This window comes from Sinohyriopsis cumingii, chromosome 1 (assembly GCF_028554795.1).
Source record: "Sinohyriopsis cumingii isolate HCF-2022 chromosome 1, ASM2855479v2, whole genome shotgun sequence".
Classification (NCBI taxonomy): domain Eukaryota; kingdom Metazoa; phylum Mollusca; class Bivalvia; order Unionida; family Unionidae; genus Sinohyriopsis; species Sinohyriopsis cumingii.
Genome location: NC_142961.1, coordinates 99943278 through 100015366, shown reverse-complemented (window position 1 = coordinate 100015366; position 72089 = coordinate 99943278). Strand labels below are relative to the sequence as shown.

Genomic DNA, 72089 nt, shown 5'->3' with positions numbered 1-72089 from the left:
CCACGTGAATCAGAAAACTGTCATACCAAGTTACAAGTTCATTGCATATAAAGCACCACACTGATATATTGATTTGTTTTCAGAGTTACTTCTAGTTTATAGGTAAGGTCCATGTGTATAGGTAAGGTTAGAGTGTATAGGCAAGGTTAGAGTGTGTAGGTGAGGTTAGAGTGTGTGTAGGTGAGGTTAGAGTGTGTGTAGGTGAGGTTAGAGTGTACGTAGGCGAGGTTAGAGTGCTTACTGAGTAATGGTGACTCACTTTTTCTCCAGAAGTGAAAAACAAAAAAATAAGAGTTGGGGATTTGGAACATGAATGTTATTTTTATCTTTGTACCATCCGCAGCACGGCAGTACTGAAGATGAAGATTGTGTTGGACCCTCAGTGGATGATCGATGCCCTTAAATCCCTCATCACTGCTGAAATGTTTGTCCTAAGAAATACCCCAGCTGTCTCTAAGAAATGGTTTGAGTTCAAGGAGAATGGAAAACTGTCTCCAGAACTCATTGGTTTGTAAACATTTTACTTTATATATTTTGATAATGTTATTTCTTTCAAATTTTATGTCAATAAATCAAAATAACAAACCAGAAAGAATGCTTTTGAAAATTATATGTATCTTTTAATGTGCCAATGTGTATGTGCATTTGCATGGTAGTGTATATAAATAATTTATTTGATATAGTTATTTGCCATCATTTCAACTGAGTTTCTCTAAAAACATTGTAGCAATGGGTATGGTCCTTATTATATCATGCCTGCATCTGTCCACTGTCCATCTTTTATTTTTATTCATCAGCATATAATATTCATCATTTTTAGATCTCTTAGTGATGGACTGAAGAGTTTATAAGATGTCCTGTTGTGTACTGTCAATCTTCCATTTTCTATCCATCAGCATTTGATACTCATCATTTGATAGATCTCCTAGCCATTGTCTTGAAAAGCTTATGTTGTGTCCTTTTTTCTCTATGTGCTATCCATCATCGTTTGATAGATCTCCTAAACGTTGTCTTGAAGAGCTTATTTTGTGTCTTTTTGCTCTATTTGATATCCATCATCATTTAATAGATCTCCTAGCCATTGTCTTGAAGAGCTTATGTTGTGTCTTTTTGCTCTATGTGCTATCCATCATCGCTTGATAGATCTTCTAAACGTTGTCTTGAAGAGCTTATGTTGTGTCTTTTTGCTCTATTTGATATCCATCATCATTTAACAGATCTCCTAGCCATTGTCTTGAAGAGCTTATGTTGTGTCTTTTTGCTCTATTTGTTATCCATCAGCATTTAATTATCATGTTTTAGATCTCTGGTCATGGACCAGAATAGCTTAAGGGACATTCTGTTTTCCTTCGTTTATCTTCTATTTTCTATATATCAGCTTTTGATAATCATTTTCGAGACCTCTTGGTCATAGACTAAAGGAGCTTATGGAATGTCCAGTTGTCCATTGTCTGTCTCATGTCCATCAGCACTTTAAATGTATCATTTGTAAATCTCCTGGACACAGGGCAGACTAGATTATGGGATGTCCTGTTGTATGTCATCATCATCTGCCCATTGACACAATTGTGTTATTGCTACTTGTCCTAAACTACTTGGAGGACTACCATGAAACTTAAAAAAAATCCGTTTATCCCATGGTCCAATTAGTTCTAAATGAAAATGGTAATCCTAAGTCAAACAATGTGGCTGCAACAATGGCCATATTGAACATCTTATCGCCATTTTCACCAAGGACTTTTTATTAAATCTAGTCAGCCCTAAAGGAAGATGATGCTGATCTGATATCCAATATAGCCACTCTGGCGATTATTAGTATTCCTTCTTAATGGATAGTTATTTTGATATACACATTTCACAAAAAGATATTGTATGGTAAATAAAATGGTGCTGATCTTTCATCCAGTATGGCCCCATTAAGCAGATGAAATGAAAAAGTAGTGTTTTGTTTGATTTCTTTAAATACTTTGCTGTCTGTAGAATGTCCATCCTTTTGAGTGACTCTTGTTTCTAAAACTTACTGGGCTAATTGGATCAGAATTGTTAGGAAAGGTTTCTGCATAGAGTACCAAAATTATATATAGGATGAGTCACACATTTGTTGGTTCTATAACATACATATATTCTAGTCAGTGGTCTGAATAGCTGTTTGTACATTTTTTTTTAGTATGTATGTTGTAGTCGTTCTGTAGGAATAATCCAAAATACATTTATTTAGTACATATATTTTAGCCAGTTCTGCCACGAGGTGAATAACACATTGAAAATAATTAAAAAAAAACAAAATGCTTATCTTGCTTTTTATTTCAGATTGTATCATATGATAATTTTATATAAATTTCCGGAATATAAATATCTAGTTAAAGTTAGGATAGTAGAAATGATGATTGATGAAATCATCACACTTGCAATATTAAAGCCGAGACGGATGCTAGACTGGGTACTAATTAAAGATAACAAAGACTCTGCTCCATGATTGGTACGAGGTTTAGATCCTAACGCTTATTTACTGCAGGGTAGAATCTGTTGAAATCGGCAACTTTCCGCCAGATGGTATTCTGTAGAAAGACTTTGTGACCGTAATGGTGAAAATAAAGGTTAATTCGTCAGATTAGATTCATGAAATGGCCCTCTGAGGGTTATGTGTTGGTACATTACTGTATTTTGATTGGATATGTGTAGCTTTGCAGTCTTTTGGCGAGTCTGAAGCGATAAAAGATGCGTGACAAAAGTCAAATCGAGCGTATGGTTGTGGTCACACTTGCCCTCCTTGTGTGAATTTGTAGTACTGATAAGGTGATTTTGTGTTGTCAGAGATTTCGTCGTACATTATTGATAAAACGTCAGAGTCCTGTGCTATTTGTCAGCAGTTCTCCAGCTTCTTCCTCCACCAGATATAATGGATGTCATTTTTAGCTCATCACTTGCTGAAAGAATCATTCACTTGGCTTACTTAACTTGACTGTTTCCATAGTTCCTATTAGCTAGGATATTAACATGATATCATTAATATCCAAGAATGTCATCCACCATCAGGATAGTCACGATCACTTAAGATCTTGATGGCATTAATTTTTATCAAGTGTTATGTAGGGATAGATGGGTACCAGGCCAGGTTTTGCACTACCTGTAAATACCCACATGGGTTTTAAGATAAAAGTTTGATCTTACCAGGTCAGATGTCTGTTAAAAGAAAGGAAACATTTTGTGGTTGGCAAACATGGGGTTGACAGAGATGAATGGGGAAACTGGACAAAATGGGAGTAGAGCAAACTGACATCTGGCTGGCTGGGTAGTTCCCTGCTGGTTACCTTGCTAAAATTTTCCTACCCTTCCATCCATAGTTTTATTTGTTCATGATTACTCTAGTAGATTGTAATTATTCCCATACTTTGATTGAAGAGCAGGGATATTATGATACGGTCTTCTCCATATGTATGGATTTATGTAAATTCCTTGGATATTTGCTATGGCATTTAAGCTAGACTTTCAGGGATAGTGTAGGTTGTCCCAATACTTTTGGATGTTTTGATTTCTTTGCATGATGTCATGTTATATTCCAATGAATTTGCTTGTCTCTGTTGGTAGTCACTCAAAATGGTGATGATAGACACCACTGATTATCAAACATTATATATTCAATTCCAATAAACACTATCATACTTAGTGAATTGCTTGAAGGTCAGTACAGGATCAACAGTGACTGTTTGACAGAATCACAGTTTTGAGAGATGAGTTGGGACCTCCTGTAGTAAAAATGAATAGAGTTAAGGATGCTTTCCATGTGGCATATCTCTGACATTGTCTATGTGGTACGTACACATGTGAGTAAAAGTATGTTGTCACATGATGCATCTAAACTAAACATGGGCAAGTTTCTTTAAGTAATTGTGACACCACTTCCTTTCTTTCCAAGCATCATGAGTATGCTATCAGATCCCAGGATGTAGATCTATGTTAAGTCTAGATTTCAAATATACAGGAAGTTTTGCTGTAATGGTATGCATCAGTGGATGGTAAATTGATTAATTTGTTATATCAAGTTGCACTTTCAGTCATATGCAAAAGGTGTAAAATCAAGTGATTCTCTGTTGTAAGGTATGCACAACAGGGCTTGCTTTCACCGGGTTTAAAATATATTCCACCAGGATGATGGTCTTACATGATCATTGTAGTTTGCATCAGTATTATATGCACACTTTAACATGGTGAGCATTGATCTGAAACAAAATATTACTCGAAAGCCAGTCATTGAACTATACTTCACTTAAAAATTAAGTTACCCTTTTTAAACCACATTTGAACAACTTAACTGTGAGCAGTACAGCAACAGCTTTTTGATTGACAAGAATACTGTCTAAACAATACCTACCTGGTACTCACCTGTGAATGAACCTTTTTTGGTTACACCTGTCTTGATTGAAGGAAACAGTGTTTAAGCTATACATTTAACCTTTTAATTTTATTTTGCTTGGTTGTTAATTTCAGTTCAATGGATAAAAAGAGATGATTTGATATAATGATATTTGTGATATCCAATGATCGATGCCCACTTGATCCTATTATGACTCTATGGCCTTAAAATAAATAATAGGGTGAAAACCAAACGTTTTGCAAAATTCAACAAATAATTTATTTCCCTAGAATACAATTGAAAATTTCAAAAGAACTATTATGGTATTTTGAATTAAATCCCAAATCCTAGAATTTCTAACACAGGTCCTAATGAATAAAGCTCTGAGTAAACGTTGGGGTATTACAAATAAAATCCAGTGTGAAAGGTTTTGATGTGCATGTAGTCTCTAATGTATTAATAATGTACCAATTGCCTGAAGTTTAATGATCAGCCAACAGTTTTGTGGATGAATTGCAATGATATCAACCAAGAAATACTCTTTTGAATTCACAAAAGTTAATGCCTCCATCTAAGAATAGTATAGAGTGCTTTGTAATTCCAGAGAAGAATAATACAAATAAATAATTTAACCCAAATCAAAATACTGAACACAACAATAACGATTGGTTCTGTTCATATTCTATAGTTAGATAATTTTTCAAGTAAACAAGATTATATAAAAAATCTAAGACACAAAAGAAGAACCCAGATGTGGGCCAAAAGTTCATTTCTACAACAATGCAAGTTATACTTAGACAAGGTCTGTTTCTAAAATTATAATACAGAACATGATAAGCATAAAGTCCTTGACTAATATTTATCCTACACTCACGGAGAATTGTAAGCCATGCTGCTTACAAATGTCATTGGTCAGGTACGACATGAACTTGATTTTTGACATGGTCAACCACAACATACAATTTTACATAACCAATAATGATGGAGAAGAAAGTTTAGAACAATTCAGAAATTCTTTGACAGACTCACTGATGCATGTTTGATAATTAATTTATCTAAAGAAGAGTTCTGTCATGCTAGTGTAACTTTTTAGGACATATTGTGGGACATGGACAAGTTAAACCTATAGATGCTAAGGTCAACGCTATCTCTGAATTAATGTACACTGTGTATAATTCATAAGTTTCTTATGTTTTTCTTTAACCTCATGTATAATTAATCCATGGTAAAAAGAAAGCTTTATCATATAAACCTTTCTTTTTCTTTATGGGGGAAGTGTTATATATATCTGATCTAATTTATATTTATTTTATTTTTTATTGTTTGTTTGTCAGCTTTTACTTTTTTTATTCTATTACATGCTATTATAATATAATCTTGTTTACGTGACCATGACAGTTTATTTAGTAAACACTTAAAGCTGACCTAGTTCCCGACCTTAATTGAAAATTTAAGTAACAGCCACGTGAAAAAGTTTTTCTTTAAATTTATTTTTATTGTGGGAATAATAAGAGAGATCGAGGCTGTACTGAAAATGAGACCATAGGCTTGTAAATAGCTTTATTGAAGGAAACAACCTTTTAAAACTTGTATTCTTTGAGTAAAATGATTGATTCTTGTCACGGCCATGTTGAAAGTACATGATATAAACATGATCACATGACCCTTGTCTGGGCATCTGTTGTATGCATTATCCAAGTTTTAAACCATTGTTTAGAGAGATATCACAGTCTGGGCTTAAAAAATGCTTGATGTCAAGTTGTTTCCTTCTGTTGTAAACAGTTATATGTTATGTTTTATTCAGATTATTTGGATTCTTAAAGATTAATTCGTTTCTCTGGAAATGTTTTTGTGCTCATACAGAATTCTTGAACAAAGACATTTCTTAAAAGATTTAATCAGATTTCAAACACCGAATTACTTTTTGTGTTTTTACAAGGAACTGTAGACCACAACATAATACAGGATATAATATATGTCATCGCCTTCCATCTTGGATTATTTGTCGCGATTCGAACTTGAATTCATAAGAACATTTTATTATTAGGACTTCTGAATTTTTATCCATGGATTATTCTTGGATTATATTTGGATTTGGTTCTTGAAACAGTAAGTTCTTATGTTTTAAAATTTTTACAGTATTTTTCCAGGGAAAAATTTATTTGTTAAAGTTTTCATAGCTTGTTGGTTTCACTTTTTCTTATGTTGCTTTTTATATTAGTCTCAACACGTTACATAAGAAACTATACATCATAGTTACTATCAATTATTCATGCCCTATAATAATAAATGTACTGCTGTTGTCCATCCATCATCACCCTCAGGTACTGAAAGGGTACAGGATCAAATTGTACGCTAATTGACATGCCCTCAGCCATCCAGCATAGCCAGCAGTTCCATACTGAAAGTTTTGTTATCATTACTTAATTTCCACAATGGATGGCCAAAATGACATGTTGCTGAAAGACTTGGTATGATATCAGGTATCAGGTTGGTCATTATAATCATACATTTACTGCTTGTGTCCTTTTATCATCACCCAACCCACCCGGATGTACTGAAAGGGAACAGGATCAAATAGTACCCTAATGGACATGCCCTCAGACATCCAGTAGGACTTCCAGTGTCCATATTGAAAGTCTTGTTATCACTACCTACTATCCAGAATGGATGGTCATTTTGACGTGATGTCCATTAACACACTTGTTATGATGTCAGGTTGGTCATTATAAATGAGAATATAACTCCAATATGGCCACCATGCTGACCATCCTGAAAATCTTGTGATTGTTATTCCTTCAGAATGGATGACCAAACTTGTTGCTGTTTGGATTTTCATTTAGAGGTTCCTGTTAGTGTCTGTTTGGTCTCAGAATGACATTGGTTTCCCTAAGAATTCAATATGGCAGCCATCTTGAACCTCTTATAACTATTCTTCCTGAATATGTCATCATATTGCATGGTGTTTTAACTAAAAGATGTATACTTAAAGATAAATGAAAATGGTATTGACTAGACCTCCAACACATTCATGCTTGTACCAGTAGGTACATCAGCAGACTAATCGATGTTCCTTGAAGCATGACTGCTATGGAGGCCATCAGGAAGATCATATTATCACTAGATCTCTTTATGGCATGGTTATATTGACATTAAACACTTGTAAATATTTGCTATTAGTCCTAAATAAATATTTGGAAAATCTTGTGCATGTTACTTCTCCAGAATGGTTGGGCATACCAAACTTTGTAGCTTTATTCTAATGACCAAGCTGAAATATCTGACATTTGATTTAATGTGAACAGTCCTGGCTTAACTTTTTGTTGTTCCAGCTTGCAAATATGATAACACAAACAAGTCTGATGTGATTTTTATCATTTGACTTAGTTTGTGGATATGTCTGTATTGGGTACACCTCTGTTGGATATATGTTATTTCTCTATTGGATTTAAATTTATATTATATATTTATTGGATATATTGATATATTTGTATTGGATATATATAAATTGGATATACCCATATTGAATGTAAATGTATCGGATATATGGATATATCGGTTTTGGAGATATCTGTACTGGATATTTATGTATTGGATAATATGGATATAGCTGTATTGGATATATATATATATATATATATATATATATATATATATATATATATATATATATATATATATATATATATATATATATATATATATCTGCACTGGATATATAGAGATAACTGTATTAGAAATATCTGTATTTGATATATATGTATTGGATGAATGGAGATAATCATATTATAAATATCTGTATTGAAAAATTCAACATTATTGATTTCATTTTTCCACTCAATAAATTTTACTTATACATATAATAAGATTTAGAAATGGTATGTCCCACGAGAGGCTCGAGTCATTCGGAGTACAGTGATAGCATATTGTTGTGTGTTTTTACATTGAAACAAGTTATCATTTACCCATGATACTAGGTCAAAGTCAGAGGTCATGCTTAAGAATTTCATTCTCAACATGTGGATTTCTTGGAAACACATTAAATTAAATGTAAGAAAATTGTTTTGTTACCCAATGTTGAATGCTGTAATTTTTCAAGTCTAACATATATAAATTCCATACTCCATTATTGGAAAATATTGTTGCCCAGTCGTGCTTCTGTTTTTTTGTGGACTAATTGTTTTTAAACCAGATATAACTGATTTAAAATCATTTCCTTTGATATCCAAAGATGATTTCTTTTCCCGGTTATCTCAAAATCATTGTCTATGCAAAAAACTTGACACATGAATGTGACAAATAGTTTCATTTGATTTCAAGATGTCATCTGGACCAAACAGAATAAGCCAGATCTCCATGACAACAGAGCTCACATTTTGCACCTAATGGAACAGATGAACATTGTTGCCAAACCAAAGATTTATGGGGAAGATGTATTGGAAGTCAAGGTCAGTGCATTTTACGGTGTACATTTTCTCAATGTTGATGCATCAACAACATTTGTTCACCTGTCTAGTCTTCCATATAACACGTGTCCATCCAATTTCATCACCTGTCAAATTTTTTTATTTTAACAGTGCAAATATGTCTTCAGTCACATGTATACTTCGTATAATGGATGCGAGAAGCGTAATCCAAAAGTTAAGAAAAGATTATGCATCTATTGTTCCCATTCATGCAAGAAAAGGTAATGTCTTATATGATATGTACATTGACAACACTTGACACATCAAAACAATGTCTTGATATGTACATTAACAGCACCTGACACATCAAAACAATGTTCTGACATGTACATTAACAGCAATTGACACATCAAAACAATTTCCTGATATGTACATTAACAGCACCTGACACATACAAAACATTGTCCTGATATGTACTTTAACAGCACCCGACACATACAGAACAATTTCCTGATATGTACATCAACATCACTCGACACATCAAAACAATGTCCTGATATGTACATTAACAACAATTGACGCATAGAAAACAATGTACTATATGTACATTAACAGCACCTGACACATCAAAACAATATCCTCATATGTACATTAACAACACTTGACACATACAAAACAATGTACTGATACGTAGACTAACAACACTTGATACATACAAAACAATGTCCTGATATGTACATTAACAGCACCTGACACATCAAAACAATTTTCTGATATGTACATGAACAGCACCTGACACATCGAAACAATGTTCTGATATGTACATTAACAGCACGTGACACATCAAAGCAATGTCCTGATAAGTACATTAACAACACTTGACACATACAAAACAATCTGCTGATATGTACATTAACAGCACCTGACATACAAGATAATGTCCTGATATGTACATTAACAGCACTTTCCACATCAAAACAATGTCCTGATATGTACATAAACAGCACTTGACACATCAAAAGAATGTCCTGATATGTATATTAACAGCACCTGACACATACAAAACAATGTCCTGATATGTACATTAACAACACTTGACGCATAGAAAACAATGAACTATATGTACATTAACAGCACATGACACATCAAAACAATGTCCTCATATGTACATTAACAACACTTGACACATACAAAACAATGTCCTGATATGTACATTAACAGCACCTGACACATCAAAACAATTTTATGATATGTACATGAACAGCACCTGACACATCGAAACAATGTTCTGATATGTACATTAACAGCACGTGACACATCAAAGCAATGTCCTGATATGTACGTTAACAACACCTGACATACAAGATAATGTCCTGATATGTACATTAACAGCACTTGACACATCAAAACAATGTCCTGATATGTACATTAAAAACACTTGACACATACAAATCCATGTCCTGATATGTACATTAAAAACACTTGACACATACAAATCCATGTCCTGATATGTACATTAACAGCACCTGACACGTACAAACAAGGTCCTGATATGTACGTTAACAGCACCTGACACATATAAAACGATGTCCTGATATGTACATTCACAGCACTTGACACGTACAAAACATTTTCCTGATATGTACATTAACAACATTTGACACGTACAAAACAATGCTCTGATATGTACATTAACAGAAATTGACACATCAGAACAATGTTATGATATGTACATTAACAGCACTTTACACATCAAAACAATGTCCTGATATGTACATTAACAACACTTGACACATCAAAACAATGTCCTTATATGTACATTATAAACACTTGACACATACAAAACCATGTCCTGATATGTACATTAACAGCACCTGACACATACAAAACATTTTCCTGATATGTACATTAACAACACTTGACATGTACAAAACAATGCTCTGATATGTACATTAACAGCAATTGACACATCAGAACAATGTTCTGATATGTACATTAACATCACTTGACACATCAAAACAATGACCTGATATGTACATTAACAACACTTGACACATACAAAACAGTGTCCTGATATGTACATTAACATCACCTGACCTACAAGGTAATGTCCTGATATGTACATTAACAGCTCATGACACATACAAAACATTGTCCTGATATGTACATTAACAACACTTGACACATACAAAACAATGTCCTGATATGTACATTGACAGCACTTTACACATACAAAACAATGTCCTGATATGTACATTAACAGCACTTGACACATCAAAACAATGTCCTGATATGTACATTAACAACACTTGACACATCAAAACAATGTCCTTATATGTACATTAAAAACACTTGACACATACAAAACCATGTCCTGATATGTACATTAACAGCACCTGACACGTACAAACAAGGTCCTGACACGTACTTTAACAGCACCTGACACGTATAAACCATTGTCCTGATATGTACATTAACAGCACTTGGCACATACAAAACATTTTCCTGATATGTACATTAACAGCTCCTGACACATGCAAAACATTGTCCTGATATGTACATTAACAGCACTTGACACATCAAAACAATGACCTGATATATGTACATTAACAACACTTGACACATACAAAACAGTGTCCTGATATGTACATTAACAGCACTTGACACATCAAAACAATGACCTGATATGTACATTAACAGCAATTGACACATCAAAACAATGTCCATATGTGTACATTAACAACAGTTGACACATCAAAACAATGTCCTGATATGTACATTAACAACACTTGACACATACAAAGCAATGTCCTGATATGTACATTAACAGCATTAATATTCATGTTTTGTGCAACGATGTTTTGTTCTTCATCTCGTGTTAAATCAAGTTCATGACATATCAAACTAGTAAGATCTTTTTGTAAACAAGATAATGCATAATTTATATTTCTCTGTGCGATAATTCATAATTATACATGTCTATAATGTCAATGACCCTGTTACAAAAGTCAGAGTAATAATTTACCATCTCCATATGTTTATTAGCTTGATGATTCAGATTGAAATGGGCCTTTTGCTCTTAAATTGACTAGGCCCCTTACTCTTTATCTGTCTAGACCCTGTACTCTTTATCTAACTCTACCTGACAAGGCCCTTTATCTCTTTATCTGAATTGCCCCATTCTCATTATCTGACTAGGCCTATTATTATTTATCTGACTAGGCCCTTTACTCTTTATCTGTCTGGGACCCTTACTCTTTATCTGTTTGGGCTTCTTACTCTTCATCTTACTGGGCCAACAATCTTTAAAGAATTTGTGCATGAAACCTAAGCTGGAGCAATGCCAGTATCAGAAGTTTCTTATAGAGAGTCCCTCTCCACGATGGGACTGCTCGAGTGTCCTAGTGGTTAGAGCGTCCGCCTCAGATGCAGTAGGTCATGGGTTCGATTCCCGGCTGAGTCATACCAAATACTTAAAAAGTAATACTAATGGCTGCCTCGCTTGGCGCTCAGCATTAAGAGCTTAGTGTTAGGACTGGCCGGCATGGTGTCAGGATGATGTGATTGGGTGGGACATTATGCTACTTGTCTGTGGCTTGATGCACCAGTGCTAGACATCACTATAAACTGTCACACTGCAGACATCGTAGCGATATGACTGAAAAATTGTTAAAGCTGTTAAAAATCCAGATCATACACACACACACACACTCCACAATGGCTAAAGTTTAAACAACCTAACTGTTCACCCACTGTCTGAGATTTTCTCGTTTGAGTTTCATGCAGAAGAAGTTCCTTAAGTTTTTTGAGGAAATAATTCACAAGAACTGTATCATTAGCCAATACATTATAGATAGGAAACATTGGCTCTATGATGATGTAAACATTAGCTTATATGATGATATATTCAATTATAGATAACAAACAGTGGACACGGGTATTATGTATTATGGTTGGTCTAACTTGATTTAATTATCCCAAAATAGGCATTTTTCTTTTAATAACTCCAGCTACATCACTGGGTCAAGGTCTCGGACTGGTTTGATAATGAGTGATCTTGCATGTGCTTGACAAAACTTGCTACAACTTTGAAAGTCATATTTTTGTCTAATTTTAATCACTTTTCAAATATAGCTTTATCTGAGCATTTTAGCAAACTAGAGACATTTTCTGATCCATTTATTATCAGATTTTGGTTAATTTGTTCAAATAATTAAGATCATTGATAAGTACATGTATGAGAAAATTGACATCAATGTATATTGAATTGATCTTGCATCTGATTGTCTGAGCTTATCAGCACCTTATTGACTATTTGTGATCATGTGTTGATCAAACGTGGTATAGAGGCTTATGTCACATGGTGCATATTGTACTTTTAGAGTGAACAAACTTGGTATTGAGGCTTATTACATAGGGTGCATATGGTACCTTTACAATGATCAAACTTGGTATAGATTAAAAAATTTATTTTACACATGATTGACTTGGCCTTTTACCACTTAATAGATGCTATTTCTGACCCACGTTTAATCGGATTTCTTAAAGAGGCTCATATCATCAAGATGTTAGATAATTTTGATTAATATTAACCAGTGCATATCTATATTAGGTGATCTTGCATCTGATAAAATGACTTTTTTGTTTTATCCCACTAGTCATGGGGGCTTTGATAATACATCGATGAAATAGGCATGCATCATTAAGTGTTTATTGCATATAATAATAAGTGAAATTCATGTATATTAATGAAGTAGCTTCCCAGTGGTTGCTGGTTTTTACTGTGTTTGCACGAGTTCTTCCTCCACCAGATAGATGTACTGTCTGACATGTAAAGCCTCTCATGTAATGAAGAATAGCATTAAAACACATTAACAACAGCAACATATTAATATGAATTGCCCATATATCTTTTGTTATATTGGCACAAAGTATGCAGATTATATAGAAAATGAACAAATTACATCTTCCAAACATTCCCATTAAAACTTAATCTGTTGATTTACTAGGAGGAGAATTACTACCTTGCTCCATGCATGCTTCGTCAGGAAACACCAGAAGATGTTATCTGCCCAAAACCAAATCCTCAGATGGAGACCTCGTCAGTACTGTGCTATGTTTTTGCAGAGAAATATTTGCCCTCTCCGATCTTTCATAGACTTCTTGCTGCCTGTGTTGCTCGTTGGCCACTAGCCACAAAGAAGAAAGAGCATGTGCAAGAAAATCAGATTTTCTGTGGTTGCGGTGTGTTTCAGCTGGACCAGTGCCATAAACTAATCCTACACTTTAGGGAATACGTCATATTTCTGAGAGTCACAAGAATGGGGATCAAGGAGAAGACGCCATCTTCAAAGGTGTGTATTGGGGCAAGAGAGTTCATCACTGACATGCTCTCCAAGATTATTGGATACCTGAACCAGAACCTAAGGTATGAGTATTTTATACAATGTCCTGAATACAGTGGTGTCAGTGTCAACAGCCTGATTTCTTTACCCATTCTTGAAGACAATGCAGAAGTACGCTGTGATTTCCATGACAACATGATTATGTCATGTTGTCTATTGAAATTCTGGTTTAAAGATCAAGTGAGTATTAGCAAATATTGCATTCTCAAATTTCGTCAGTATATTTCCTTCAACACTTGTTCTCTCATATTAAACCTTTGATAATTTATTTGTATGTATTTGTATCTGAACTGAGTTCCAAATTATATCAAATGTACAAGCTCCGAGGAAGTTGTTTTAAGTCATAACATTGTTATATCAACAGGCTAATTTCCTGTGGGAATGTCATTTTATTTTAACTGAGCACCAAAACATAGTAGGTTTGGTGTTGTGGAGGTTAGTCATTGAAGGTTAATTTCTTGTGGTAATATCATTTCTTCAGTGTGGATTAAAATTGTTTCATGCTAACAATAATACAAAATATTTATATACAAAAGCAATATAAAGATTAATTTGTCCATGTATTTTGTATCATGCTGACAGTAGCGTAACTATCGTGGTAGCAGGTACAGTCATGCTGTGCAGCCAGACCTTCTTGGTGGCCCTGCCCAATCAGAAGAAAAACATGAGTGCAATGGGGCCAGGTACAAAATGTTTGCTGTGGAATAACGTGGCGAAATAATTATGCCGCTGCATGCTAATAATAATACAAAATATTTGTATGCAAAACTTAAGATAAAATTTAATTTGTTCATATATTTTGCGTCTGAGTTTGATATCAATAACGTTCCGCTTTATCCCAGAACCTGTGTAATGTGGTTCATTCCAATTTCAGGAACAATGTGGAGAAGGTGATTCTTGTAAGTATACTACATTTCCTAGATCATTATAGGCTGAAAGTAGGTGCAACTATTATTTTCTTAATCAGGATAATTTGTTCTAGTCTTGCCATCAGAGAATGGTATAGAAATTTGAAACTTGGTATGACTATTGGGCTGTGTCGCATCTTAGTTGAGCTGTCAAGGGGACATCTGATGTACCACGGCCCACTTATAATGACCAAGATCCATTTATGAGAATTTGTTAAACTTAGAGTGACACTGGCATTTTTTAGACGAATATCCCTTGGATTCACTTATGGTGCAACACTGATCACAATCATGTGTTTTAGTCTGAAGTATAATGAATCTTGTCACAAACTTTAACTTGGTACAAATACAATTGATTGCATGTAAGTTTTGTAAGTAATGTATATTGGAACATCAGTTAATATATATTCACATCCCTTTTAATTAAATAAATGATTTTATATCAATTTTATTTCTATTTTACCTTTCCGTTTTTCATGTGACTCATATAAAATTGTTATGGCTTGAGGATAAATTCCTTGAAGTGATTCATTGTTTACCTCGCACAATTACAATTAATTGACGAATGATGAAGACAAACTTGACCCTGACAGATTTTGCCTGACTGGTCTCGTGACTGGTCACTGTCACTTTGTCATGGTGACAGAACAGATCATAACAGTGACCGGTCATCTCATCTCCTGTTCTCTGAATTTACACCAGCCATTTCTCAGATGCCTTATGGATGTAAAGCAGACAACGGTGCCCGATCTCGTCACTGTACCATCATCCTCTTACATGATTGGGAGTCTGTCAGCGGGTCCAGACCATAGAAGAGGATCAGATGGGTATCATCCTTTCCTATTATCCCAATGACCCATATAGGATGTGGGATCATCCACCTCATGGTAATTGGCCCCATATGTCCGTTGGGCTTTTGGACCTGGACCCAAATTTTATGCAATGGCTTATGTCTTGCCATCATCTTCTCATTAAGTAGTATTCAACAGTGAGGCTGGAGGTATAGCATCATCCAGGAAAGACTGGTGGTCTCATCTCAAACCTGTAACTTCTAGGACACATATAATCCCTAATCAGCATGAACAGCAATTATGGGAAATGACACAGCGTGGTCTCTATGCTACTTCCTGCAAAGGACATAGTGATGTCCATCAATATCCTGTTCTGAGTAGTGTATATCATAATATGTTATCTTTCCTTGTTGATGAGACTGAGGTAGAAGCAACTCATTTCATGCGTCCTTGAGGCCCACCAGCTCCAATTAATTGGAGGAAGATCAGGCACATTGAACAAGATAATCCTTTCCATTTTGGAAAAGATCTAGACAAAATAACAAGCAGATCTTTCTATTCCTCTACAACTGAGAAAATATAGTAAGTTTTCATCAGGCCAAGACATTGTTTGGCAGAAGAGGGTCCATTTTTCCCACTACCTTGAGACTTATTGTAAATGCAAAGAGCTAGTGGGTTCATTCCTGTAAGTGGTCAATTAAACCTCTGCAGTTGGATGCAGTTTCTTCCTTAGTGGGTTGGTTGGTTGGTTGGTTTTTGTTAGGTTTAATGTCATTGTACAGCACACAGCTATACATGGTGGCCAGTATTAATGGTGGAGGAAGAACCCGGGAAAACCCTGGAAAGAACCGCCGACCCACGGGAAGCTTCTGGCAAGCTTTCTCACATACCCACATTGGCTGAATTCGAGACTCGAACCGACGCAGACAGAGGTGAGATGGCAGTGATCCGTAACGGAGAGCGCTTTAGACCTATGGGACACTCGGGACCCCCAAGTGGGTATTTTAACTGGAAATTTGGCATGCCTTCCCATTAAAACAAATAAAGCTATTGAGCAGAAGGTTCAGCTTCTGGTCACCATAGCTTTCCATACTGACCTCTTCGGAGCTACTTTGGTTATTATGCTGCGGGAGGCCACCCAAAACCCAGCCTCATCACAGAACATGATGGAAGCTATGGTGAAAACAGCCAGGCATTCACATTGTCAAAATGGCTTTATTCGTCGAACTTTGGGATTGCTGTTGTGATGTTGCTCTGGAAATTCTTATTTAATGACAGTAAAGACCTTCAGAGGGCTGCTCTGCTGGAACCTTACCACTTAGGAGGACTCACCCTTGCTGTGGCTTCACAAAATTTGCAAGATCATAAACATATATTCTAGAAATCTGCTCATGGCTAATGGCAATTGGTCAGGAAGCTTCATAAATTAAATCATCCACAAAGACCATCTGCCAAAGTTTTCAAACAGATGCAGCTGCGATCCAATGCATATTTTTTTAGACCTCCTCACCAGTCAGGTTCACAGAGTGGACATTGCCAAAGAGCCTCCAACTCACGTTTCTTTTGTAGCGTCTTCCTAGGGACTTGCACCCTCTCCCGCCATACATTCCTTTCCCAAATGTTATCGCATGTGCTCATCTAAGCCTCTCTTCAAGAGACTTGATTGGTCATACATCACAGATGATGGATGAGCTTTTTCTTTTGTGAGTAGGGGTTACTACTCAGTTTTAGGAACATCCACCTCTATCAAGAACACCCATACTCTTTGATCAGTCCAGTCTAGTGAAATTAAGGGAAGGGGTGCACACCTTTTGCAGAAATGGCAGTGGAGATGGTCCTGAATGGTCCTAAAATCTACTCCTAAATATTCCTGGTCACTCTCCTTTAAGCCAGTTTTTTTTTTCTTTATGGAGGAACATTTTAAGATGGAGACCACTTCCTAAATCCAGAATGCAGTGTGTCCATCAGATTGAGTATGCTACATTGCCTTTCAAAATACCTGTCTGTAATTGCCATTATTTACTCCATATCAATTGTACCTCTGGGTTTGCTTGGACCATAGCTTTCAGTTCTGGTTTCTGCCATTCAAAATCGCTTTCCCGCCTAGAATATCCACTTTACTAAATTTTAAACGTTTTTGATAATTGTGACAGCCTTAAATGTGAGCAGAGTGTATTAAAACATGCTGTTTCTTTACAGCTAAGATCACAGTTAAAAAACAAATTTAATAAGGTGAGTACTGGCTAAAATGTTCTATATAAAAATTACGTCTTCAAGACCATATTTTATACCCCTGCTTCGATAGTGTTTAGCTATACAGTATGTTTGTCCATCTGTTGTTCCATCCATCATAATTTTATTAGCTCATATATTTGCACAGTATTTCTAGGGGCCCTAGTTTTTCAATCTTTTCATATTTTTCCCCATACTTTTTCTATTTGTCTTGCTTTTTCTCAGTGGCTTAACTATCCTACCCTTTTTCTCTTTTATGTTGAAATCCGTTAGACACTGTATGAACAGCCATAGTGGGACTGGTTGTTTAGGAATTGTACAAATAGCCGTAGCAAGACAAATTCAGACCTTTGTGGTCTAGGGCTGGGTCTTTAGGATAATATTGAAAACCAATAAAACTACATCTAGTATGTAAGTAAAGACATGATTTGGTTATAATTTACACAAACAAGTGAACCCATGTGGCTCAGGGGTCTGCTTGCCAGAATCGTGGCCAAAAGGGTGTAAAAAAAGAAGCTTACTGATCTTGGGGAAAAATTCCTTGTCACTGTGACTGAAAGAAGAAACCTTGCTTTTGCAGGATAGTCCCAGTTCTAGATCACATGACCAAAGTTTATATTGGGATTACACTTAAAGTATGGAAGCGGTCCGAGATACATTCGGGTCCAAATATCAAAAGGCAAGGTCATTCTGCTGCATAATAATTTGTGTTCAGGTTGACCTAATGTTATGGCTGGCTGTCACATAAATTATGAGATTTAAAGGTTAGAGCTCTTGATGCAGTACAAAAATATTGATTTCTTCTTTGTAACATTATTCAGGATATACCTTGGTCCCAGTCATTGAGACCCATTATTAAATTTTCTTCAAAGTCAATCATCCCCGACGTCTAGTGAGCTATTACACACTGGGAAGATGTTTGCAGTAATCTCGTTGATATATTTCTTAGCACAATTAATGCTCTAGATTTTAGCTGAAAGTCATATCACAGTTTTGTTATTGCTACTTCTCCTAAACTCATTTTAGGAACGCCATGAAAGTCTACACACATTTTTATCGCAAGGTCTAGTTGGTCTTAATGAAACAATTTTGCTCAGACATCCAGTTTGACTATTGAAAATCTTCTTTTCACTACTCCTTCTGAACAGAAAATCATACTAACATGGGATTTTCACTGGAAGACTTTTTCTGATATCGTGTTGGCTCTGCTTGGACATACAGTATAGCCAACCACCTTGGCCATCTTTAAAGTCTTATTGTCCTTGCTCGTGAGTGGAAGGTCATAACATGGAGATTTCACTAAAAGCGTTGGATGCTGTCATGCTGCTTCTAATTGAAAATGAATAATGATATTACATTGAATGTGACTGCCACAGCAGCCATTTTAAAATCATGCAATATCACATGGGGTTTTCACCAGAAGATGTTTTGAGATGCCTTGTTGGTCCAGCATGCAATGGTGCATCTATCTTTAAAATCTTATTGCTACTTCAGCTGAATGGATGGAAATATAACTACCCCATCCACCCATATCCGCTTATCCCACCTGCATGTAGTCAATGACCCATAGGTCATGATGCAAAATCCATTATGTTAATGCTTCTTGTTGCAATGACAGCAGTTATAAATATTTAGTAAGAAAATATTTGAAAATATTATACTTTTAATGTTTTTACTTGTATGGTTTAACCCCAGTAGTTGAAACCAGGGATTGCACTCCCCACTTGCAGATGGTTACATCAAGGGAAATATCCTAGTAAACATGGACATGCCTTCAACTTTCGGCTAATTTCTTTTCTTCTTAGAATTCAAATGGCAGTGACCCATCATGTAGTGTGATATCAGTTACTAAGTTAGAACATATCTCCATGATTGAGATGGACTAGCTGCTTAAATTATGTCTAAGGAAATAAGTTACTGATAAAAACAAAAAGCCTATCCTAAAGAACACATAAAATTCTGATGTGTATGGTTGGAGTGATACAATTCAGTAACTGTACACCATGTGAAACTGACTTGATCATGTAATAATTTAATTTCATGCTATGCAGAAAATGCCTTTAACGTGTTCAACATCCTGTGCACGATTCCATCTATCCATCAATATATGCACATCAATTATGTTTGTTAAACTCTACTTTGTTAAAACATCTTCTCAATAGTGTGCTTCTTTTTGGACGCTTCTCTGATTTTATCTCTACTGGTCATAGACCTGAATGGTATTTCAGTAATCATTCATCTGTCCATGAGCACACGTTGTGTTACTCGTCCTAAACTGCTTGGAGGATTGCCATGAAACAGTACACACACACATATTAATTACATGGTCTACATGGTCCTGAATGAAAATCTAACATGCCTGCCACATTGGTCATCTTGAACATCATTGTAACACTGCTATTCCTGTCCAGATTGTCATATGAACATGAGGTTTTTCACTAGAATACTTTGTATGATATCTAGTTGGTCATCAGCGTTGTTTTCATATGATGTTCATTATGCCTGCCATCGTTGGTTTTAAATGCAGATGGTGCTGTTCTGATATATAATATGGCCACCATAAAGCTGCCATCTTGAAAGTCCTGTTATAGCTTAAGTTCCTGAATTGAAAGTAAAAATTTCATGGATTTTCACCAAAAATTTATTATGATGTCTAGTGAAATCTAAACAAAAATGGTACTGATGTGAGATCTAATATGGCTGCTACAGTGGCCTACTTGAAAATACTGTCATCGCTACTTGACCTGAATAAAAATGACAACACAACATGAGGTTTTCAATGAAAGACTTCTTATAATGTTTTATATTTTATAACATAAACTGATGCATCTTTAACTTGCAATATGTGGTTACAGAGAAAATCTTGTTTTTGCTATTCTTCCTAAATGGAAAGTCATTTTGATATGGCGTTTTCGTCAGAAGAGTTCTTACCATCACTATTTAGTCCAAAAAGAAAATGGCTAACCCTCAATATGACCATTATTCTTCTGAAATGGATGGTGATAGCAGCATGGGGTTTTTACTAATAGACTTCTTATGTTTCCCAGTTGATACAAAATGCCAATGGTACCAGTCATACATCTAATATTACTGTCATGATGGCTGTCTTGCAAATTAATCCGTAAATGACTAGTGATCACTATAAGCGTTTTTCATGAACATACTTATAATAATGTACCTAAGCAGTTAAATTTTGAAATTCTTGTTATTGATGAAGAATATCAGAGATGGTTTCAACACTCAGCCTTTAAAAGGTATAAATGGTCCTGAGCACCTCTAAATTTTGTTTGCCCAGTAGATTGTCATTCCCTTCGAAAAAGTCTTGATTTTCTTTCTTTTCTAATAGCACAACAATGCACAGGTGGGTTATTGTTATTGCTGTTTTGGGGTTAAATGCCACTTCTCAGCACAAGATAGGCTATACATGGCAGCAAGTATAACTGGCAGAGGAAGAACATAATAAAATCCCAGTAAGAACCACCAACCCACAAGAAGCTACTGTCAGCTTTCCCTTATCCCCACATTGTCCAAGACTAGACTCGAACCCACATGGACAGAGGTGAGATGGCAATGATCAGTAAAGATCAGTGCTTTAGACCACCTGACATCCCAGGCCCTCAAGCACGGGCTGGAGTTTATGTGCTGCAGATATAATTCACAAAGCTAGATTCTAGTTTATGATATTTATTCACATTCTAGTTCATGATATTTATTCACAGACATTGCATAATCATGATAATGAGTTGTCGTGCAAGGATTACAATATGAATCCAGTAATCTAAAGAATTGATTTAGTAGAAAGAAATACATTAACCCTTTAAATAAGTTTAGTCATTTAAAAGCAAGTTAAAATATTAATGACAGCATAACAGTTTCTTAAGTCATGGAATGAACACTAACTGCCACCATCAGTTTATTATGCTCTATATTCATTCATCTTCTGTTTGATTAGAATGACATCCTACCAAATAACATTTTTGTCCTCCTTGGGTTGGCAAGGAAAGCAACTCTTTCCAGATTAATCCTAATAACCAACATCCTCGTCCTCCATGGGAGAAATTATCTTTGTTGGCAGGGTATGCAACTCTTTATAGATTAATCCTACCAAGTACAGTAAATTCCATGCCTTCCTGGTGAGATATGACTTGGGTGGGCATGGGATACACTTGTTTCCAGATGAATATTTAAGAATTTTCTAAAAATGTTTGAATGCAGATATTATTTTTCTTTTTCTTTTAAATAAATGACTCATGCATACATAACTACATTGCAGTTGTTTCCTTTCACATAATCGTCCTGGTGAGATATTACATGGGTAAACAGTGCTGTCCTTTCTTTCAGCATGTTGTATCCAGTTGAGGCTTAATAGATCTAGTGTCATTTAGTACATGGAGGGCCAGAATTGAAAAAAATTCAGTCTGTTTTGTTTAGTCATATCCATCATTCCTTATGTTTTACTATCCCCGTAACAAGATGACCATTGAATTGAGGAACAACAACTCAGTGTACAATCAAACAAACTCTAGGGTTTTGTACATTTAATGTACAGAATTAGAGTGAGAGAAATAAAATAAACACACAAGCAAGCACACATGCATTATAGATTGCAATATTGTTCCTAATACACACAATTTAGATAGAATTGGTGATATTATAGTTCATGTTCCTGTCTACCAGCAATTCAATGCAAAAAATATTTTTAGGTTTTAGTTTCTATTACAAACACATGATACTCAATAATATGATGTTGGCTATACATGTGTTTGTAAATTTTTTTTATTGATTTGGACTGTCAATGTAGACATAAAATTGTTCAGTGACTGGAATGCTTGACCATATAAGGCTTTCACGGTGCTGATTGATTCATCACCTTGATCTTATTGATGCTGATTGTGAGACAAAAATTGTTATAAGATGAAGAGAAATAATGTATACACTGCTGCTTGTCAAACTCAGATTTGATGTTAATGAAAAATTTGTCAGCAAATAGGAAATCATCAACTATCATTTCCTGTAACTGTCTTTGCTTGTGGTATCCACAGATTGAAGATCTTGTCATCATTCCAGTTTGATTTCAATACAAGAGTCACATTCTCTGTTGGGATTTGTACATGTGACAGAGAACATTATGCTGAAGAGGGTTGGATCCCACACATCAATTAGCATGACTCAGCTGGCAACAGAGAATGGTTCAGATGATGCACTGCTGTCCATCATGCAAGCAAATATGCCATTATGGAATTGCCAAACCATTACAATCCTATTACCTGGACAACCAAATATTGCCGTCATCTTCCAGAGGTCCCCATGGCTGGATTTTGACAGGGCAACAAACGTCATGTACAGGTCGGAGTCCTCTCTATTTGCCATTTCTCCTGAAATTGATAAGCCACAAGTAACATGCATGTAGTCCTTCATCATTTCCTGAAGGCTCACAGGCAGGAGCACTTGACTTCAGCATGATTCTGTTGAGGATTGTGTTGGCTATTGACAGCAAGGATATGCTCTTATTGTTGTTACAGAATTGTGTTTTATTTCACCTTTGTACACAGATGGACAGAGGATGCATTCTTGCATCCTTGTAGTATAGTTCCTTGAGCCTAGAATGACTGCAAGAGTGTATCCCGTTTCTATACCACGTGCAAGCCTGTATACCTGTAGGCCTTTGCTAGAAAATAATCTGATACAGGTAATTTGGCTACAGAAAGCAGGTCAGTTACAGTCTCTTTTTCAGCCACGATTGGAGGATCAGCAAGAGATATACAGATTTACACTTAGTACAGTCTTTCATTTGCCTAAGCACTGATAGATGATTATTGACTGAGAATGGTGTTGAAGTGTTCTGACCATCTTTTTAAGATCATTTCTACATCAGTGAGTTGTTGCATTAACGTTGGAGCTATTTCCAATGATAGTAGTCCATATATTTGTATTTAAATCATCATAGAATTTCAGTATGTCATTCTAGTCTGAATATAACTTAATCTTTTCTGCCTCATCACTCAGCCATGCATATTACAACTTTCTTCGTTTCTCATTCAATAGTCTTCGTATGGCAGCATCTTTCTCATATAACCAGTCATGATGTGAATGTGTGGTGGAACTGAAATTTTGTACACATCTGTTTATAGATTAGCATTTGTCATCATATATACAGGAAGTAAGATTTCAGAAAACTGTTACAAAGCTACAAAAGGCAACTCTGTTTACTGCAGGAAGTAAACGACCAATATTCCCCACTCACAATATAATGAATGCCTTCAGCCTGTTCTCATGCTCAAAGATATCTTGCTTTGGAATTTGACATATTGATACTTCTGAGGTACATTCGTCTGGAGTACAGTGACAGTAAAAAAGGATAGGAAATTATTATTACATATCAGGAATAACAATTTAACTAAGTAATTTAAATGAAGAAATGATATTATCTTGAATTACTCAAACTATTTTTTCTAGTCAGTCAAGGATTAGTACAGTCAATAACACTTATTTCATATGATATTGTTTTTAAGATAGCCTACACTTTAGGAAATGCCATTTCATTTATCTTTTATGTGAAGCCTTCATTTGGCATGTAAATTATTGTCATTTCATGTGGTTGGTATAATAAGAAGATTGTGTCAGAGATACTTGTACTTAGAGAGCATAAACAAATTCTCATAATTGTATTAATATTGATATATGCCTTATAACGGTATTTAAATTATTATATGCATTAGTATTTCCAACTTGCTGCTGAATAAGGTTCCAGTATTGGAAGTTAGTGTTCTTTTTCTGCATAAATTGTACTATAGTCAAAACAGTGTCTTGTTAAATTCCTAGTTGTATTGACAGTGGCACGATAAAACTTAAAAGGCTTTTATATGCTTTCAGGCAGGAAACAAAGGACTATAAAGTCTAAAGAGGGAGGTAATTATTTTTTTGTAACATCAAAAATTTCAAACAGTTGTAAATGGCTCTAGCGTATGATACAATCTTTTTACAAGAACATGATAAATCATTTGGGGTGTGTGGGGTTTTGGTATGTCTAAATGGTAAAAGCAGTTATATACAACTGTATTAACACATTTCTTTCGCCAGGGAAAGAAATGTTTTGGCAATTGTTGCCTCCATTAAGTTATTCAGGTTTCTATCTATTCAGCTTTCATGTTTCTTGCTACATAATCTCCTATTCAACCTTTATTTCATTTATTACACAATCTCATATTCAATCTTTATTTCGTTTGTTGCACAATCTCCAATTCAATTTTAATTTCGTGTGTTGCAAAAAATCTCTAATTTATCCCTCATTTTGTTTGTTACACAATATCCTATTCAGCCTCTTATTGTGTTAGACAATTTCCTGTCAACCGTAATTTTGTTTGTTATGCAATCTCCTATTCAACCCTTATTTTGGTATTTACATAATTCCCTATTCTACATTCATTATGTTTTTTATGCAATTTTTTTTATCTTCATTCATTTTGTATGTTACACAATTCCCTATTCTGTGTTGATTGTGTTTGTTACACAATCCCCTATTCTGTGTTGATTTTGTGTGTTACACAATCCCCTATTCTGTGTTGATTTTGTGTGTTACACAATCGCCTATTCTGTGTTGATTTTGTGTGTTACACAATCCCCAGCTACATGTTTGAGAAGAATGACACATTAAGTCATATACTTGTCATCCTGGGGATTCGATATTTTGGTTGGTAGGTGAAGCAACAATTTCCAGATTAAATGAACATATGATACATGAAAAAGAATTTAATAATAAATTAAAGGTACATAAATTCAGTCTTTTAAATTTGTACAAACAAATGATCCTGGTGATATCATTGTTGTAAAAAAAAGAATCAAGTCATGAAAACATGAACCATTACATGTACTATTTTCATAAACAGCATGCAAAGTAAAATTATACAAGTCATAATAGGCTTGATGAAATGTTTTTTGTGATGATTATGTTGATTTAGCATGATGAAATGTTTTTATTGTGATGAATGTATTGATTTAACATAATGCAATACCTTCAACATATACATTTTAATGATAAAGTTACTGACATTCCATCTACTTACAGTCAAATCACAGGACCTGGAAATGACACAGTCAGAAGGTAATGTTGATGTTTCTGACCTTCCTTGCTTTGCATAACATAACTGTGTTTTCTTTAGAAAATTAAATTTTGCACTATTTGGGAGAATTTTAGCGATTACAGAAATTATATATATCCCTTTCTTCTTAACATTATGACACATTTGATAAATTTTGTATTCTGCACCAGTATTTGTTCTTCCAGTGTTTGTCTTTCTAATATCTGTGAGACAGGTTAGCAGTAATAATAATTTTTTTTTTTTCAAACAGTGTACTGTAATTATTGTATTAATGAACAGATTGCAGGATTGCAGTTTTATTTCCAGTTTACGCATTTTTGCAAATATATTAGCGATTAATATGATTATACTCACTGGAGTGTTGGCATGTATGTCCATGTATTCTTCTAATCTCAGTCTTTGCAATATGTCTTGCCAATATATATCCTGCCAATAAATAGATATCCATCCATCAGTCGTGCTTAAGTTTCTTTTCTTGATTTACAACAAACTACAGGTTTTTTTAAAGTATATTTACACGTGTTGTTCAGAAATGACTTTCAAAACATGTGATCTGATAAAATAGTTTAATTAAACAGTTTGATTGGTATTGCTAGTGCCAACTTCTGAAGATGGTCCCATCTTTAAATGAAATATAAGCCAATTTAAACTCGCTCATAAGCTTAAATGTAAGTTGATGTAATTTTAAAGATGAATTTAGTCCATAAGCCATGTCCATGACCTATGTGGGTTATACATCATTCCATAATTAGTTAGTTAGTCCATAAGCCATGCCCATCACCTATGTGGGTTACACATCATTCCATAGTTAGTTAGTCCATAAGCCATGTCCATCACCAAGGTAGGTTATACATCATTCCATAATTAGTTAGTTAGTCCATAAGCCATGTCCATCACCTATGTAGGTTATACATCATTCGATAGTTAGTTAGTTCATAAGCCATGTCCATCACCTGTGTGGGTTATACATCATTCCATAATTAGTTAGTTAGTCCATAAGCCATGCCCATCACCTATGTTGGTTACACATCATTCCATAGTTAGTTAGTTAGTCCATAAGCCATGTCCATCACCTATGTAGGTTATACATCATTCCATAATTAGTTAGTTAGTCCATAAGCCATGTCCATCACCTATGTAGGTTATACATCATTCGATAGTTAGTTAGTTAGTCCATAAGCCATGTCCATCACCTGTGTGGGTTATACATCATTCGATAGTTAGTTAGTCCATAAGCCATGTCTATCACCTGTGTGGGTTATACATCATTCCATAATTAGTTAGTTAGTCCATAAGCCATGCCCATCACCTATGTGGGTTACACATCATTCCATAGTTGGTTAGTCCATAAGCCATGTCCATCACCAATGTAGGTTATACATCATTCCATAATTATTTAGTTAGTCCATAAGCCATGTCCATCACCTATGTGGGTTATGCATCGTTCCATAGTTAGTTAGTCCATAAGCCATGTCCATCACCAATGTAGGTTATACATCATTCCATAATTAGTTAGTTAGTCCATAAGCCATGTCCATCACCTGTGTGGGTTATACATCATTCCATAATTAGTTAGTTAGTCCATAAGCCATGTCCATCACCTATGTAGGTTATACATCATTCGATAGTTAGTTAGTTCATAAGCCATGTCCATCACCTGTGTGGGTTATACATCATTCCATAATTAGTTAGTTAGTCCATAAGCCATGTCCATCACCTATGTAGGTTATACATCATTCGATAGTTAGTTAGTTCATAAGCCATGTCCATCACCTGTGTGGGTTATACATCATTCCATAATTAGTTAGTTAGTCCATAAGCCATGCCCATCACCTATGTTGGTTACACATCATTCCATAGTTAGTTAGTTGGTCCATAAGCCATGTCCATCACCTATGTAGGTTATACATCATTCCATAATTAGTTAGTTAGTCCATAAGCCATGTCCATCACCTATGTAGGTTATACATCATTCGATAGTTAGTTAGTTAGTCCATAAGCCATGTCCATCACCTGTGTGGGTTATACATCATTCGATAGTTAGTTAGTTAGTCCATAAGCCATGTCTATCACCTGTGTGGGTTATACATCATTCCATAATTAGTTAGTTAGTCCATAAGCCATGCCCATCACCTATGTGGGTTGCACATCATTCCATAGTTGGTTAGTCCATAAGCCATGTCCATCACCAATGTAGGTTATACATCATTCCATAATTAGTTAGTTAGTCCATAAGCCATGTCCATCACCTATGTGGGTTATACATCATTCCATAGTTAGTTAGTCCATAAGCCATGTCCATCACCAATGTAGGTTATACATCATTCCATAATTAGTTAGTTAGTCCATAAGCCATGTCCATCACCTGTGTGGGTTATACATCATTCCATAATTAGTTAGTTAGTCCATAAGCCATGCCCAACACCTATGTGGGTTACAAATCATTCCATAGTTAGTTAGTCCATAAGCCATGTCCATCACCAATGTAGGTTATACATCATTCCATAATTAGTTAGTTAGTCCATAAGCCATGCCCATCACCTATGTGGGTTACACATCATTCCATAGTTAGTTAGTCCATAAGCCACGTCCATCACCAATGTAGGTTATACATCATTCCATAATTAGTTAGTCCATAAGCCATGCCCAACACCTATGTGGATTACACATCATTCCATAGTTAGTTAGTCCATAAGCCATGTCCATCACCAATGTAGATTATACATCATTCCATAATTAGTTAGTTAGTCCATAAGCCATGTCTATCACCTATGTAGGTTATACATCATTCCATAATTAGTTAGTTAGTCCATAAGCCATGTCCATCACCAATGTAGGTTTATACATCATTCCATAATTAGCTAGTTAGTCCATAAGCCATGTCCATCACCAATGTAGGTTATACATCATTCCATAATTAGTTAGTTAGTCCATAAGCCATGTCCATCACCTATGTGGGTTATACATCATTCCATAATTAGTTAGTTAGTCCATAAGCCATGTCCATTATCTATGTGGGTTATACATCATTCCATAATTAGTTAGTTTGTTCATAAGCCATGCCCATTATCTATGTGGGTTATACATCATTCCATAATTAGTTAGTTTGTCCATAAGCCATGTCCATCACCTATGTGGGTTACACATCATTCCATAGTTAGTTAGTCCATAAGCCATGTCCATCACCTATGTAGGTTATACATCATTCCATGATTAGTTAGTTAGTCCATAAGCCATGCCCATTATCTATGTGGGTTATACATCATTCCATAATTAGTTAGTTAGTCCATAAGCCACGTCCATCACCTATGTGGGTTATACATCATTCGATAGTTAGTTAGTTATTCCATAAGCCATGTCCATCACCTGTGTGGGTTATACATCATTCCATGGTTAGTTAGTTTGTTCATAAGCCATGCCCATTATCTATGTGGGTTATACATCATTCCATAATTAGTTAGTTTGTCCATAAGCCATGTCCATCACCTATGCGGGTTACACATCATTCCATAGTTAGTTAGTCCATAAGCCATGTCAATCACCTATGTAGGTTATACATCATTCCATGATTATTTAGTTAGTCCATAAGCCATGCACATTATCTATGTGGGTTATACATCATTCGATAGTTAGTTAGTTAGTCCATAAGCCACGTCCATCACCTATGTGGGTTATACATCATTCGATAGTTAGTTAGTTAGTCCATAAGCCATGTCCATCACCTATGTAGGTTATACATCATTCCATGATTAGTTAGTTAGTCCATAAGCCATGCCCATTACCTATGTGGGTTATACATCATTCGATAGTTAGTTAGTTAGTCCATAAGCCATGTCCATGACCTATGTGGGTTATACATCATTCGATAGTTAGTTAGTTAGTCCATAAGCAACGTCCATCACCTATGTGGGTTATACATCATTCGATAGTTAGTTAGTTAGTCCATAAGCCACGTCCATCACCTATGTGGGTTATCCATCATTCGATAATTAGCTAGTTAGTCCATAAGCCACGTCCATCACCAATGTAGGTTATACATCATTCCATAGTTAGTTAGTTAGTCCATAAGCCATGCCCATCACCTATGTAGGTTATACATCATTGCATGGTTAGTTAGTTTGTCCATAAGCCATGCCCATCACCTATGTGGGTTATACATTATTCCATATGTGTACCTAGTCTGTAAACCATGTTCGTCACCTGTTTAGGTTATAAATCATTTCAGTTATGTACTTTGCACACAAATCATTGCCAGAACATGTTTAGGTTAAAACCATTTCGGGGCCCCGAATCGACAAGTGGTCTAAATCGCTCTCAGTTACTGATCACTGCCGTCTCACCTCTGTCTGTGTGGGTTCGAGTCTCGGATTTGGCTAATGTGGGTATGTGAGAAAGTTTGCCAGTAGCTTCTCGTAGGTCTGTGGTTCTTTCCGGGGTTTTCACGGGTTCTTCCTCCACCATTAATACTGGCCACCATATATAGCCTATCCTGTGCTGAAAAATGGTAGTAAACCCTACAACAACAATTAAAACCATTTCAAAGATGTACTTAGTCCATAAACCATGCCCAATGCCTTTGTAGGTTCTAAACCATTTAATTCCACCACCTGTGTAGGTTAGAATTAATTTCAAAGATTTGTTTAGTCCATAAAACATGTCCACCACCTGTTTAGGTTATAAATGAATTATTAAAAAATGAAAGCAAGACTTGAAGGGAAACTTAAAATATACGTTGAAACTGGATCTGTGAAGGGAGAAACTTTTGCATATTAACAGGGATATAAACACTAATACAATTCTAAACTAGTCTGTATGTCATTCTAAACATGCACAGCTTTAACTTTCGTCACAAGCTAATAATTTATCAAACAATTAATAATATATTTGTGAACCTTTTAGTGTTAGCAAAGTGTTTGTTTCTGATGTGTTAAGGTTCTTGACAAATAAAAGTCTGTAAAATTTACTGAATGCTTGTTTATTTAAATCCACCTAAAACAGAGTGCATCTTGTCACCAACAAGGATCTTTAATTTATACCATGCCTTGAACTTTTGGGTGAGATGGTTCGATTTGTTGCATCACATCAGCATCTGGGAACTATTTTGTCATGCAATGGCACTTGAAGTACTCATATTGACTCAAATGCTAATTGGAAAACTGAGGAAGTTTAAACATGTATTATTATAATATAACCTAAGCCAACTGTATTTTGGTGGTGCTCTACAGATATTATATGCTTCTGAGAGAGCTGCAGATGTAAGGTGAATTTGTTTGCATTTATAGTAGATCTAAGAAAATAATAAACCAAACTGGCTGCACATGACCCCTTTTAAAAAAATATCAACCTAATTTAGTTCATAGTATATGAATTTTTTGCAGTTATTAAAATAGGGAAAACAACTTATGCAGACTAAAACCACCAGTTTCCGAAAGTGCAATGAATTTATTGCAAAATACATAACAAGTAAAAGACAATTACCAATTCATTTTTCTACAACTTAAATTTGAAGTCCAGGAAGTGAAAAGTTCTAGTACTGACGAATACTCCAAAATGGAAGGCGATGGAGTATACTTTAGCTAGTATTGTGCTGTTTTGTCTACAGTTCTTTGTGGTTTCACTAACAATATTCAGGTGTTTGAATTTCTGAATAAAATTTCAAGAAATATCTTTGACCAAGACTTCTATATGAGTACCCAAATATTTCCTGGAATAAATATAAATAATATGTCAGAATCCAATTATTTTGAATACAAATTGAAATGTAACTCCAAACGGCTCACAAACAAACACGTTCCAGTGTAAAAACCACACTAATTTCTCTATAGACAAAGGTGATATAGTCAGAAACAACACAACATAGATACCCATATTAGGGTCACGTGATCACATTCCATAACAGGATAGAAGCAATTACATGTCTAAGGTCACATATTCCAGTACAGCCTCGATCTCACTTTATGTATCCCACAATAAAAATAAATTAAAAACAGAAGTTGTTTACTTGATTTTCAATCAAGATTAGGAACTATGTCAGCAAAAAGATACAAAGTTATATTTTTAGGTGTTTTCGAATAAGCAGTCAGGTCAAACTAATTTCTAGAAAATGTAACATTCTTAGTAACCACAATTATATTACTTAACATGTAATGAAATAAAAATAAAAATATTTTAAAACTTACAAACAATTAAATTAAATCAAATATAAATCGAATCAAAATCACATAACAATTTAAAGGTAAAATGTGTCAATCTATCAAGACAACTGTATCTGCAAGCATTTCTCAGAGACCATGATTATGTGCTGACCGTGTTTTGATATCTGACTATTGGAAGTATTTGATGTACTGATGCACTGAATTTAAAGCTTGCCTCTTTTGTATTATTGTGTTATTACGTCTTTTGAATCAAATAAAGGAGGTGGAATAAAAGAAAAGTCCGACATCATGCAAATCCAACATGCTGTAGATCTAGCGGCCCCGTTTGTGTTTCGGGTGAACTCGGGTCTGTTCAATCTAAATATAAGTATTGTTCAGTCTAAATATATGTATTTTTCAGTCTAAATATATGTATTGTTCATCGATATATCCCCAGAAATGACCCAAAAAGTGAATAAAGTACACATCTTGATTCTAGCATTTAATTAACAAAACCTCATCTTGGGCCTGATGATACAAGTATGAACCAACTATTGCCATGGTTGATAAAGAGTAAAGAACATCCAGGGTCTGGCCATACAAATGAGAACCAAATGCTGCATTGCGCAGTATGTTATAGCTTCTTGAAATGTTCTTTTATCTGAAACTCATACTTGCATAGAGCTGGAAACACATTTGCTTGGGCCATCGTCTAAAATTCATGATTGCATAGAATTGAAAGTACAGTGTACAACTGATTTAAAAAAAAAACAAGTTCACATTAATAAATTTAATTGACTGTCAGTTAGAGGTACTGGTTGAAAGTAGTAGAAATGTTTGTCATCACATGTAACAAAAGTTATCATTGATTCTGGCATGCTATAAAGAACTAATTTGAGTTAGACCTGCCCAATAATCACCGTCACATGAACAAATAAGTACTTATTCTTATGCATTGTCGCATGCTATAAAGAACTAGTTTATGTCAGTCCTGTCATGATAACTATATATATATATATATATATATATGATGAATAAACACAGCATATACATATTATATGCCATTCATGGTACTCAAATGGCACACACACATATTTTTCCTTATGTACATAGGACTATTAATTACAACACAAACTTCTATCATTTAAGGTTCATATAACTCTTAAACACAACATGTATGTATTATATGTCCTTTATGGTACATTGGACACAACGATCGCAGTTATGTGCATAGGGTATTAAACACGATACATATCTATTGTCATTCATGGTACTCACATTGTGCACAGAAATTGCAGTTCTGTACATAGGGCTATTAAACACAATACATCTGTATTATGTCATTCATGGTACCCAAATTGCACACACAAATTATACATTGGACTATTAGACACAACATGTAGTATATGCCATTCATGGTACTCAAATTGCACACACAAATTTCGGTTCTGTACTCAGGAAAGTTAAACACGACACGTATATAGCATATGCAATCGATGGTACTCACATTGCACACACACACATTTCAATTGTTTACATACGACTATTAATAGGGGTGAAACGATTGATCGATATATTGATGCATCAATACTTTTGCTGAAATGATACACATATCGATACAAGAGATGGAGAATCGATACAAAGTGCTGCTTACCATATGCCTGTTATTTTAGTCTTCAGCAGTCATGACTATTATTATTTGCCTTGTTATTCTGTAAAATTATAATCCATCTGAAACAGCATTTAGAGTCACAGGCTCTCTTAGCAACAAGGAAAAAGATTATTGGAGAATACCCACTCATCCTCTATAAATTAACACAAAGTGACTTGGTTTGTAATCTCCCCCCCCCCCATTCCATGCTAATTATCTTAACCCAAAAGTATGTGCAGGGTATAATATACATTCCAAACGTGTTCCACATGTTTAATGAAGTATTTTGCTCATCATTTAATAACAACTTTCACGCCATGTTTATACTTTGAATTGCAACCTGACTTCTTTGATTTATTTGAAAGCTACGCTACCGTTGTGTTGTACGTTGAAATATGTTACATTTAAATATGTTACATTTAATTCTCATTTGTGGTTATTGCTTGTTCCACTCCAGGTCAAAAAGTAACCACCAATCAGAAATCAATGTAGCTTATTCTCTGCGTGACATACAGGAAGTATTGGCAGAGCCACAGAAATGTTTCGCCGGAAAGTAATTAGATATGTCAAGTACATAAGCAAATATGCTGTCAGGGTTTGCCATTGCATGACTCGTGCAAAATTTGTACGAATTTGTGCTCTTGGAGAACAGTGAAACTTGAGAACTCCCGCAAATTTGTTGAATGTTCCTCATATGAAATGTGATCTGCAAAGTATTCAATTTTTATTTAACCTTTCGTGTTGCGACATCTGTTTATTGGGTAGCAACTGTTCCACATTTGGGTTCAAGCGCGATATAAATGGTTGCGAAACTAAATTTGATTAGAACAACCTGCCAAGGAATACAAATTATGGTGTAGTTTGAACATTCATGAAGAAAAGTTTACAAATGCGTGACTGTTTAAAATACGGGCTACCTAGAAAACCCAAAATGTCTGATTCCCGGCGCGGTTCATTACGATTTTATTCGGCAAATGTTTGCTGATGATAGTAATGATGACAATAATTTTGAACTTATGAAGTATGTCAGATTATTGGAGCTGGAAAAGTGTTAATGGAGATACCAGTGAGTGATTTTGAACCCGAAAGGGTGTTAAATACGAGTCAGATGTATCAGATGTATATACTGGATGGACAAAACATAGACGGTATGACCCGTTCAGTGGCATTTTGTAATTAAATGTACAGAAGACAGAATACTGAACATAATTAAAATAAGACAATTTAAAACTAGAAGTATATTTTCATTTTTTAATTAATCATATTTGTACTGCGGATCATATGCTACAAAACTATATACATATACCATATCAGGGTTAAGATAAAATGAATAAAATAATGGTTAAGAAAATGCAATTAAAAAGTAAAGATATTTATGTTAATACCTCTGTCTGCACAGAGACTGATGGACTAAATGTATTTATATACCATTATGGAACATATAAGAAGTTTGGCATAGTAATCCGCAAACTACTGTTTTAATTAAGGGAGATTATATTAGTGAAAAATCCTATTTTAGAGCAGATGTGTCCAAAAGACAATATCTGTGATCTGTGGAAAATTGTACATAACAGTCAAACAGATCAGTTTCCCAACACATTCAGGCTGACAAAGCTAGCTATATATATATACGTATGCCCCTTCAGAAAAAGCTCAGAACAATATTGACACAAAGTAAAGGAGCAGAATATTCTCAGAATTAATTAACATTTTAATGTTTACACAACTAGTGGTTACATCTGTAAAATATGTTGATTTCAGTAGAGCTATAAGAAAGTGGAACAGGAAGAAAGAGAGACATATTATAGTTTAGATTAATATTGACCTATGACTATGTCTTCCTACCCTCCTTTTTTCTTTGATAAAGGGGGTGGTCTCCCTTAAGATAACATTCTGTCATCATCTTTCCTTAGATTGTACATGGGAAACAGATTTGGAATTTCTCTTTTATGCAGAGATATTTAACCAGTGAACGATCGGTCATATTTCAAACAGATCAAGCGTATCACCTTGTGTAAGTTAAAAGAAAATTCTAGAAGAGGAATGGGTGTAGTCAATAGTTTGCCTTCTTCACTAGCAAATACAAGTAGCTGTGGCTGCAGCAATCTTTTACATATGCGGGATATAAAATGTGATAGATTTTGTTGGTATTCATCTTTATTCTCATTCCTGGATTTGTTCTAGATATTTTCTTTGCACGAGAAAATTGCATCATTAGTTCTGTTTTGAAGATAACATCATGATGCCTTCCAAGTATAAATGAGACACAAACTTGGTAATAATATGTTTTCAAATCATTTATGTTGTACAAAACAAAAGGAGTTTAATGGAGCCACCATTAAATGGCTTAAAGCGTTCGGTAAAACTCACTGCAGCCAACAGGTAGTCTGTTTGAAAGTATTATTGTTATCTTTTCATCAACATGCCTACATACATGAAAGGGCACCACCTACCTTCCAAAGACAGAAAGACCATCAAGTTCATATGTGTATCGATATGTATCATATTGCAGGCTACGTATCGTGAATCATATCGATGTGCAAGTACAGGTGTATCATTTCACCCCTAACTATTAAACAAGACACATACATATTATGTTGTTCACGGTACTCGCATTGCGCACACAAATTTCTGTTTTGTGCATATGATTAATATACACAGCACCCGCATATAATTCATTTGAGGTATTCACATTGCAGATTTTAATATCCTATTTCAAACTTAATGTCATGGTGGAAATGCTAAAGCTGACAACATTTTGTTTTTATACAGCAGGTCACACAGCACCAGAATTCCCAGGAAGTGATGAAAGAAGACAGCACGTCACTGCAGCAACACCTACACAGATTACACAGGGAATTGTAAGTAGTTTTGTGATAGATGCAACAAAGTTTATATGTACCACAAATATGAATATGGAATCAACTGCGATAATGTTCTTTTCATTTGAGGGAATATTGTCATAGACTTGGGACCTGACATACTAGAAAAGGAAAACAGTGCAATAGTAGTAGGCAAGTATTTTACATAATTAAAATAATTGTACCCCTCCCCACCCAATAATTTACCCCCCCCCCCATTATTTTCCTTGCTAACAATGGGAAACATCAAGAAAATATTTATTGGCAAACATTAAGAACATTAGGAAACTTTCAATTCATTATGGTCTGTCGGGATATATAACATTTTTTTACAGTTGGTATGTTTTGAGATAGTGCTGGACACCATCTGTTACTATACAGATGTGAACCATTGCAGCGGGCATTATGCGTCTACCATTAAGTGATGAATGGCAATGACTGATGCAAAAACAGCAAATTGAAATCTGAAACAAATGTTGGGTTCTTTTTTGAAAATATGTTACCTAATCATAATACCTTAGCAAAACTATTTCTTCCTGGCAAATCAAGCTCTCCCAGATAAAAGTTTTTAGCTAAATGAACTTAAAGTTATCTACTTAGATGGCGGTCAAGCGGAGTGATATCTCCTTGATATAAGGGTTGGCCACAAAATCCATGAATATCTCAGTTACCATTCGTGTCGAGAAGCATGCACTCATTGAGCTTAAGAATCCTCATACAAGCAGATACTACGATGCTTGCTCTCTGGTTCCTTCTTCACTTCACTATGTCGTGGGAAGACTCAGCCTTTGGTGCTTTCTATTGAAGAGGTTTTATGCCTTTTACTTCCAGAGTTCTGCACTCCTACAACCTTATCAAGCACCTGAACAAGAGCTCCAGCATCAGTTGGTCATATCACGAAAAATGAAGAATCCAATTAGATATTGAACTGTTTGCATCATCAGTTGCAAGACCCCAGGATCAACAGTCTTTTTTCTCACAAAGATGCCTTCCATCATTTTTTCGTCGACAGTATTACTCTTGCCATACACTAATATTTTATTTGGAAACCCCAACAGTTGACCGGGACATCACAGCTTTGGGGATGACAAAACCATACACTATTCGTATGGATCAAACATACCTTAATCACACCCAACACTTGATTGGAAGTTAGATAGCCAATAGACTTGGTATAGATGACTATCTTCCAACAGGAGGAACAGAGCGTATCATCTCTTACTCCGAAGTCCATGGTACATGCATGGGAGTCAGTCTCCAGAATGGCTCATGTCTTGAACAGAGATAGTCAACATTCTTTAGCCAAATTTCGTCACAGCAGCTGCATATTTACAAATGGCAGAATGGGATGCACTGCACTCCACCTCCAATTTCCTTAAGGGTCATCATAAAACCAAGCTGTTGTCACAGTCATTATCATTTAATCTCATTTTTAACGGCCATATTGACAAAGTATGCAAACAAGCCAATAAAGAGACAAATTGTCCCGCCCGTGAATTACAACACTGATACAAGGGCATTTCGGGAAACCAATAAAAGGACAAGGGACATGACTTAATCACAAGCCTCTGTCAAATTATCCTATCATTGCTCCTCACATCAAAAACCATAGTTCTTGTAAACCAAAGTGGAGAAAAAAACACTTTACAATCACCTACACCAAAATTTCTCTTGATGATTGCCTCCATCTCTCATTAACTGATCTTGCCTCCACAACGTTCTTCCTACAGCTCCTAGCAGGAGGATGGCTTAGGTACTTTGCTGCTAAATGTGACAATATTTGCCTTGATGATCACTGGACTTGATAAGTGGTTTACAAAGTATTCTGCAGGTCATGGGTTCGATCCCCGGCTGAGTCATACCAAAGACTTACAAAATTGGTACTAACAGCTGCCTCGCTTGACGCTCAGCATTAAGAGGTTAGTGTTAGGACTGGTCGGCCTGGTGTCAGGATAATATGACTGGGTGGGACATGATGCTACATGTCTGCGGCATGATGCCCTAGTGCTAGACATCACTTTAAACTGCCACACTGTAGACATCGTAGCGATATGACTGAAAAATTGTTAAAGCTACGTTAAAAATCCAAAACACACACACACACAAAGGATTCTGCATCACTGTTCAGAGTCCCATCAGCTATAAACATTCCAACATACCCATTCAAAGCCACCACCATGTGCCAATAAATAATCGACCGTCTCTCAATTGCTGGTAATATAATTCCCCAGGATTTTATTCCAGACTATTCTTGGTCTCAAAGACAAATGGCACTCTGCACCCTGTCACTGACGCAAGTGCCCTCAGTCAATTCATTCACACTATTTCGTTTTTGATGAAAACACTGTGGTGCATTATGAATTCCGTTCAGGAAAGAGACTTTGCAATCAGTATGAACTTAAAATATGCATGTCTTCATGTCCATATTCACAAAGCTTCCCGGAAGTTCCTGCATTTCGCCTAAAGCAAAATTGTTTATCAATTCCGATCTCTCCCATATGGACTCTTCATTCACTGGATCAACACTCGTCTGATGAACCATGTTATGGCTCATGTCCGTGACATCAAGATACCTTGACAACATCCTGCAGAAACGTCTGGTGAGTTAATTAAAACACGATATGATAACCCTGCTGCTTACAAATCTGGGTTTCCTCGTCAACAAGGACACATCTGACCTATTGCCATCTTAACAATTTGTTCATCTTGGTAAAGAATCCAACACAGAGGTAAAAATGGGTACACGCTTGTCAAGAGTGGGCATTGAACATCAGGACCATGGCAGCTTTACTGCTGTCCAGAGATTCTCTCTTCGCACAGGAATTCCTTCGTCTTATATTCTTGCTCAGCGTGGTAGTGGACCACATCATCCTAGATTGCCTTAACCTGCGTCTGTTACAAATGGTTATCTTATCTCAATAGACCCCAAAGTTTGCCTCTATACCGACTTATCCCCATTTGCTCAAACATGAGGTATTATTTGCAGACTGGAATGATCTAACATTGTTCACAGCAGGTATATATCCACAAGTACAAAACGCCAGAGGTCAGAGTCTCTATGGATCCAACTACAGACAGTGGGGGGAAGGGGCTAAATACGAACTTTCTATATTTTAACCCCAAACAAAATTAGATTAAGCACTTAAACGTCGTATTTCTGTAATTTGCTAAATTTTCCATACAAAGTACAGAAAATGCATAGAGTGCACAGGTCTGTATAGATCTCCACTAGACCTATGTCATAATAACCATTTTCTGAAAATACTCTCTCATCTTAATTGTAACTTCCATCAAATCCATAAACAAGGTCAGGTCTGATTATTTCATTGTTAGCAACCAACCAGTCGGAACTCGTGTATACTCAAACTTGGTAAACATAGTGCCTCCAAAGAATAATGGTCTTAATACATAAACTAAAATGATAAACATTTATTAGCTATGTAATATGTTGTTTATTACAAAAGAAACAAAATGTGAGTAGTCAGACCTCTGTCCTCAATTATTGACCAAGTCAACGAAAGAGCATAGCTATACATATCAATTTTTGGGGTATTTGCTAGAGTCTATAAGACTGACACATATATTCTAGTTATATTTCAGTAATTGTTTCCTTTACTAGAGACTGATCATAGTCAGATAACTGCAGTTATACTTCTGCGATTTGGTTTTCCTTTGCCAAATACTATCACAGTGTCACATAGTCTAATTAGGGAGAAGGAGAGACAAGGCTCACAGCAGATATTCATCAACAAGTACAAATCGCCAAAGGTCACAGTCTCTATGGCTGCAACTACAGACAGCTGGGGGGGGGGACACCTACTACCATCTTCTGGTAAACCAGTGGAGTGTGGTCTCCAATATGACCGACATCTACATATCAATATTCTCAAGATGAAGGACATTTTTAAAGCCTTTCACTGGTGGCAGGAATTATTAATGTGATAGGGAGTCATATTATATTCCACAACTCTACTGTGGTAACTTATTTCAAATGGCAAGGCAGAACCGTATCCCCAGACTTTTGCATACTGGTGTGGGACTTTCTAATATGGTGTTATCAACAAAAAATCATTGTCCAAGTTTGTCTTATTCCTGGATGCCAATACAAAATAACAGATTCTTTGTCCCGGAACAGTCAGCTGAAACAGAAAGAATGGTCTCTCCTTCCCTCGGTGTTCTCTCAGATATGCACCCGATCGAACCTACCATTGGCGTATCTACTTACTGCAAGGTTAAATACCATGCTCACAACCGTTCTCTCACAAATCCCATATCCCAAAAGCCTGGGCAGTTGATACTCTATCCATTGATTTGAACTCACGATTGCATTCAATTACCCTTACCCAGAGCTACTGAACCGGCGCGTCAGGATCATATTAAACAGACACTCATAAATAAGGAGTTCTTTCAACCAGTTATAGGGGAATCGCTGGAGCAAAAAAGCCCTTCACTCCGCAAGCCTACAAAGGCAAATGGAAATTGTTTGTTCAGTAGTGTACACAAGAACACATTCTATCAATACATGCATCTATACCTGAAATACCCAGCATACTCCTCTGGTTCTTCAATGTTAGCACCAAGCACAATCGAAAGTTACTGATCAACGAACGCTGACACATTTAGTCATCATGGAAGAGAGGACACAATATAAACTTATCTGACCTCCTCTCCAACATTGATTATATACTACCAAAATCTTGGGACCTGTGCCCAAAATACAACATGTAAGGGCACCAACCTGGCTGAAGACAAAACCTTCAAGGTTATAGTTGTTCACCTTTCGTACAAGACCGGCTTCCTTATCACATTAGCGATGGCAGGCAGAATCAGCGAAATACATGCCCTATAAGGTGACCTGAATTACCTGCAGTTCTGACAAGACCAGTCAATTTCACTTATGACTGGTTCCCTCTTTCATAGCCAACAACAAACTTCTGTCCATAGTCTACCAGGTCTTTGTACTTAAACATTTTCTACTCTGTAAGCTTCCCTCAAGGCCACCTGCATGACCATTATGAGCCTTGATGTGGTACTTTAAAAGGACAGAATCATTGCATCGAGGGAGATCAAGCCTTTTTTAACCTTTCAAACAGAGAGGACACTACAACATCTCATACCCATTTATTCCGGATTAAGTAGGTTATTCGCTCTGCATATCAAGAAATACCTCCCAACTAAGAAGTTGTTACGCATTGTTGACTGGAACAGTTCTATAACTGTTTTGTTTCATGCTTGGGATGGAGATATGAGTCCACATTTTCTGGTTTTTACCTCAGAGATCTTTCATCTCTGGTGGGGCCTATAGCCGTGGCATAACGGACCACTTCCCCAGTTTTTACCTCAGAGATCTTTTATCCTTGGTGGGGCCTATAGCGCTAGCACAACAGACCACTTTCATCCTTGGTGGGGCCTATAGCCGTGGCACAACAAGCCACTTTTATCCTTGGTGGGACCTATAGCCGTGGCACAAAAGGCCACTTTTATCCTTGGTGGGGCCTATAGCCGTGGCACAACAGACCACTTTCCCAGATCATTCAACAGCTTCATAAGACATGTCTTTACGATTTCTGCTGGATTTTGCGGGAGAGAAAATTATTTCTCTTTCCAAAGCTGCTTCCTGACAGATGAAGTTTTCTCAGGTCTGGTTACCTATAAGGTGTCTTACATACCTTAGGTGACCAGAGATCTCATCTGAAAGGTAAGGGGGTGTACCTTTCTGTACATCTTTCCTGTTCTTCTAGAAGACGACTGGGTGTAGTCTTCAAACTTGTTATGATTGGGTATCATATTTAAGGAAGAAATAACTTTCTCTGGTAAAATATGTTTCTTACCTAATATTTACCCAATCATAATCAACAAACACACCCCATCCTACAATTACATCCATGTAGAGGGTGTGCCTTGTGCTCCAGTAGAGACTGAAATATTCATGTGGTTTGCCGCCAAGGAGGGATCACGCTGCCCAACACACACACACACACACACACACACACACACACACGCACACACATATATATATATATATATTCTGATGAAATCTCTATTGTGTGCATGAATGTAGATTGTAAGGCATTTTGTAAGCAACATATCACATATCTAACATTTGCGCATGATTGTTGATGAGTGTAGACTCGGCTTTAAGATAAACATTTAAAACATGTTTCCTTTAATTTTAATTCAGGACATAGGTTTTCCTGTCAGAAATTCTGTGGTATACATGAGTTCTGATAGGTTGATTGCTAACAATAAAATAGTCAGACCTGACCTTGTTTATGGATTTGAGGGAAGTTTCCATTAAGATGACAGAGTATTTTCAGAAAATGGTTTTTATGACATAGGTCTAGTGGAGATCTATACAGACTTGTGCACTCTCCGCAATTTTACGTACTTTGTATGGAAACATTAGCAAAATACAGGAATACGACCGTGACAAATCTGATTTGGGCGGGGTAAAAATATGAAAAGTTTGTATTTAGCAAGTACAAAAATAAAGCTGTACAAAAATAAAGCATAAGTATTAAATAGAGGGTCATGTATAAAATGCTCTGCATCGATGCATGTTGCATTTCATCGTCTTCCGTCCATAGTGTAAACTGCATCATGGCTGTGTGAGATTTGGAAAATGAATTTGAAATGACAATTATGAGGATGAGAGTGCCTGAAGAACGTCAGCCAAAGACACAGAGTCGAGTACAGCAGTTTATCACATCATACACCAAGACATGCCGTTCATTTCTGCTTGCATAGGGCGATAGTTATGCCTTCTGCAACTGATATTTTAATTGGGAATGGTGCAGCAAAGACATCTCTAGCCACATAAAATTTTAAGAGCAGAAAGAGATCAACAAGGCTAGGAAAATGATTTTGCAGGTTACTAATGGTATTCGCAAGTCAAGAATGCTAAAAGCTGACATGAAAAAACGAAAATGTCCTTGAAAATATTGTAAAACAATTTAAGGCAATGCACAGATCAGTCTCTGTAAGATTGGAATTCATTTGGAACATACGTTTTGACTTGTCATAGAGCTTTTAGGATCCTAAGTTCCTTTAAAGCTTTTACTTTTGTATTGTAGGGAAATAAATTAGTGTTAAATTTTACTAAACTTGCTAGTTTATTTTTTTACTTGGTTTAAGATCATATAATCATAACAAGAAATTTGGGGCAATCGTCCGGGAAACAACTTTCTTTATAATATTTCATGGAAATATAAATTGCTTTAGAAATTCAGATTTACTTTGTTTAAAAATTGTCCTAATCCCTGATATTTTCCTTTTACATATTTGAGAAATCTATGCTGAAACATCAAGCTTTTACAAATTCATCTTAAATGGAGATCTTTGTTTCAAATCCTGCCCAGAAATGATTAATCCCTAATAAAGAATGAGTTGTTTTCCAGACATAATGATTTTTGGAAACTGTAACAATGCTGTTGCGTGCTTAGCAACAATACAGGAAACCTATTTTCAACTTTTCGAGTTAGCCACATTTTATTAAATTTGTCACAAATGTTCTTATAACAGTCTTCATGAATATTGTGCTCAAGGTGGCTACCCTACAACAGTGTGGACTTTTTAGCTATATCAACAGTCTAATTTTTAACATTTCACAAGAACAACCAAGTCAGTTTCAATTAAATGTTTTTCAATAGGACTCTTTTTATCTAAGGTCTTATTGGGTGGCTTATGTAAATATGATGTAGCATCCATAGCAACCAAGTGGAAAACCTAATTCCCAGTCCTTATCTGGAACATCCTAGCAAATTTCAGTCAACCTTTGGAAAAGCATTTGATAAGAAATATGCGATCAAAGGTGTTGTCAATTTGGCTCCCTTAGGAATGGTTTGGTTTGTACTATAACTATATGGAACACATATTTTGAATGTCCTCTAGAGAATATCAGGGTCAATTTTGCTCTGATTTAGAAGGAATGTTTCTATGAACATTCTCCATCAAACTTTTGTCCAGTATTGATCCAATGATTTCTTTGTCAACAAGTTTGGAAACCTCTTTTCATATTATTCCCCAATGTATATGAGGTACTTATCACAAGCTTGGTCAGATAATTTACTGTAGCTCCTTAATCACTGCTCCAACTTTCATAGGAAAATACATAGAAGACTTATTTTTGTCTTCTTCCCCAAAATTTATGAGTCAAATTTTGCAAGCTTGGTCGGAGTGCCTGATGTTCCTCTTCTAGCACTGATGTAGCTTTCATAGCAAAATATATAGAAGGCATATTTTCAACTTCTTTAGATCATTCAAGCCAAGTTTGATAAAATCTGGTATAATTGATTGATAGTTGTATCCATGCTAGATCCCCTAGCAATAGTTTGGGTTCTATAGCAAGTCCAAGGGAAATCCCCAAATGATACTCATATACCATCATATATATATATATATATACACATATATATATATATATATATATATATATATATATATATATATATATATATATATATATATACCCATACCAAATGAAATATGAGTATCATTGGTGGCTCATTACATCACTAAAGTAATAATATCCATTTGTTATTCTTTGCAAAACGTGTGCGCCTAGCTGATTAACCTTTATGCTATCATGTATGTCTTGGCAACATATGTATTTCTTATTTTGCAAACAGTATAGCTATAAACTATATTTTATATCATAAGCATATGTTAGTATTGGTTTAAATTTCATTTTAGCAAACGAAGAATCCAATTGAGCAAATATATCCTCAGGCATCTGAAATCACTGCACCTGATAAATACCAGCCGTATTTGCCACCAGGAAAGAAATACCATGTATTTTTCAGTTATTCCAGTTCAGACATAAAGTGGGTAAAGAAAACTGTAATGAGACTAGAAAGAGATCATGGATTTTTTTGCTGTGAGTATGAGCGAGACAACACTCCAGGAACATCCTTAGTAACCTTTGCTGAGAATAGCATCAGATATGCATGCAAAACTGTTGTAGTTATGACCAATGAAGCTTTTAAGAGCGGTTTTGTTAAACATGAAATTCAAATGGCTTTGATTCAAAGTTTTGAAGAAGGGAGAAAATGTGTTGTGCCAGTATTACTGAAGGACTGCAAAGTTCCTGACCACCTTCGTGTCCTGAACTATGTTGATGCTCGAGACCGCAGTCAGAGACACATATGGTGGCCCAAGTTACTAACAGAGCTGCAGACTCAAGGTGAGTGTTTCGCTATTTATGCTCATTGAAATGTTTGTAGCATCAACATTTTACCAGTTTTAGTTTGCAGCTTCAGCAATATTTCTAAATGTGTATAACCGGAAGTAAATTTCATATTCTTTCTTGAAGTGTTTTATATAAATTCCTTCAGAAAGTAACGCTATGAAATCTAATATTACGAGTAATAAATATTGTAATCATTCAGATTTAGAGAACAATAAGTTAAATAATTGTCAGCTATTCATTTGGAATTATATAATGATTTTGTTATCTGGCTAATAAACAAAGGACTTCACAAACTACCTCACATTGTAACCATGTGATGTGAAGGACTCAAATTTACCAACATCCACTTAGCAAATGTTTTTGAATTGACATAGCATATTTAATTTGATGGAGAAAATTATAGAAAGTTTTCCTGTATTTAATTAAATTTCATGACATATGAAATTGTGGATATACAGATAGAAATCAATTTCCAAACAGCCGGGCTGTTTTTGATTTGAAAGATGTGTAATTGGATGGCCCTGCATCATCAGTAAATCTTTGTGTAATCTGATGGCCCTGCATCATCAGTAAATCCTTGTGTAATCTGATGGCCTTGCAACATCAGTAAATCCTTGTGTCCAGGCTGTTCCTGTTTGAAAGATGTGTAATCTGATGGCCTTGCATCATCAGTAAATCCTTGTGTAATCTGATGGCCTTGCAACATCAGTAAATCCTTGTGTAATCTGATGGCCATGCATCATCAGTAAATCCTTGTGTAATCTGATGGCCTTGCAACATCAGTAAATCCTTGTGTAATCTGATGGCCTTGCAACATCAGTAAATCCTTGTGTCCAGGCTGTTCCTGATTTGAAAGATGTGTAATCTGATGGCCTTGCATCATCAGTAAATCCTTGTGTAATATGATGGCCTTGCAACATCAGTTCAATCCTTGTGTAATCTGATGGCTTTGCATCATCAGTAAATCCTTCTGTAATCTGATGGCCTTGCAACATCAGTAAATCCTTGTGTCCAGGCTGTTCCTGATTTGAAAGATGTGTAATCTGATGGCCTTGCATCATCAGTAAATCCTTGTGTAATCTGATGGCCTTGCAACATCAGTTCAATCCTTGTGTAATCTGATGGCTTTGCATCATCAGTAAATCCTTCTGTAATCTGATGGCTTTGCATCATCAGTAAATATTCTGTAATCTGATGGCCTTGCATCATCAGTAAATCCTTGTGTCCAGGCTGTTCATGATTTGAAAGATGTGTAATCTGATGGCCTTGCATCATCAGTAAATCCTTGTGTAATCTGATGGCCTTGCAACATCAGTAAATCCTTGTGTAATCTGATGGCCTTGCAATATCAGTAAACCCTTGTGTAATATGATGGCCTTGGATCATCAGTAAATCCTTCTGTAATCTGATGGCCTTGCATCATCAGTTAATCCTTGTGTAATCTGATGGCCTTGCATCATCAGTAAATCCTTGCGTAATCTGATGGCCTTGCATCATCAGTAAATCCTTGTGTAATCTGATGGCTTTGCATCATCAGTAAATCCTTGTGTAATCTGATGGCCTTGCAACATCAGTAAATCCTTGTGTAATATGATGGCCTTGCAAAATCAGTAAATCCTTGTGTAATCTGATGGCCTTGCAACATCAGTAAATCCTTGTGTAATCTGATGGCCATGCATCATCAGTAAATCCTTGTGTAATATGATGGCCTTGCATCATCAGTAAATCCTTCTGTAATCTGATGGCCTTGCATCATCAGTTAATCCTTGTGTAATCTGATGGCCTTGCATCATCAGTAAATCCTTGCGTAATCTGATGGCCTTGCATCATCAGTAAATCCTTGTGTAATCTGATGGCTTTGCATCATCAGTAAATCCTTGTGTAATCTGATGGCCTTGCAACATCAGTAAATCCTTGTGTAATATGATGGCCTTGCAACATCAGTAAACCCTTGTGTAATGTGATGGCCTTGCATCATCAGTAAATCCTTGTGTAATCTGATGGCCTTGCAACATCAGTAAATCCTTGTGTAATCTGATGGCCATGCATCATCAGTAAACCCTTGTGTAATCTGATGGCTTTGCATCATCAGTAAATCCTTGTGTAATCTGATGGCCTTGCAACATCAGTAAATCCTTGTGTAATATGATGGCCTTGCATCATCAGTAAATCCTTCTGTAATCTGATGGCCTTGCATCATCAGTTAATCCTTGTGAAATCTGATGGCCTTGCATCATCAGTAAATCCTTGTATCCACTCTAACATGAAGAGCTTTGTACAGCTTCTTAATGCCTTATTAATTATGATTAATTTCAAAATAGTACTAACCCCGATTGGGGGCACCGAGTGGTCTAAAGCGCTCGCCTTTACGGATCAATGTCATCTCACCTCAGTCTGTGTGGGCACGAATCTTGGATTCTGCCAATGTGGTTATGTGAGAAAGCTTGCCATTAGCTTCTCGTGGGTCGGTGGTTCTTTCTGGGGTTTTCCTGAGCTAAAATGTTGGTCTTTTATTTGTCCTGAATTTAACATTTCTAGCAGACTATTGGCTATACCATAGTGAGGAAATGAGAGCTAATTGCCCTTTCCAGTGACATACAGAAACAACCAAACCGAGATGACCTGAATGGCTGTTGAACCTGAGACTTCATTATTACGAGTCCGACGCTCTACCAAGTAAGGTAGTAGCCCCGAGCATCCGAGTGTAAAGCGCTCTCCGTTATGGATCACTGCCATCTCACCTCTGTCTGCGTGGGTTCGAGTCTCAGATTTGGCCAATGTGGGCATGTGAGAAAACTTGCCAGTAGCTTCTCATAGGTTGGTGGTTCTTTCTGGGGGTTTCCTGGTTTCTTCCTCCACCATTAATACCATGTATAGCCTAGCGTGTGCTGAAAAATGGCATTAAACCCTACAACAACAACAAAAACAACCAACTCCCATTATGACCTTTTAGTTCTGAACACATAAAGTTCATCTCCCTTCAGTCACTACTTCATTACAAAATAAAAACTGATGTCAAACTCTTTTTTGACCAACTTTGATAGTTTTACAACTTCATAAAATTTGCTCATTTAAGCTAATGCTAACATAAATTATCAATTTTAAATAATTGCTTGATTAATTTGTGATAAAACACAACCCGATGCCAGAGCCTACTAACTGAAATAGGGCCTCAACGTAATGTAGCCACACATTAAATTACGATAATATATTTATAATGATATGATGTCAGAGCCACCAATTGTTCTATGGCCTCAATGTAATGTAGCCACACATTAAGTTAAAAGTGTAGGAAATAGACATGATAAGGAGTAATCCATCAAAGCAACACATAATAAAACATGACAGATATCCAAACCTTTTAAAATACACAAATCAGGTCTGATATTGAATCTGGTGACCAAGAGTTTCTCACTCAGTAAGTACCATCATACTACCCATGCACTCAATCTGTACTTAATGTACTTATGGAAATTGTACATGATCTAAGCACTCTGCTAAATAAAATGACTGCTCCCTTGTGCTACAAAGTTCACCCTGAATCAGTCTAAAATACGCTATCTTTAGCACCTATTAAAATTGGGAAAATTAATTTTTCCCAACAAGACAATACCAGTCTCTGAAAGTGCAATGGATGAATTACCAAATAAATAAACTGTAAAAAAAAGTTATTGACTCGTTTTTTACAATTTGCCTCTGAAGTCCAGGAAGTGAAAATGACCAAGTGGAGCTAGCAGTTTTTTTTTTAAAGATGTACTTCTGGAGTAAGGCCATCTTGTATAATCCATAACCCACATTACACTCATCAATCATACACAAAAAATAAATGAATCCGAATTGGTCATACTTATATCACCCACTCCAACATACTAAAAGGTGAAGACCCACCAGAGTGCGTTTCTTGCAATGAACCTTTCACTGTGAAGCATATTATGAGTGTTTTGACCTGCAACCTACGCGTGATCAGTATTACAATGTGCATGACATGAAGGAACTTTTTGATGCTATAAACATCACTCCTATTATAGAGTTCCTGAAAGCAGTAAATATTTACTCTAAACTCTAATTTGTATGCTATCACCTTGTGCAGTTTTATGTAATATATATATACCGTCCATTTTGTAATACCTTTTCATCATTCTTCATTAACATACACCACTTATACCCTGAATCTAGACAAAGGGGCTATTGCCCTTTCTTTACCTTGGATACAGACACAGAGAACAATTACCCACTCTGTACCATGGATGTAGACAAAGGGTAATTGCCCACTCTGTACCATGGATGTAGATAAGGGGTAGTTACCCACAACGTACCATGAATTTAGATACATGGATCGAATGAATCATTGATGTAGACACAGTGGGCTATTGCCCACTCTACCATAGACATAGATGGCAAGGAATAAAGAATCCATTATGTCTATAATGACGACTGTAGAATTTGACCTAAAAGTTCACAGTAAACAGTAACTAATTTTGATTTACATCTTTCTATGCCACAACCTCTCACACCACCAGTTCCAAAATTGATTAAAGAAAGATAGACACAGTTTTAAAAGTTATATTTTCACCAGTATATGAATGGATCATATAAAATATAGCCCTTGTGCTGTCAGTGGACGCCAGTTACTTTTCATACTTAAAACACCACAGTCTCCAGAGAAAAAACTGTTGTGTTGCTCTTAGGTAGAACATGACATTTGTACTTGCATATAAGGGCAGCACATACGCACAAGATAGATTCTTACTCTGTATTGCTGCACAAATCCATATGGCAGGACCAAGTGCTCTGGTTTGATGGAAGCAATGTCTTTTGCAGCCAGTATAACCTCAGTAGGTAACTTTGGAACATTTTAATAAAGTTATGCCCATATAGCCAAGCATGGAAGCCCAGAACTGTTTGTCTTGCAGCTTTGCACTCTGAATGATGTTCCATAGAGGCAGCTTGTCTTAACCCCAAAACACAGCAAGCTGGTTTCACAGCAGGCATGTACACTGCTGCCATCAGTGAGTAACCACATTCATAGTCAGTATTATCAGTACCAGTGAGTAGACCAGACTTCATAGTGCACAAAATCTCAGCCATTCAAGCAGTGTTCTGTCTTCACCGGTTCAGACTTGTTTCCAATCTTCCAATCACCATATTCCTCTTTGTAGCAGAGAATGATGATGAGAATGAAAACCTCTTGGCTGCCACAAGAACTTGAATTGACGCAGGAATAGCAACTACACATATATCACTCAGTCGTCTATTCATGATCATCCAATTGCCTCGAATTGGTGCCTTGTCATAAGTCTCAAGGTTCCAAGATCAAGTCAGTAGTCCTCTTTGATGTGAATCATGCTGAAGATGTGTTCAGCTCCATTTAATTAAAACTTTCTTGGTATTGCAAAGATGATGTAAACAACAAATTTGTAGGTTTCTGGGCATACTTGCTGGATGCGGCATTATCTTATCATTATAAATGGGGACTTGGAGTTTCATTGGTTTCAAACTCATTGTGCAATGTAAACCTCTCCCTCAATCATTCATGATCATAGGGATCCAAAGACATAAGCCACACTATAAGCGAGGGTGGGAGTTAATGAGAGACCTCTGAGCAAATGAAGAAGGGGATGGCTTCGATGTCTTCAATGTGTGACATAACTAATAATACAATTCTGTCAAGACATTTTTAGACAATGTGTGCCTTAAGCCTGAAAATCTCAATGCTGGCTGTTTAAGTTCACACAGACCATACCCATGCATTTGTCTTTGACGAGACCAGTATCTCAGTGTAACAAATCAGTGGCCATCTTAAAGTTCTAGGTATTTTCAGTCCTATAAATTTAGTTTACTGAAAGACTTACTACGATATCAAGTTGGCCCTAAATAAAAGCAGTATTGATATGACATTCAGCATCCATGGAAGTCGTACTAAAAATGATTTTGCTGCAACTCTTGAGTGGAAAATCACATTTATGTGGGAGTTTCACCACAGGACATCTCCTGATGTCTAGTTAGTCCTTATAAAAATGGTGCCATCTGTTATCATCTTGAGGATCTTGTCAGCGCCATATATGTTCTGATCTGATAGTCATATCACCATGTACTTTTCACTGACAGTATTCTTATAACATGTAGTTAGTCTTGAATGAAAATGGTGCCATCTGATATGATCTTGAAGATCACCTCTCGTTATAAGCAGATAGTCATGTCAGCATGTAGTTTTCACTGACAGTCTCCTTATAACATGTAGTTAGTCTTGAATGAAAACAGTGCCAGTCTCAAGAAAAATATGACATCTATAGCAGCAGTCTTAAACATTTGTTACTATTCCTCCTGATCTCTCTGTATAAACCAGACTGATATGACTTGGATGTTTGTCAGCCACGTATAACATAATTGTTTCAGAAAATGTTGTTATCCAGAGACACTTCTCTTCCATAATGTATAAAGAGGAAAAATACAATTCTGTCAAGACATTTTTAGACAAAATATCAATACAGTAAACCTGAATTTTTCATTGTCACAGCAAGAATTAGATGCTCATGAGTAATACTCTGATAAACGATATTTGTTATGGATATATCATTAACCCTGTCCAATTCCATGATTGTGCATTATTTAGAAAAAGACTGGACACTTGTTACAAATATTTGTATGGTCTTACTGTTTTTCATAGACAAATTGAACCATTATTTCACATTTATTGTCAAGGTTTCGTTGGTGAAACTAATAGTATCTTGTTTTCATTCTTGATGGAAAAGACAACGCCCCAGAAGACCTTGAGAGCAATCAAGGAACTCAGCATTTAAGTGAGGAGCCATCTACACAGCTGGAACAGGGAGATGTAAGTAGTCTATACCAGATTCATAAGGGTAGAAAATATTCCACCTGCTACAGTAGACCATATTTATACGCATAGACAACATGCCACCAACTACAGTATTGTATTTACCGTATGTTTTCGAACACCGTTTGTTTTCGGACACCGTTTTGGGGGGAAATATATTAGTTCAATGCCTTGTTAGTTTTGAACGTTGCTCTGTTATAATTGGTTCTACATTTTATGTTTTCCGACACAATATACGAAGATCTGCTGCATCGTTTTAATGTACAATTCACAGCGTGTTTGATGTTGATTTATCTGATGCAAAGTTCGCTTCATTTGGTAGCCAATTATTTATTGTGATCATGAACTTCCATGAACTAATATAATTTAAATGTTTTAATCATATGTATGTATTTATGTATGTATGTATGCAGATAGATTGATAGATAAATAAACATTGTTATATTAAGTCATACACAATAAGTAGCAATATCAAAGAATTAAAAGAAATATAATTTAATGATGTAATATATTTAAAGATATTGTTCAATATTAAGTAGCTTGTCCATAGCCATTTTTTAGGTCCTCGGGCGAAAAGCCCTCAAATTCTATATCACTATCATCGTCCATATTCTTTAATTGTTTGTCATTTCTGATCAGAGCGTTTTCACATCCGCTCAGATTGAAACTGATGCTGCACACCTTGAAAGATTTCATTATCATTGTGCGCTTTTCCTTCAATGTGTTCATGGCATTTACATCCCAGTCCAATACAGTCTGTTTGCTGCTGTCTTGATCCGTCCGTTGCTGCTTTCATTGGATGATTTTAATGCATTCGTAGCATCCCTGATGTATTCCGTCCAGCTGCGGTGGAGGTAGCTCTTGACAGGTTTATTGATGCTCACATCAAGAGGTTGCAATTTGGATGTGCAGCCTCCTGGAATTATTGCTGGCACCACATTTCCGTGCCGCAACTGTTTCTTCACGTCATCAGTGAGGCCATAACTAATAGTGATCGTTCTCTTCTGATGAATGGCAAATACATTTCTTCAATCCATCGCAGCATTAGCGTTTTATCCATCCATGCTTTATATTGAACTGCGATAAGCCACCCTTTTGGTGCCTTCAGATCTAGATGTCTCTTTCCCTTGAAAATAATCATTGGGTGTAATACATAGCCAGAACCTGCAACGGCTAAAACGACAGTAATGTGTCTCTTCTCCACTCCAGTTGTGCGAATCAGAACGCTTTTCTTTCCTTCTTTGTCCAACGTTTTCCCTGGCACGAGATCAAAGTACATCGGTGTCTCGTCCATGTTAATAATAAACTTATTGTCAAACTCGCCCTCCTCATGTCTATCCATCACAAACTTGTGGAACGAAGCAATCTTTTCTTCCAAATCCTTGGGTAGACATTGGGCAAGAGAGGTCCTGCTTCTGAGCACAAACCCATGTCTTTTCATGAAACTCTCTCCCCATGAACGACTGGCATGGAATTTGTTCTCAGGAAAGCTCCTTGACATATATACATATTCGCTCAACACTGACTGACGTTGAGTGAGCACCCACTGAGCTATCTTATAATCCTTACCTTGTCCATATGAAATGGGTCGTCCACACTTAGGCAAATGTCCATTCAAGTTCAGATCGGCAGAAAAGTTCTTTTTTATCCAGGTACTCACCGTGGATTTTGGAATCTTGAATTTTTCCGCTGTAGGTCTAATTCCCATACATTTTGCATTGTTAACAATATCCTGCTTTTGCTTTAATGTATAATGTTTATAGCGACCACGTACAGAACCGGGTGGAGCACTCTCGGGTTCAAGATAATCAGACTTGTCATCTAGAGTAGCTTTCTTCGTAGTCAGTTTTTTTTGTGATGCATCCTCAGAATCGTTAAATCGAGGTCGCTTCTGTGGACAGCCTACTGGCCTCTTTGGAGACGATTCTGGCACGAGAGTGTCCCTCCACGAAGTAGGCAGTGCCTACTCGCTTGTTCCATAGCGTATGATAAACTTGTCCATCAAAATTATTACAGTACTAACACTATTATAGTTCACAACGACAGCTATCCAGTATATAAACTTTTGATAGTGGTGGGTATTTTATTTATACTTTATATTTTTAATAGCTTGATTCGGGTAACATAAATATGATTGGTTGTCAGTGTAGACATTGTTACACACGAAACCACTTCAAACAGATATGACAGTTAGGGCTTTTATTAGAAACCATGACGCCTGCTTTATATCATTAAAGAATACATCAGAGAGTCGGTATGGATTAGTAAAATGCACTGGCATTGTGCAACAAAACAATACCCTCATCTCTGAAGCATTATATACCAAGGGTTAAACATAGTTATTGTTCTACAGGTAATAAACCTCTTTGTAGACGATAAATATTGATTGTGGGTGCTAAATGTTCGGTACATCGTGTGCTCTTTTAATGAAATCAAGATGGCTGCATTTTATTTCCGAACACACCTGTCGCAGAAATCCCGCAAGTTATATTATTAACAATTATCACCAAGACACCTTGAAATCTGACATACATCAAAACAATCTTTGAGCAGTCGATTGTTTCATCAGCAAGCTCTGCTCATTTTGAAGCTACCCTCGGCTAAGTGGGGGAAAAAAGAGAGAACCAGAACAAATAGATCACCTTTATTTTTTTTAAAATACCAACATATTGATCACGCTGACTCGTATATTGCAACTTGCTTGTTATTTTTACCCTTCCTATGCATGCATACAACACTCACCCCATATGAAGCCTCTCACCCTTGGTGTTCTAAGATTAGCCATCATACATATCTCTACTCTCGATTATGTTTCTGTCATAAATATCTTAAGAAGTATAATTCCAAAATCTTTTTATTTAGTTTGCATTAATATCTTAATTTCATAAAAATAAAGCTTGCGTGCGTTTGTAATGTAGATTTTAATGATCACTGATTAGGAGATGGTTAAATTGTGGATTGCAAGATTACTAATATGGTGGTTCTTTTGGAAAATATGCACACAATAGTGGCTCTAAAACATGTATGGCTGTGTTTTCTGGTGGATGGACATGTATCAAATAGACAAAATAGGCAAGTAATGCCTGATTCTCATTCATTTTCCTTTCCGTGGAGTTAGACAAAATACTCGTTTTACTTCATGGCAGCACATCGTCATGTGATCTAACGGTAACTTCATTACAGACTTGGGGGGGATAAATCTATCTTCACCTGTATGTTTTCGCACACCTAATTAAAGAATTTAATATGTATTAAGACGACAAAAAAGTAATTATTTATTGCAGTCAGAAAAACTACGGTAAATATGGTATATCAAATGTTTAAGTATAGGCACTATGCCACCATCTACAATCAGCGGATGTAAGTTGTCTGCCCAAAATATCAGATTCATACAACTCCACCGTATATCATCATTAGATGTAATATATATATATATATATATATATATATATATATATATATATATATATATATATTGTATATATCAGTTATTACAACACAGTCAGTATGCCACCTACTACACTCATTAGATGTAAGTAATATGCCTATAGCAGATTATTACAACAGTCAGTATGCCACCTACTACACTTATTGGATGTAAGTGATATGTATATATCAGATTTATACAACAGTCAGTATGCCACCCACTACACTCATTAGATGTAAGTGATATGTATATATCACATTATACAACAGTCAGTATGCCACCTACTACACTTATCAGATGTAAGTAATATGTATATATCAGATTATTACAACACAGTCAGTATGCCACCCACTACACTCATTAGATGTAAGCAATATGTATATATCAGAGTATTACAACACAGCCAGTATGCCACCCACTACACTCATTAGATGTAAGTAATATGTATATATCAGATTATTACAACACAGGCTGCATGCCACGTACCACACTCATTAGATATAAGTAATATGTGTATGTCACATTATACAATACAGTCAGTATGCCACCTACTACACTCATTAGATGTAAGTGATAAGTATATATCAGGTTATTTACAACAGTCAGTATGCAACCCACTACACTCATTGGATGTAAGTAATATGTATATATCAGATTTATACAACACAGTCAGTATACCACCCACTACACTCATTAGATGTACGTAATATGTATATATCAGATTATTACAACTTAGTCAGTATGCCACCCGCTACACTCATTAGATGTAAGTAATATGTATATATCAGATTTATACAACACAGTCAGTATGCCACCCACTACACTCATTAAATGTAGGTAATATGTATAGATCAGATCTATACAACACAGTCAGTATGCCACCTACTACACTTAATAGATGTAAGTAATATGTATATATCAGATTATTACAACACAGTCAGTATGCCACCCACTACACTCATTAGATGTAAGTAATATGTATATATCAGATTTATACAACACAGTCAGTATGCCACCCGCTACACTCATTAAATGTAAGTAATATGTATTTATCAGATTTATACAACACAGTGATTATGTCACCTACTAAACTTAATAGATGCAAGTAATATGTATATATCAGAGTATTAGATGTAAGTAATATGTATATATCAGATTTATACAACACAGTCAGTATGCCACCCGCTACACTCATTAAATGTAAGTAATATGTATTTATCAGATTTATACAACACAGTCATTATGCCACCTACTAAACTTAATAGATGCAAGTAATATGTATATATCAGAGTATTACAACACAGGCAGCATGCAACCCACTACACACATTAGATGTAAGTAATATGTATATATCAGATGATATGTATATATCAGCTTATTACAACTTAGTCAGTATGCCACCCTCTGCACTCATTAGATGTAAGTAATATGTATATATCAGATTATGCAACACATGCAGCATGCCACCCACTCCACTCATTAGATGTAAGTAATATTTATATATCAGATTTATATAACACAGTCAGTATGAAACCCACTACATTCATTAGATGTAAGTAATATGCATAAATCAGATGTATACAACACAGGCAGTATGCTACCCACTACACTCATTAGATGTAGGTAATATGTATAGATCAGATTGTTACAAGACAGTCAGTATGATACCCACTACAGACGTGAACTAGTATAGCTAAAAATGTGCCATGTATCAAATTTCAATATGGAATAATGTTCTTCGCTGATTCCTTTGCATTAGTTGTAGAACTCATTGTCTTCATTCAGCGTCCGGAGTCTGCTAACAAAAGATTTTAATTGCTGTTCCTTAGATAACTACTTGGAGATTGACCACCATTTTTTAAAGACATACTCATCACAGGGTCTAGTTAGTCCTAAGTAAAAATAGTGTTATGATGTTTGGTTGGTCCTAACTCACCAATATAAGTCTTTTTGTTAATCAGTTGGTCCTAACTCACCAGTAGAAGTGTTTATATTATTGGTCCTAACTCACCAATATGACTGGCATAATCGTCCTCTTGACAATCTTGCCATTACTATTTTCCCTGAACAGATCGTCATATTGATATAGGGTTTTCACCGAATGACTCATAATAATGCCAATCGTACATGCAATATGACTGTTATAATTGCCCTCTTGACAGTCTTGCCATTACTATTTTCCATCGATGGATTGTCATATTGATATAGGTTTTTGACTGAATGACTCATTATAATGCCAATCGTACATCCAATATGACTGCTATAATGACCCTCTTGACAATCTTGCCATTACTGTTTTCCCTGAATTTAGTGTCATATTGATATAGGGTTTTCACCGAATGACTCATAATGATGCCAATCGTACATCCAATATGACTGTCATAATGGCCCTTTTGACAGTCTTGCCATTACTATTTTCCCCCAACGGAGTGTCATATTGATATAGGTTTTCACTGAATGACTCATAATGATGATTACTTCATACTAAATGAGATGTTTCCAACTGACATCCAATATGTCTAGGAGTGGAGCTAATTTGAAATAGCCTTAATCCTGAAGACAAGTATGGTCTTTTCTTGAATACCTCACAATCCCTTCTGATGTTTTATATTAGTTAAGAAATCTCCATACAGTCAGTGGACAAATCACAATGATTTTCCTAGGGGCTACACTAGAATGCAATAATGTGGTTGGTACAATTCATGTTTTGACACCTTGAATAAAGCAAGCCAACACTTAGGCGTTTTACAATTGGCATGTACATGTATTTCAGACAATGTGTGTTTAGGATTAAAATAGGCACGTATTTCAGACAGTGTCCTCAGTAGGCATGCATTTCAGACATTGTGCTCGACTTTACAATACAATTGTATTGCAGACAGTGTGCTTTGTTTTACAATTGGCATTTATTTCAGCCACGGTGCTCTGTTTTACAATTGGCATATGCATATATCTTGGATGTTTATAAAGATTTAACTAAATGTCCTATTCTAATGATATTGCTAAACTAAGCATTGTATATCTAATGTGCGGTCTAAAGCAAATGTAGAGTGCTGATTCAGATGAGTAAATTGAAAAATATTCCATACAGCAATTCATCAGTGGACTACACTCAGTGCATGATGGAAAAGTAACAAGTGATTAAATTGGGGTGTACTGTCCAAAATAAACAGGGTATATGATGCTCTGATAAAAGATGAAACTAAGGCTACCCTTATTTGAAACAAACTTCAGTTATTTATACAAATATACTTCCATAGAATCCAGACAGTAGTAACATACATTAATAGTGTCTCCTTTATCCTAGTTGATAATCAAATTTACTGTAAAGTTTCATTTTCTGTTTTATAAGATGATGTACCATGATAAACATATTTCTATACATTTTGTGTGTGATTTGAATTTTTAACGTTGCTTTAACAATCTTTCAGTCATATCGCTACCGTGTCTGCATTGTTGTAGTTGATAGTGATGTGTAGCACTGGAGCATCATGCCGCAGACATGTAGCATCATGTCGCACCCAGTCACATTATCCTGACACAAGGCCGACCGGGCATAACACTAACATCTTTATGATGAGTGCCTATCGAGGCAGGTGTTAGTTCCATTTTTTATACGTCTTTGGTATGTCTTGGCCTGGGTTTGAACCTGTGACCTTTCTATACAGTAAAGACTTCAATATTAATCATAATGACATTATTATCAACATTGTAGTTTTTGTGACGTGACGTGTGGTACATGAGTGTAATTGATTTTGTCTGAATTAGAAATGGTTACCTAACTGTCAGCATATCTTATAGAACAAAGAAGAAGAGAAGCAACTGTACATAACAACAGAGAGCGGAACCTGGGTTTGAGAAGGACCAAGAAGAAGATGGTCCCGATAACTGAGATTTACCCAGGAGCATATCAGCCATCCACACTTTTGTAACTACGTGCATTGAATCTCAGATGAAGATTCTTCTCAGCCAAGTTGCCAGTACCCTATTTCAACATATACCAGGCCATCCTGGAGAAAGAAATCAACCTGACCAACAAAAATTGCTTAACAATGACCACAGTTAGTTTGCAGGAACAGATAACCAATCTGATTCTTCATTTCTGCATAGTATAATATAAAAAAAAACTGAAGTTCAGTTTCTGCTCTAGCTACAAGTTGGGGACATCCTTCAGCAGATCAACAAAGGGATACAAGTCCAGTAGCCAGCGTGGACTGAATCCGGTTCTCTAGGAATAACGTTAGCAGTTAGTCTATGGATCGGTGAAACAGAGTATAAAGACTACTTATTGATCATGTGTTCATGACATTGAATATGTTATTAGATTGTATGGCTGCCGAGTACAGTTACATAAACATAAAACCAGGCTATCAGCCTACACGAAGCCCATCAGCATCAAAAGCAATTCCCAAAAACAAAAACAGAAGTAGAAGGTACATTTTCTATAAGTATTTCTACAGTTATCTATTCTGCTACATTTCGTCATATGTCACTTCTGTATATTTATGAATAATTTAGTGCTAAAATATTCTGTTACATAGAGCTGTATATACATTTTTATCAGTGGAATAATTCCTGCAATTTTTAATTTTTGATACCCTTCATATCTGTGTGATATGCTTGTTAGATACATTACCACAATTCTTTTCTAAGAATAGTTATTCTAACATAGTAAATATTGTTAATGTTCGCAAGCGTATATCCTATTGGACCTTTTGGCTGTATATAATCATATCATAGGGAAAACAATTTCTTATATTGTCCATGCTACCTCATAGCCATTTCCAAGATAAAACCATGAAATGGTCAATGTTTTAAAAGCACATTTTATGCAGTAAATGTACAAAGCTATAATCAGTAATTTCAACACATTATTTATATCCGAAGCTGACATTAAAGACCATGTTTATTGATATTTTTAATTAATAAATACTTGTAGATCAAACAAAATTATTTATATGTTCAGATGAAAACCCATCCTAGTGATATTTCCAACTTATACATATTGTAGATCATACAAACTTACTCATTTCCGATGACCACATCAATCTCTATCATTATTAATATTTTCAATTTAATAAATATACAGTTGCAAATGAAAATCATATTTATACTTCACTTGTGTTTACCTTATCCATGTCTTGTCTGGAAGGAAAGTAAACATTAAAAAAATTAACATTCTGGCTAAATAAATAAAATGTTGCCTATAACCTGAAAAGAAAGCTAGAATTCTGGTCACATTATAAACGGTTGATAAAAACAAGACAATAAATCCCAAGTTTGGAAATATTGCAGAGAGGAAGAAAATGTAGAACAAAGAAAACGATATTGCATTACAACCTATGTACAACAGAGTTGCCTAAATCAGATAGTCGTACTGGCTTGAATCTTTTGTAAGAACAAAGATGAATCTTTTTATTCATAGCATGCGACTGCAGAAACCGGTTCTAAAATGTTCCTTACTCAACAATCATGTATATCCTTCATAGTTATGTAAATATTTTCAACGTCAAAAGTGAGATTGTAGAATTGCTCTTTAGAAAACATTATCCTGTTTTTTGTGCCTTACTAGAGACCTGCAAGTTCAGTGGAAGATAATGTGTCTATGGCAATCCAAACCAATTATGTTGTTTCCAGCAAATTGTGTACATGTTATATAGGACAATGTTAGCTATTCAAGATTTCAACAATGACTACTCCCATGATTTCCATTACTTATTATGCCTTCTGACAGTAAATTGTGTACATTTTATATAGGAAAATGTCAGCTATGCCGATTTAAACAATGACTAATCCCATGATTTCCGTTACTTATTATGCCTTCTGACAGTAAATTGTGTACAATTTATATAGGAAAATGTCAGCTATTCTGATTTAAACAATGACTAATCCCATGATTTCCGTTACTTATTATACCTTCTGACAGTAAATTGTGTACGTTTTATATAGGAAAATGTTAGCTATGCCAGATTTAAACAATGACTAATCCCATGATTTCCGTTACGTATTATGCCTTCTGACAGTAAATTGTGAACATTTTATATAGGAAAATGTTAGCTATTCAAGATTTCACCAATGACTACTCACATGATTTCCATTACTAAGTATGCCTTCTGACAGTAAATTGTGTACAATTTATATAGGAAAATGTCGCTATGCCGATTTAAACGATGACTAATCCCATGATTTCCGTTACTTATTATGCCTTCTGACAGTAAATTGTGTAACTTTTGTATAGGAAAATGTTAGCTATGCGAGATTTAAACAATGACTACTCCCATGATTTCCGTTACGTATTATGACTTCTGACAGGAAATTATGTACGTTTTATATATAGAAATATGTCAGTTATGATTTCCGTTACTTATTATGCCTTCTGACATGCAGAATGATGCAATAGTGTAACATGATCTTGTGACCACAACTTGTCTTTGTACTTGGTAGATTTCTTTGAAACTTGGAACATAATATGGTCATATCTTGGTGTTGTCTAATGATTTTTAATAGTTATGACTTACTTCTTAACCTTGCTGCTAGATTCAGTATACAACGGTCTTGAAATGACAGCTTGCTTTACATTAACTTATTGGTAAATTCATGTGATGTTTGAAGATGTGCATATGAACCAGTCATTGCGTTTCCATGATTTTTGTAATGAACTGTCATGTTTTAACTGGCAGCTGAAATCAACTAGCCTAATTGTTTTTGTTGATGGGCTTAGTAGCATAGATTAAGTTATGTCTTGTCCTTTTGAGTGGGGAGAAGGAGAGCAGGAATGCAGTTGTGATTTCTTTGCTTATTGATTATCTTGTTCAGGTTATCTCACAAACTCATTTATGTTGATATAAATAGTTGCAAGCAAGCTGTAGGGGATATACAACATTCATCCAACAACACAACAGGTTGGACACTGCACTAAAATGAATTTACATTGATACTGATGGCAGGCAGCCAGACAGAGGGGATATACAACATTGCTGAAAGAGCAGGGTGGACACTGTGTTCCACAAAAGCCTGTTTATGTTAATACCAGTGTTTGCAAATTAATTAGAGGGGAGATACAACGTTCTGCATTCATATTGGGACTGATTGCAAAACTCGGGTAAATGTTTGGGGTTGTTTTTATAGTTTTTTCATATTAAAACCCTGAAACTACACAAAATGTTACAATTTTGCAACTAATCAATCTTAAAATAAGAAGTAAACTTTGTTCATATGATTCTATCAGACTCAGAAGCTTCGGGTTGCCATGGCAGCTGTTCAGAACCTGTAGACATGAAGGCAAAGATCCATATTATCTTCATGAGAGGAATGTGGTCAGCAATCTTATGCATACAGGTTGTAGGGAAGGTCTCCTCGTTTAATCACAACCATTCACATGAAAAGGAAGGTCTTCGATTACAGAGATGATTTCCATTTGAGGTATGCATACTTTTATATTGGTTCATACATTTTTCACTCATTGCTGATGAGCCATTAAAACACATACAAATATATTTTGGCTACATTTGTCTGCATGTTGATATCCTGTGTACTTGATGATTTCAGCAGGCCTTTGTACAGTAGATTTTGATATCCTGTGTACTTGATGATTTCAGCAGGCCTTTATATAGTAGATTGTTGTTTTTGTTGTTGTAGGGTTTAACGCCATTTTTCAGCGCAAGATAGGCTATACATGGCGGCCAGTATCAGTGGTGGATGAATATCATGGAAAAAGCACAGAAAGAACCACCGACCCACGAGAAGCTACTGGCAAGCTTTCTCACGTACCCACATTAACCAAGACCGAGACCTGAATCCACACAGACAGAGGTGAGACGGCAGTGATCTGTAACAGTGAGTGATTTAGACTACACAGCCACTCTGGGCCCCTTCTACAGTAGATTTTGATATCCTGTGTACTAGATGATTTCGGCAGGCCTTTGTACAGTAGATTTTGATATTCTGAGTACTTGATAATTTTGGCAGGCCTTTGTATTTGATTATTTCTACTTTATAATAACTTGTTTCATGACTGTATTTCCAGCTAAATTCAATATCCAATTTATTCATATCTTTCCATCTTTTTCTGTTTATTTCCTATTTTCTTTCTGTCAGTATAACATTAAAATCAATGTTTATAAGTATACTTCATTGATACAGAGGAGGTTATCATGATATTTGTTTCATAAATTCAAATATGACCATTTAGCATTGAAGCTGTGAAGAAAATATGGTTTTATTTGGTTTCATCTGAGACAAGGGTGATTGGGAGTAGTATAATTTTTACTCATCCATGTATACATTTTTCTAGTACGTATTTCCAGATTTTAACATTAAAGGCATCAGAGATAAAAGGGGATGTGGCATAATAACCTTGTTTGCATATTTTCCATCAATAACAATAATGCCACTTGAGATCATAGTGTCCATTTTTCTATTATGCATTTCCATCTATAACATTAACGCCTTTTGAGATAAAGGGATCAGGAGGAGGGGTATAATTTCAACATTTCCACTTTGTAAGTCTAAAGCCATATGAGATCCTAGTTTCCATTTTTCTATTGAACATTTCCACTCTATATAACTTTAAATCCATTTCAGATAAGGGATGATAAAGCTATATACATATATATATATATATATATATATATATATATATATATATATATATATATATATATATATATATATATATATATATATATATCATGTGTAGAAGTTATGTTGGATATCACATCAGATATACAATTGATAAGGAAAACAGGTCCCTTATGTTTTTCAACACATCAAACTTAATATTCTATTTCCTTAACACAGGGTTTCAATATTAAAGTTGGTTCTCTGTATTTTGTGCTTTTCCTTCATACGTTCTATTCCAGAATGAGCTCACATTTAAGGCATTTCAAAAAGATGGATAAAGCCGAAACAAATTGAAATGCATGACACCTTCTAACAGGACCTTAAAATGTGAGAAAGTTCATATTTTGGAGTCTTTTCCTTATTGAAATGGTAACTAGTCAATAGTATTATTGATGTTGTTGTTATTAGATTTCCTTTCCATTTTATAACTTGAGGTAACTTAATAAACTTAATAAACTGATATAATATCAGTGAAAGGTGTACAAAGGTGTTGCATACCAAATAAACGTCCATATCTTCAGGGTCATGGTCACAAGTAACTAGGTTTCTGTCACATTTCCTCATCTTCTTTGTAAGCTTCAAAGATGTATGAAAAATACGTGTCTCTAATTGTGTCACATAGATATTTAGATGAAAGTTGTTCAACATACATAATGTTGATATGTCTGTCAATGATAATTAGATGAAATGTGTAAAACTTATATAAAGTCATCACGTGTGTCACATACTCGGGGTGACATCTTCAAAATCAAAGTCATGTCTGATTTTACATAATTGGTCAGCAGATGGTCTTGTCTTTTATTACAATTAATAGTTTATTTGTGCCACATCACAGTAATGGTATTGTATATAACATCAAACTTTGGTATCTCTGACCATCCATTTGCAGTTACGTCAGTTATGTTTAATGTAATGGGATAAAGAGATAAAAATGCTTAAATACAAAATTTGGTGACTGCACCTGTTAGCATGAGATGTCTGAACCGGATACAAAAAACAATGACCCGGTAATTACCACCGATTCACAGGAAGATACTGGCAAGATTTCTCACTTACCTACATTGGCAGAAGCCAATATTAGAAACACAAGCGGACAGAGTTGAGATGATAGTGATCAGTTACAGGGACCAATGTAACTCCTTTCATATTACACCTATGGACAGCCAACACCTTCTACATGCTTATTGTAGTATGAAGTGTAGTACACCAAAATGTGGTCAGTAGGACATACTTTGCAAATGTATTAAGAGAAAAATCATTTGAAGACTATGTTCATGCTTGAATTTTCATATCATTCCAAACAAACCACGAAATATATACTGAGGCTTTGTTGTTGTCTTTTTTGTTGTATGTATATATATATGGGGGGGGGCAGGTTCATGGGCAATGCTTATATGGACATGAATATTGGACCAGGGTCATATTCAATGCTAGTTTATATATTGAATATTGGACCAGATTTACCATAAAATGCTTGTATGCATACGATTATAGGGTGCAGGTTCACATTCAATGGTAGCATTAGACATGAATATTGGGTCAGGTTCACATTCAGTGATAGAAATAGACAGGAATATTGGGCCAGGTTGAGATACAGTACACCTGCTCATTGGAATAAACTAAAACTGATATGGAAATAGCTCAAAGTGTTGTTAGCATGCCACAGATGCACAACCAGTCAAGAAGAAAAGGTAAACTTCCAGTGTCAAACAAATCAATTAATGGCAATTTCTCCAAAATTATCAGACCAACGGTGTTCATATTTTACAAAAGTAAAAGGACACACTTGAATTTTTGAAGATACTTACACAGGCTAAAGAAGCAGGGGTATTTGGTAAATTTATGTTTACTAACAATTTGAATTTTGTTATGACTTTTATAGGTGTCCAGATTGACCAAGAGATCTGCTTTAATTCATCATTACGGATTTCTGCCATCTCACCTATCATCGTAGATTCAAGACTTGGGCTCGGTAAGTATGGGTACATGAGAAAGCTTGCCAGTAGCTTCCCGGTGGTCAGTGAGTCTTCTCAAGCTTTTCCCAGTTTCTACTTCTACCAGCTATACTGACCACCAAGCAAAGCCTATCTAGTGCTGAAAAATGGCATGAAACCCATATCAGCCTAACAACCGTGTCACAGAGTTCAAACACAGTGGTTAACGATGCTTTTGTCTGAATTAATTTTCTGCATTAAAACTGATGATTTTATTTACAATGGTTGCTTGAGGCTGCTAAAAGTGTACAGAGGTTAGCCGTGTAATTGGGGATTACTAAAATTAATTTTTAATATGACACTGAAGACAAATACAAGTGTACTGAGGTACGCTGTGTAATTCTGAGACTAAAAGTAATGTTTACTATGGCTAATGGAGACTATTAAAAGTGTATAGATCAAGCTGTGTGATTGGGTATTACCTTCTGGCTTTCACCAGAAGGTAATACCCAGTCACACAGCTTACATCGTATAAGGCATACAGCAATCTTGATATTAGTGCTTATTTTAAATGATATAGACATAGCACAGTTTTAAAAAAGAGAGATTTTCCTCACTTTAGTTAAGAATAAATGAAATACATCTTAAAATGTTCTTAAAGGATTTGTTTCTTTCATCTGATAATTGTGGCAAATTTGTATGGATAGTGTTGATATTTTATGTTCACATGTTGAATACTTGTTGTTTTATGCTGTGCCAGATGGAGTTGTTCTAACATTAAACAACAAATACAACAACAACAACAACATATATATAACACATGCAACCCATATAGCAACGTATGGTCTCTCCCTAAAGTATTCACCCAAACGAAAATCTTATAGAAATTGCTTTTTAATAGCAGAGTCACTGGAGACGAATCGTTAGAGTGCTTTTCTGCCTTTCTTACAACATTGTTTAATAAGAAGCAAACCAATGTTTTAAAACATTTGGATTAGTATTTTAATGCTTAAATATATATATATATATATATATAACAATATTTGTATGTTTGTGGTAACCAATGACATTGATTGAAATGTCGCTCTTTCATTTTTTTTACAGGACGAAGCATGACCAAGTCGCATGTGAACAATCTGGTCCATGACGACAGACATATGTGAAATATCTGATACATGATGACATATATATGACGTGAAATATCTTATACATGATGACACAGATATAATAGCTTTTATACAGTGTAGCCCAACTTAAAATGTTTGAGCACAGACACAATGCAAAATAGGCATGTAATACAGTGTAGCCCAACTTAAAAGTGTTTGAGCACAAAGACAATGCAAAATAGGCATGTAATACAGTGTAGCCCAACTTAAAGCGTTTGAGCACAAAGACAATGCAAAATAGACATGTAATTTGTAAAGAAAGTAATATATATTAAGAGCAAAATGATTCTTTGCATTTTGTGTGTAGCTATTTTTATATATAATATTCAGCTTGTAGAGACATTATATTTGTGCGTACCTATTTTTATATATAATTTTCAGTTTGTAGGGACAACATATTTTTATGTAGCTATTTGTGTATATAATATTCAGTTTAAAGAGACATTATATTCGTGTGTAACTATATTTGCTTCTGATTAATACATTATTATTTTCATTTTTATTTGCTAAATAATATCACGTTTGTGCATCCTGAAATTGAAACAAATCAACATTGATTTGTAAAGATGCAATAGTATCCCTCCCATATATCAGTTAAATTTCTTTTCTTGAAAGGAATATATGACAAGCATGAGATGTAAGAAGATTATAATGTTTGCTGTGTTATTTTGTCTTCGTGGAGATAAAGGTACATCTCAGAAACTGATTTGTAGGGTTGACTGTCAGTTTCTGTTTGTCTGTGGAGGTGAACAAACCTAATTTACATCACATTGCATTGTAAATGTTCAGTGCTATATAAGATATTTAATTGTGAACAGTCTCTAACCTTGAAATTAAAATTACCCGTAATATATATATATGTATATATATATATATATATATATATATATATATATATATATATATATATATATATATATATATATATATATAGAGAGAGAGAGAGAGAGAGAGAGAGAGAGAGAGAGGTTAGTGTTATGACTGGTTGGCCTGGTGTCAGGTTAATGTGATTGGGTAGGACATCATTCTACATGTCTGCGGCATAATGTCCCAGTGCTAAGACATGACTATAAACTGCCACACTGCATACATCGTAGCGATATGACTAAAACATTGTTAAAACTACGTTAAAAATCCAAATCACCCCATATATATATATATATATATATATATATATATATATATATATATATATATATATATGTATGTATGTATGTATATATATATGTATGTATATATATATGTATATATATGTATATATATATATATATATATATATATATATATATATATATATATATATATATATATATCTGTGTGTGTGTGTGTGTGTAAAAGATCCGGTTGTCACTCACATCGGCAATGGTGTTTTTGTGAATTGCGCAACATATGGTTTATCTGTCATGTACTTAATTTTAATATTGGTTACCAACAAAGGTGTGGAGAGCAAATGTTTGAAGCTGAAGATAGTTTGAAATTGCCGTTATTGACAAAGCCAGCTAAAATGCTATTTAATTATTCTTAAGATAATATTTCCATTAGCAACCAGAGTGCTGATATCTATGTCAAGAAATATATTAGAATATAAAACTGATGTCAGCATAATGACAAACACATCCTCATCCTAAATATGGCAGAGCTGAAACTGTTGGTCCATCCTTTATCAAAAATGCAACATATTCTAATTCAATTGGAAAAAAAATTACCGTAGCGGGAAACTAATGAATAAATTAAATGATATTTGCATTTAGTGTTATACTTTACTATAAATTACATGATATTTGCATTTGGTGTTATACTTTATTATAAATTAGATGATATTTGCATTTGGTGTTATACTTTATTATAAATTAGATGATATTTGCATTTGGTGTTATACTTTATTATAAATTAGATGATATTTGCATTTGGTGTTATACTTTATTATAAATTAGATGATATTTACATTTAGTGTTATACTTTATTATAAATTAGATGATATTTGCATTTGGTGTTATACTTTATTATACAAACACAATGATTTAATGTTATGCTGATACATACAGATCACATGAAATGTATTCAGTGTTATAATGTAATGTTCATAACACATTAAATGCATCGAGTCCTATATTGCAATATGCATGATATTATGATATGTATTTAGTGCTGTACTGCATTATACAGAACATATGTATGTGCATTAAGTATTATATTTTAATATACAAAATATATGATACCCATGTTATAGCTGATATAACACATTGAAACTTTTTTTATATACAACACTGGTAGTGTTATAACACCCTATAACTATGATGACCCTAATTTTTCAAAATCAATCGGGTAAATTACTCACATTTTCCAATTCATAGATGTACTCCCTGCATTTACAGTATCGTGTACCTAGTATAGATACATGAACATTAGGAAAAATCTTACACATATATCTAATTCATATAAATATTCAATGTAAACCATATTAGTGTCATAATGAAATTTAATGCCAGAGGAAGCTGTGTACAGGTACTGTAATATCTGTATCTGAGAACAGTATAAATGGCATCAACTGAGATTAAATGACTCAACATTTGTGTTACGCATGACGATGGGAAATATTGGCATCCATTTATAACACTATACCATATAAGAGGCAGTATTACAAGACTGCTGTCCATTGATGCAGTAGGGTGACAGTAGTACAAAATGGAAACCCCATTGATGTTGCAAGATAGCATTATTTCAAGATGGAAATCCTACTAATGCAATAATATGACCGCATTAGAAGATGGCTACCCCACTGATGTAGTATTATTGACAAATACATAAAACATTTGGTAACTTACACTATTATATTTTTCATTTGTTTCAAACATGTTTGGTAAAAATAACTTACTCCAATGTAACAAAATTATTGATGCGAGTAAAATAATGGTGCATACTTATGTGTATATGTGCAGCATGCTTTATCTATTTATGCAAATTGCATGTCTGATGTAATTTAAAGTATAATAGTATGCATTTCTTGGTAATGTAACTTTCATTAGGTATATTCCATAATATTTTATGTAATTGTATATGAAATATTTTTTGGTTAATTTTACTTGATGTATATATATTTCTTAGTATCTAACGTAAGTACGCATTATATTTTTCTGTGCGTATGCATCTTATTGTAAATGTAATCTTATCATGTGAAAGCACAGTTATGCAGTTGTTTAATCAAATGCATATGCATGTTCCAGAGTATCAGATAATAGCCTACCCTTTGTTGTACAATACCTAAGTATGAGCATTTCTTTTCCAAAATTAAATAATCACACAATAGGCACTGCTAACTAAATATAGACACTTATTTATGTACAGAAAACAAAACACTGGAAGCAAATATAGTCATAAAATTGGCACTTGGTAATCAGTGTGTGGTGCAAAGGCAAGACAAATCACTTTATCTTCAGTTTGTGTTTGCAAGCAAGACAATATGATACTATTGCAAATAATGGCAAATACTTTCCCAACGATTTTTTTAATGCACCTAAAGTTTTTCATGTTACTCAATAACCATGAAGTATTGAATGGGTTTATTTCCAGCATTCCACAATATAGCTTACAAGAGTTATGCCCCTTCATTACCTATCATCCTGACTTGTTTCCATAGCTTTATGTTCTCACAGATTGTTGGACTGCATCCAAGTTTGGCATGCAGCTCTGTATCAATGAGACCTTGAATGGATTTTATTTCCATCATACCACAATATCGCTTAGAAGAGTTATGCCCCTTGAGTATCCATCTTTTTGACCTTTTTCCATTGCATATCTTTACCAGTGTTTGGTATGGTCTTTATATTAATGACATCTTTAGAAGTTGGGTTTCCTGTTTCTCATGACATCACTTACAATAGCTATATTATCCCTATTCCATACCTATGGATAGATAAAATAGTTATGCCCAATTATTTCGTGTCTTCGGTTTCCGCAGCATAACTTTATTAGAGTGTGAGATTTCAGTCACATTTGCAATGATGTTTTATTTTGATTACACCTGGAATAATCTTGATTCAGCTTTCTACAAGGCCATTTAAATGCATTATGTCC

The 72089-nt window shown here is 35.3% G+C and overlaps 1 protein-coding gene across 1 annotated transcript; it reads left to right on the top strand.

The window, feature by feature from the left end:
• Positions 1–26165: 26165 nt before the first annotated feature.
• Positions 26166–61283, top strand: LOC149807437 (toll-like receptor 2). The gene is made up of 5 exons (XM_089938628.1): positions 26166–26197; positions 36753–36841; positions 45533–46022; positions 52781–52863; positions 60095–61283. The coding sequence occupies exons 1-5, from the start codon at positions 26182–26184 to the stop codon at positions 60149–60151; spliced, it is 735 nt and encodes a 244-aa protein (XP_089794754.1). The 5' UTR covers positions 26166–26181; the 3' UTR covers positions 60152–61283.
• Positions 61284–72089: the final 10806 nt, after the last annotated feature.

What these genes read in the sequence shown, in the direction of transcription:
- LOC149807437 (XM_089938628.1), top strand. An exon ending in CACAGATTACACAGGGAATT is followed by an intron (nt 36,842 to 45,532) that starts GTAAGTAGTTTT and finishes ATTTCATTTTAG; the next exon opens with CAAACGAAGAATCCAATTGA. An exon ending in AACAGAGCTGCAGACTCAAG is followed by an intron (nt 46,023 to 52,780) that starts GTGAGTGTTTCG and finishes TTGATGGAAAAG; the next exon opens with ACAACGCCCCAGAAGACCTT.